This window comes from Pistacia vera, unplaced genomic scaffold (assembly GCF_008641045.1).
Source record: "Pistacia vera cultivar Batoury unplaced genomic scaffold, PisVer_v2 Contig122, whole genome shotgun sequence".
NCBI classification, from domain to species: domain Eukaryota; kingdom Viridiplantae; phylum Streptophyta; class Magnoliopsida; order Sapindales; family Anacardiaceae; genus Pistacia; species Pistacia vera.
In genome coordinates, this window is record NW_022195271.1 from 324,856 (window position 1) to 389,298 (window position 64,443).

The following is a 64,443-nucleotide window of genomic DNA, read 5'->3' on the forward strand; positions in this document are numbered from 1 at the left end:
TACATTCCCACCCAAAACACAAATTTTGTTAATAATTTTCTTTAAATACAGTAATATTGATTGTTGTAAAGACGAAAATACCCCTACCAAATTTCAATTCCTAATCGCCAGCCATCGCAAATCAAATTTTCGTGCACGATTTCGGTTGACTCCAACCACCACAATCCGACATTTTGCCACCAAACGAATCACCGGTTATCCTCTTTAATAGCCCTAACAATTTGGATCATGATAGCTCTCTAATCATCAGCGACTGTGGTTCGGCTCTTTTGTTGAATGGTCAGCGTCCGATGAACGGTGAACAACCAAGGTCAAGGATGATGGGGCTTTTAGAGAGGAGATCTCGCTGATACTATAGGTGGAATCTTCGACAACCAAATCAGTCGAAATCTGACCTAGAAGCTAAAAGGTTGTGCAAACAAAAAACTAGCGGCGGTTAGCGATTAGCATGCTTTGTGTGGTGGGAAAGTGAGGGGTTTTTGTGAGTGAAGGATGAGGAAGCTGAGGGTGGAGTCTACACTTATCAACGGTGCCAGAATCATGCCAAACCACTTGAACTGGCCTAAACCAGCGATTAGGGTTTGGGAAAATATCCGACCAAAACAACAATATGACTATTCTGCTCTTGCTTTTAACTAACTTTTGACTATTCTACCCTTCTTTACAATAAAAATTACTAATAAATCTATGTTTTGGCTGAAAAAATGATATTCTAAAAGTCTGAGGTAGGATTAAGCCATCTTCTAGGTGGGCACAGGTCGTTAACTCTTTAATAGAATTTACACTGGGTTTTGACCGAGGCTTTAAACAGATACTGAAGCCCAGAGAACATTGACCCAAAACACCGGCCTTATTGTTATAAAGTCATACACCTTAGATGAAGAATATCAGTCCCTTTCGGTCACCCAACATCCTTAAACCCCAGATAAACAAACCACTGGCCAAGCAAGAGATTACTGCAAAGCTAGAATTTTTTATTTAATGTTGCAGTTAGCACATTTTAATAAGTTAAAATGGATGCTTATAATATTATTATCACCTTTCACGGTACTCCATATTACAAATATATGTTTAAATCGAATATATATACATTGTTAACAGACAGTACATGGATATCTCAACGTCTTATAACTGTTGCTTCAAAGCTTTGTTTAGCCCTGGAACTTTTCTGTTTACCGAATGAAACTATTGCTTTGCCAACTCTGCACTAACTACCATCCACCTACCTTATATTTAACATTTATTTTACTACATTATAAGTACCATGGTTTGCTCTTTTATCATTCATTCATAAACTACATTTTTAATCAGTAAGTAAAAGGAAACTATGGCAATGCATCAGCATTCGTTTTGGGCATCACTCTTTCTCATTTTTTCTGTTTTTGGGTTACTTTCATTTCCAGTTGATGCAGCAGTAAAGAAGTATCAGTTTGATGTGGGTATCACAATGTTATGTACTATTGTTTCGTCGATGGATATTGGTTTCTTAATTTTGATATCATGCAGCATGAATGTAGATATAATATATATTTTGTTCTTGTTTGTGATGTTTCAGATTCAAGTGAAAAATGTGAGCAGGTTGTGCCATGCTAAACCAATTGTTACAGTAAATGGAAAGTTTCCAGGACCTACTATTTATGCAAGAGAAGGAGATCGAGTTCTTGTCAATGTTACCAACTATGCCCAATATAACTTGTCCATTCATTGGTATGAATTTGAAGGATATATACATGTAGTTGGAGATGCCAATTATTTAGTTCTCGTTTGCTTGTGACTTTGTATGCAGGCATGGGTTGAAGCAATATCGCAATGGTTGGGCAGATGGACCGGCATACATAACACAGTGTCCAATCAAGACAGGACACAGCTACACTTATGATTTTAACGTCACTGGACAGAGAGGAACTCTATGGTGGCATGCACATATTTTGTGGCTAAGAGCCACAGTTTATGGTGCTATTGTTATCTTACCCAAAGAAGGAACTCCATTTCCATTTCCTCAACCTTATCAAGAAACTAACTTAGTTCTAGGTTGGTAATATAATAATATGATTAATCAATGACTGATCTACACTAAACCTGAAAGTTTTGAACGCAGTTTAATAATCTAACATGTATAGTCAAAGCTTAATTAATTTTATATATGCAGGAGAATGGTGGAATTCTGATGTCGAAACCATTGTAAACCAAGCTAATAAATTGGGTTTGCCACCACAAGCTTCAGACGCTCATACTATCAACGGGAAACCAGGGCCACTTTTCCCATGTTCTGAGAAACGTATAAAACCAGCTAGCTAGCGTCAATAATTAATTTGTTGATTATGATTTCTTTCTCTTGAAACTTGATTGATTCCCTCCTAACTCAAATCTCAATACCTATTTTCTTTTTCTTCTAGATACCTTTGCCATGGAGGTTGAGTCGGGTAAAACATACCTCCTGAGGATTGTCAATGCTGCACTTAATGATGAACTCTTCTTCGCCATTGCTGGTCATAACATGACTGTTGTAGAGATCGATGCGGTCTACACCAAGCCCTTTACAACCCAAGCCATCCTAATTGCACCTGGTCAAACTACAAATGTTCTTGTTAAAGCTGACCAATCTCCAAGCAGATACTTCATGGCAGCCAGGCCTTTCATGGACGCCCCAGTTCCTGTAGACAATAAAACTGTTACAGCCATTCTTCAATACAAAGGCATCCCAAACACAGTTCTTCCTATCTTGCCAAACCTGCCTGCTCCCAATGACACAAACTTTGCATTAAACTATAACAGTAAACTTAAAAGCTTAAACACTCCACAGTATCCTGCTCAAGTCCCTCTTAAAATTGACCGCCATCTTTTTTATACAATTGGTTTGGGACAAAACTCATGTCCCACTTGCCAAAATGGAACACAACTCACAGCTTCATTGAACAACATAACCTTTGTGATGCCAAAGATTGGGCTCTTGCAGGCTCATTATTTCAACATCTCAGGAGTTTTCAAAAGTAACTTCCCTGACCGCCCTCCTGTTCCATTTAACTACACCGGTGCACCACTTACGGCCAACCTCGGGACTTCACTAGGAACGAGGCTGAGTAAGGTGGCTTTCAATTCCACCATTGAGTTAGTTTTGCAGGATACAAATCTTCTCACAGTGGAGTCGCACCCATTTCATCTCCATGGTTACAATTTTTTTGTTGTTGGAAGTGGCATTGGAAACTTTGATCCCAAGAAAGACCCAGCTAAGTTCAATTTGGTTGACCCTCCTGAGAGAAATACAGTTGGAGTTCCAACTGGCGGATGGACTGCTATCAGATTCAGAGCTGATAATCCAGGTAATTAAGTTTTTCTGTAGCTTAAATGCCCACCTAGAGTTTTATATCAAATTAACAAGTGCATTGTATTCATTAATTTATAGGTGCTTGGTTTATGCATTGTCACCTTGAGCTGCACACTATGTGGGGACTGAAGATGGCTTTTGTTGTAGAGAATGGAAAGTTGCCAGAAGAATCAATCCTACCACCACCAAAGGATCTTCCACCCTGTTGATTAATTTAAAATATTCCATCATGAACAAAGATTTATTCTTTATTCTTTCATATATATATATATATATATATATATGTTTGTTCATTGATGCTCTGCAGAAGTGTGCAGATGAATTATTTGATCTTGTGACCGTTGGTTTTTACGGTCCGACTGATGAGAATATTGTTTCTATCTAAGACATTATGTAATAAAAATCAAGGAATAAGTTGGGCCAGCAAGGTCTTTAACAAAATGAGTCCAGCTTGTACTTTTGAAAAGATTATCCCCGTCTTTGTTTATGGATTGACTGTCTCGTACGTAAGACAATATTTAACCATTTAAACAATTTTCTAAAATTTTCATTATTTCATATCAGTCTTTCTCGAATACTTGAAATACATAAAATAAAATAAAAAAGCTTATGATATTTTCATATAATTTGCAGTAACTAGGTAGATCCCCTGTTCTGTTCAAAATGTATCTCATCTGGAACAACAACATTGTAAATGACAGTGAAATTAAGCTGGCAAACAAGGAAGACAACTTTCGTCATGTTTAATATTAGAAACGTGGGGCGTTATTCGAAAAATGTGATAAGTCTTTTATGCTTTACTGGCTTACTGCATTAGCCGTTAGCCTAAGGTTGACCAAATTGAAAGAAAATTAATTTAGTTAATGAGTCCAAAATGCCGTTTGGTGGCAGCTATTGGATTCCAGCAGTTTATTAGATGTCATTTTGCTTTTTAGTTTTAGCCGTTGCACGGAAACACCAGAACAAATTCTTCATAGGCCCTTCAAGGGTACCCAAACAACTTTCCATGCTCTTTATTCATTGCTTTATTTTAATCGTTTAGCAAGCTCAGAATATCTTTAGAGAATTTATTATTATTTTGATTACATTTATTTTAAATCAATTAACAAATAACTAAAATGACGTTACTAGGTCTAGATCTAGAAGACTAGAACTCAAACAAAGCTGTGAAAACCCTAAAATACCCTCCTCATCTTCATCTAGCAACCGCCTCCCCTTTTTGTTAAAACCAAAGCAACGAAAAGCATCATAATCTATATGTATATATAATATATACGCCATATACCACACGAACAAAGCAGCTGCAATTGCAAAAGCCAAGGGAAGAAGATAGATATAGATAAAGCATAGTCGAGAGAGAGAGAGAAAGAGAGAGTTTCTGATTTGTGTTGTTAATGGCAGAGGCAGAGGCAGCGGCAGCGAAGAAGAATTGGTCGTTCAAGAAAGTTATGAGCAAAGAGAGTTCTTGGTCGAAGACTTGGTCGTTCAAGAAAGGTACGAGCAAAGAGAACTTAGTGTGGCCGTTGCCGTGGAAAATCTCGAACGCTTTCAAATGGAAACGCCTCGATTTTCAGGTCAAGATATTCGATGATTTGGTGTTCAAGGTTATGTACGTTGTGGAAGCCGTTGTTCTTGTCTCCACTGTCTGCTTCTTCTTCCTTTGCTGTGGCTGCAACTTTTGATTCTTGGTTTTCTATCTTCTTCATTGCACCCATTCATTCCTTCTTTCATCAATGTCTCTCTCACTATGGATTTCTATCTCAATTTTATATTTTTTCAGCCCACAGTTGGGATTAGATGATTGTAACTTGTAATTAGAATTTGTTAGTAATTTTTTTTTTTTTTTTAATGAATTTGTTGTAGATTTGTAGTTTCTCAACAATTTACATGGAAAATTTGCAGCTTTAAGAAATTCGTTGGCATCCGACAAATGACTTCAATGTAAGTTACTAAGTTGTATTAATCCTTCACATACTGGGTTTAAGGGTTATTAAAACTACTCAAATTTATATATAATTATCATAAAATTTACGATCCTTTCTGTACAGTTTATGACTGAAAACCTCAATCTCCTTGTTTTCTTTTAAGATTATAAAATTTAGAAAGCTTAAACTAACGATATCGGTTTTTTATTTGGCCGAACATTTTGCACCCACCCAAAGTTTGCCGTAATAACATTCTGGTACCCAAAAGGTTTGGAAACGATAATTACCCACTTTCCGTAAGGTTATGTCAGTAAAATCTGTTAGATGACATGGTCTTATTGATATTCTTTGATACTTAAAGGGTAATTTTGACTTTTCATATTTTATAAAATCCCTAAATTTTATCTTTTTTTTTTTTTTTTTCCTCATCTCTCTTTACATCTCATCTCTTCTCTGCCTTTTTCCGTTCTTTTTTTTTTTTTTCTCTTAACTCGTTTCATCTCATCCTTTCTCCGCCTTCTTTCTCTTATTTTGGCTTTTTGATTGCATAGGACAAGATTTGTTGTTTATTTGATTTTGATGATTTTTCAAATTAGAAATGAAGACAAAACAGAGAAGAGAAGAAAGAAGAAAGAGGTGAATAAGAAAAAAACACAGAAGGAGAAGAGAGGTGGCAAAGGCGGATATGTTTGCTGTTAGAGTTTTTGTGTAATTTTAATTAAAATTAATTATAAAAATAGAATAAAGAAAATTCATATTAAAAATAGATACAAGAATTTTAAATCGTAAGATGTTTTGGCTAAATGAAAATTTATTATTTTATCTTTCCTCTAACAGATTTCACTACCAGAACCTAACAGAAAGTGGATAATTGTTATTTCCAAACCTTTTGGGTATCATATTGTCTTTATAGAAAACTTTGGGTGGATCACTCGGCCTTTTTTATTTATGATAATTGTTAAATAAGTGAAAGACGGGAGTTACAGACTACAGATTACAGCACACAAAGTTAAATGTTCCATTTAGAAAGCAACAAGAAAACGCGCGGGTCCAGTTTGAACTGAACAGAAAACACGGTTCCTAATGTCTTACTTTAGTATTAATTAGTTATTGTTTATGTTTTTATAGTGCTTAATAATAAAATTAAATAGGTATAATAATCTAATGTTTTTCTATCCGACCAAACCTCTAATACCAAAATTTAATTTCTTATTTTTCAAAACAAAAGACCGCCCAAAAAATATTAATCAACCTCAGGATAATGTATGCCGACAGAGAAAGGACGAGAGACATTTTCACTTTGAGTAATGTTATAATCACCAAAAGTAGTACACCGAATTCATACACCGAATAACGTAACGTAATCCTGATTATCAATTAATATTAATTTATAATTAATTAATAGTTAATATTTTATTACGTCATTCGATGCATGAATTTTTCGCACAGGGAGAAGAATGAGAGTATTATACATGATTAGTGAGGACTGAGGACTGGTAGAAGAAGGCCTGTGGCTGTGGTTCTGGAATTCTAGCCGGGCCAGGCCTTACAGTAGGCTTGCGAGCCACCTGCCCAAGAGTGAGAGCCTTTTAGGTAGCCCATGAGCTGACCTGAACCCAAATTTTATCACACAATTATTGTTTTACTTTTATACAAAATAATACTTGTATATCTATTCCTATTTATTGAGTTAATTAGAAATATCATTATGACATTCAAGTTAGCTCCCAGGTAAAATATTCTTGGACTTGTTTGGATTGAGGGAGTTTAAAATACAAGGATTCAAAATTTATGTATTTTATAAATTTTCTTATTTGGTTTAAATATAAAATTCATGGATTGTTAATTCAAATTTCCATGCACTCATGTTTGGTTAAATGAATACAATCTATAGATTTGATAAATAATTTCCAACTTTACTTTTAATATCCAAAACCAACAAAAATTCAACTTTCATCTAATTAAATACAAGTTAAATCATATTTGATAGAGAAGTCCAATTATAATAAATGATTTTTTGTGATTTGAAAAAAAAATTCCAAGTTAATATAATATTTTATCAACTATCTTCATTCATGATAACTTCAATAATTGAATAATTTCATATTAAAACATATAACATAATCATACCTATATAAAAAATTTGTGTCAATATAATGTACTAACACTATGTCTAAAAACATACAAAACTTGTTAGAGCATTAGCAAATTTAAACAAAGCATGTTAGTGTAAAAGGTAATTACCGATGATGTAAAAGTGGAGAACTCAAAAGGAGATAAGCGACAAGTACATGTCATTTAATTAGGGTGAAGGGTAATTACTGGGATATTAAATTATTAATAATAATTGTATTGAAATATTAACAAAATCCCTCATTTTTATTAACATTGATGGATTTGGGATTTTAAAACTCTAAAAAATGAAGGATTATGGAGGGTGGTGGATTTTCCCAAATCCATGGATTTCAATTTTTTTTTTTTTTAAACCAAATGAAGGATTTTACCAAATACATGGATTTAATAGAATCATTCATTTAGAATCCCTTAATCCAAACAAGACCTTTTAAATATTCTTATACATGAATTAAGTTAACCAAAAAAATTTAAAAATTATGGAAGATTACACAACACTAAACAACGAAAATAAAATAAGAAATGATAAAAATAAAATATTATATACATGAAAACAAAGTTACAATTTATTGAGTTAAAAAAAATATATATTTTCCTAATATCATGAGATCTTTAATTACTTTAGTTAATGGTGTAAAACGTATACATTTTTATTCAGAATTATTATTTCATCGAAATTTATTAAAAACTGGAGATTATATTAAATATCCCTAATTCAAGGATTGAACTGAAAAATAACCCACCCACCCCCCCCCCCCCCCCCCGCCCCAAAAAAAAAAAAAATTCTCACCAAAGGTCTCTTTCACATATTTTATGTTTCAATTTGACGAAATTGCCCCTTCTCTCCAATAACACTTGGCCTAATGCTTGTTTTCTTCTCTCGAATTTCTCCTTACAACAGTTCCCACACCATCCAACATTATTAAAGCTTAATTTGTTGAGAAGAAGACATTATTTGGCTTCTTTGTGGAGTTTTTCGTCCATTAGAAGTCATGTGGAGTTTTTGTCCATATAAGTCATAGCCCAATTGGTATGTTATTTATGGTTTGAAATATTAAATAATTGAAAATTTCTTATAAAATTGATCTTATATACTATATCATAGGGTGGGTGGAAATATGTATGCTTGTTACGTTAATTTGTAAGTCATAATGTATATAAAATAGTTGAAATTGTGGATTTGGGATAGTTTCAGTTAGGTTTACGCTAGAGGTAGAAGACGACCAGTGCCCAATACTCGATAATTGGGCACTATTGGGCATACATTTCCAATAACTCCATAAGTGCACGATAATAGGGTATAGGCCACATTTGAAGTAGAAACATTGAACAAAGTCGATCAGGTGATATCGGGCTATGTTGGGTATTATCAATTCTAGAATAATGTTCGATTGATATGTACCAAGCATTGTCAGGTTGAATTGGTACTTTGTTTATTTCGTGTTCTAACATTTGAAAATTGCTTGTACTTGTGCATATATAACCTCTTATATTAACTTTGTGGAAATAATGAATATTATTCGAGTTATTTTGAAGTACGAAAGACGTTAAGAGTTTAAGCTTGATGGTTCGATACAATATGTAAAGAGAAGATTTTTTTTGTTTTTTTGAAGATTGTAATGTATAGATGACTAACACTTTAATAAGCATGCTTTGTAGCTTATAACAAATTGATTACTTATACTTTAACCATACAAAATCAATGCGATTAATGTTTTGTAGCTTGTATTCTAAATGTATTTTTCCTTGTAATGTTCATTATCTATAACATTGTAAACCAATAAGGCTTGATAATCAGTATAATTATAAGTTTCCGGGTTAAAAGAATTGATACATGTAATTTTAATGAAACACACCATTGGAAAACACTGTAAACACAATCTAATTAGACGCATAATTTGCCAATAAACTTATATAAATACATATAGAAAAGCAAATATTGTCATTAAATTTCAATAAAACATGTACAATTACATTATTCATTAATTTACTATTATAGAACATTACTTTATGAAAAATAAAATACACAATATGTCTCCTAAGTATGGATCCATCATGTCTCTCAATACAGGAAAGCGGGATGCCGTGCATAAGGTACTCTATAAACTTTAATGTAAATGCCCTATAGTTATTAAACTTTATATCTTGTTGTGGTATGTCATCGTGTAACGTTTTTACATTTTTAAATTATGATACGAATATATTTCAAAGTTATCAGTTTTTTTCAACAAGTAAGGAGTGATAACTTGCAACAGTGGCTAACATATGCTCTATAGTGTTCCACATCTTCCAGTGTTATGAAAATATTCTTAAATAATTATCATTTTATTCCTTGCAAAATAATTTAATCACATGAAAACAATAAATAATAACACATATGTTGGAAATAAATATAAAAAACTTAGTTTCAAACCAAGCATATGGCTTTCTTCTAATTCACCGCTAAATACATTTCAAATCACGGTGACAATTCCGATTGATGAATGGAGGGAGTTTGAGTTTGTTTAGAGTTTGAATGTGAGGAGAAAGGAGTTAAGGTTCGAGTAAGTTTGGGTTGCTTATATAACAAAGGTTATAATCGTCTACGAAAATGTGAAAGAAAGATTTGGTAAGAGCCTAAGAGGCCTTTTTTTTTTTTTTTTTTTTCAGTTCGGTCCCTGAATTAGGGACATTTTACATTTATAAATTCTCCAAAAGCTTCCCTAAAGAAAAACACTGAAACAGAAACTTTCCTTAATATCCAAGACTAAAATCAAATGAAAAAAATATATCCTATTATACAAATCAAAGTGTAACGCCAAATACTTCACTATCGCAAAACGGCTACAGTTGAAGCAAAATGGCTTCACCGGCAGCACCGTCCAGCGCTTCTCCTCTCCACCGTCTCTCCACCTTCAAAAGCTCTTCAATCACAACACCAACGTCAACAACAGCACCACCATCAACAACGACAACCTCAGCGTCACCCTTGGACGCATTCGCCCGCGACCCAATCCTCTCCGCCTTCCTTTCCCCGTCCTTCTCCTCCACTTCATTCTCCTCCGCCGCCCTCTCCTCAGGCTCTCCCGCCTCCACTGCCGAAAAACTTCACCAAGCCATTCGTCTCTTGGAGAATCAACTCCGCTCCGAAGTACTCTCCCGCCACACCGACCTTCTCAATCAGCTATCATCTCTAAATCACGCGGAACACGCTCTCTCCACCGTTCGATCTGCCATCTCATCACTACAATCATCCGTCCGTCTCGTCCGATCCGAGCTTTCCGATCCCTACAAGTCTATCAAATCTAAAACCGTACAGTTGTCTAATCTCCACCGTACTACCGAACTCCTTCAGCACACGATCCGTGCACTTAGGTTATCCAAGAAGCTTCGCGATCTTCTCTCGGCGTCTGAAGCAGATCCGGAAAAGCTAGATCTGACGAAAGCAGCGCAGCTTCATTGCGAGATAATTACAATGTGTAAGGAGTACGAGTTGACCGGCATTGACGTTATTGATGAGGAGTTGTTTTGGGTTAATGAAGTGGGGGAGAAACTGAGAAACGAAGCGATGAAAGTCTTAGAAGGAGGAATGGAAGGGTTGAATCAGGCGCAAGTAGGGACGGGATTGCAAGTTTTTTATAATATGGGGGAGTTGAAGGGGACGGTTGAACATTTGGTGAATAAGTATAAGAACATGGGAGTGAAGAGCGTGAGTGTGGCGTTGGATATGAAGGCGATTTCGGGGGGAGGTGGTGCTGGGTTCGGGCCGGGAGGGATACGAGGTTCGGGAACTCCGCAGATTGGAGGAGGGGTGAAGGCTCGGGAAGGGTTGTGGCAGAGGATCGGGACTTGTATGGATCAGTTGCATTCCATTGTTGTTGCTGTTTGGCATTTGCAGAGGGTTTTGTCGAAAAAGAGAGACCCGTTTACTCATGTGTTGCTGCTTGATGAGGTTATTTAGGTAATTGATGTATTTGTTTCTGTATTTAGGTTGACACTGTTGTTGTATGATTAGTGATAGTATGGAGAATGTTGGTTGGCATTTTAAGCATTGGATTTCTTTATTTCGAAGAGTATGAAGGCAGTGCAATTTTGAACTTTACATAGTATGTTTGCTTTGTTAGTTAATAGGTAATTTGATTGTCTGTGAGAAATATAGTTTTGGCAACTTGGAAAAAAAAAGTAGAGGGGTTGAATTCGGATCATGGTACAAATGTGAGAGTTTGTAACTCTTTAAATTTTTAAGGAGAGTTTCTTCTGAAAATAATGATTACTTTTAGAAGCACACTCAGAAGCCAGAATGCAGTGTTAAATCTTTCAACTATATTAGGTAGTTAGGGTTGGAGGAAGATTTTAGTGTTTTCTTTGCATCATGATGTGTGCATAAGGTTTGCATTTCACCAAGAGTTTGTATGCTTCAACAGAGCGCTTTCATAAAATCACCTTGTACCTCACTGCTCTGGGATTGTGTGTTCATTTCAATTTCATTCCCTTTCTTTTAACTCCTCATATTAGCTGTTACTGTGAACAGGAGGGTGATCCAATGTTAACAGATCGTGTTTGGGAGGCACTTGTGAAGGCTTTTGCTAGTCAAATGAAGTCTGCTTTTACTGCATCAAGCTTTGTCAAAGAGATATTTACTATGGGATATCCAAAACTCCTTTCAATGATAGAGAATCTACTTGAAAGAATTTCTCGTGATACAGATGTCAAAGGGGTTTTACCAGCTATCAGTTCGGAAGGAAAAGATCAGATTGCTGCGGCTATTGAAATATTCCAGACATCTTTCTTGGCCCTCTGCTTAAGTCGCCTATCTGATCTTGTGAATACCGTTTTCCCAGTGTCTAGCCGTGGAAGTGTTCCTTCGAAAGAACAAATTTCAAGAATTATATCACGCATTCAGGAAGAGATTGAAGCTGTACAGATGGATGGGCGTTTGACTCTTCTTGTATTACGGGAAATTGGCAAGGTTTTGATCTTGCTCGCGCAACGGGCTGAATACCAGGTAATTGTTTTTTCAAACATAGTAAAATGATGAAAATCAGGGACGAACTTAACTAGCTTGACAATTGTTTTCATCAATTTGCTGAACTATGACATATATATATATATATATATGTCTTTTGTGTGAGGAAAATTATGTAAAATTATACAATTTCTGAAGCTTATTTTTTGACAAGCAAACGTAAGTTAACTATTTCAAGGATTCTACTTGTTTTTCAGACATGCTTGTGTTGAAATTGCTTGAATATTATTAAGCTACATTCTAATGGCAGATATCTACTGGTCCTGAAGCACGTCAAATATCTGATCCTGCAACATCAGCGCAACTCAAGAACTTCGCATTGTGTCAGCATCTGCAAGAAATTTACACACGCATATCATTGATGATCTCAGGACTGCCTACTCTAGCTGCAGATGTGCTGTCTCCCTCTATTGGTACAATATATGGAGTTGCCTGTGATTCAGTTACATCCTTGTTCCAAGCAATGGTTGACCGGCTAGAGTCTTGCATCTTGCAAATTCATGATCAGAACTTTGGTGTGCTTGGCATGGATGCTGCAATGGACAATAATGCTTCGCCTTACATGGAGGAGCTACAGAAGTGCATTCTTCATTTCCGTAAAGAGTTCCTATCTAGGCTGTTGCCTTCTTCAGCTAATGCTATCACTGCAGGGACAGAAACTATATGCACTAGGCTGGTTCGGAGCATGGCTTCTCGGGTTCTGATATTTTTTATCAGGCATGCTTCTCTTGTAAGACCTCTCTCAGAATCAGGGAAATTGAGGCTGGCTAGAGATATGGCTGAGCTGGAGTTAGCTGTGGGACAGAACTTGTTCCCAGTTGAACAACTTGGTGCACCCTATCGAGCTCTTCGAGCATTTCGGCCTCTTATTTTCTTGGAAACATCTCAGCTGGGAGCATCTCCTCTTCTTCAAGATCTCCCACCAAGTGTCATACTTCACCATCTTTACTCTCGGGGCCCGGATGAATTGCATTCACCACTGCAAAGAAACAAGCTTACATATCTGCAGTATTCATTGTGGCTAGATTCTCAAGGGGAGGATCAGATATGGAAAGGTATTAAGGCAACTCTGGATGATTATGCAGTAAAGGTAAGGGCAAGAGGAGACAAAGAATTCAGCCCTGTATATCCTCTCATGCTTCAACTGGGGTCGTCTTTGACTGAAAAGTCTCGTGCATCGCAAAAGCGTTGATGACTAACCTTCTTGTAAACTAGTGTTGTTAAAAAAAGAAAGAAAGAATCGCCTTTACCAGGTTTTTGCCTTTAGGAAGATTTAAATACGTGGTATGAATGAGGAAAATTCATAAGGAGATGTGTCATTCATATTGCAATTTTCAGGTACAAATTATATCTTCAGTTGAATTTAATATTGTGTTCATTATTCCCTTAGAATTTGAATTAACATTTTGTGTTCCTGTCTAGGTTTCTGGATTCCTAGTCAAAATATCTCGACATCAGGAAAGCAATGGGATCATTGACTGAACAGCTCTGTAGGATCCTCTGCTCCAAGGTTCTTAGTTGTACCTCCTTAGATATACACATTTCAATTTATTTTTGTATACATTGTTTCAAATGCTTGCTGCTCTATAAGTTCAATGATGACGTTTACAATTGTTTGTGTAAAGTAGAATTAGAATTCACAATGTCAGTTTATTCTTTAACAAAATCTGTTTTCTTAATCTATAGGACCTGTTTAACATACTTTTGAGTTGTGACAAACTTCTATTGATTGCTAAGTGAGTCATGTTTAATAAACTGAAATCAAATTGAATGTCCGTTGTTGGTTTACCTATTCTTTTATTCTCTTCGCCAGCTGATAAATTGATCTATCAGAATTTAAGCCGTTAAGTATTGCTGATTTTTCTGACCCTGATACATACTAGGGGCTTGTCATGTATGTAGGATCGTAAATTGTATTTTAAAGGATTATAATACCAGTCCTATGGTTGGGCTCGGCAATTTTCCCTGCTTTCATTAGTTTATACTGTAAACATCATCTCTAAATTCATGGTTGATTCCCTGGTTTAGCCTGTGGTGTTCAAAAAAATGCAAAAACCGAACCGAAAAACCAGTTAACCGAAAAAACGGTTCGGAAAATTCAAAAAACGGAATTTTTGGTTCGGTTACCGGTTCGAGAGAAATTAGAAACGGTTAATCGAAAACCGTTTTTCAAATATATATATATTAAATAAATAAATAGTAACCTAAACTAAAATAAATCTCTAATTTAGTCAATCTAAAATCCCAATCCAAATTTTTTTTCTTAGTTCCTAATGTATTGTCTATATTTACAATTTAATTTAGGACAAAATTAAAAAAAAAAAGTTTTATAAAAAAAAAGGGAACACCGGTTAATCGCAAAATCGGTTTTCCCTAAAACCGGTTCGGTTTCGGTTTATAAATTTTTTCGAACCGAAAATCCAGTTCGGTTTAGAAAAGCGGTTAACCGAACCGGTTAACTGCTTTTGAAATTGATCAGATTTTTAATGTAGTTTAATAATATATTATAACATTCAATAGTTAAATTCGAAGTAATTACTTTCATTTATGATTTTGAAATGGTGGATACCATGCAGGTGTAGCATGTTGTCTTTGGGGTTGATCTATTATTTGGGTCAGGAAACAAAAATTGGATGCTAAATAATGGATTTTCAAGTACCAAAGATTCTATTTAAGCAAAACAATTGGTTTTGATTCACTTGAGTTTGCAAATGGTATACGAATAAGAATCCAACTGCCTGCTAGAATAAAGCAAAACCTGTTCTTATCTTTTCAATCCATCAGTTAGTTGATAGCCCTAATTTCAATTCTGCTTTGTCCACATAACTTGTTCTTAGCTTCGCCTATTAAATTCAGATGTAGTTTTCATGCTTCTTCCATTTACGCAATTATTCTACAACTGGGGCTCCGAAAATAATATAAATTTCATTTGAAATTGAAACCTTGATGAACATAATTGATTTATATTTTTATTGAAGACAGCCAGCGCCAAATTTCTAGATCTTGATTTGATGTAGGATGTTGACATGAAATTCATTTGGAATATTAATTTCTTTATCAGCCTAATAAACCTAAATATGTTGAAACAAAATAACATACCTGATGTGATGGAATGTTTAAGATATATAATATTCCTTTTCAGCCTCTAGTAAGCTAACATCTGTTATTAAACCGTCCTCATTTTCCTATTTCTTTAACCGCAAGGTAGAGGCTTTTCATATCCTCACTCCAACTCTGTTCATACTGTACATTTCAACTTCATAACATATAAAATTCTTTCATTATTATCTCTCCAACTCAAATAATTCTTAATTAAATCACCCAAAAATCGTGCCGTTGTTGCCTCCTCAAGTTTATCCTCAAACCCCTGTTAACTCTACATGGGGTTAATTACATCAAGTTTATATAGAGATGAGATTTTCTGAAACGGGAAAACCATTTATATGTTTATTTTGCTTAACTTAATACCAATTACGTTAGATGTAATTGGAAGCAAAACAAACAGAAAAAGACGAATGTTTCAATAGTAAGCTGCGTGCCTTCGATGTCCTTCTACTAGGCCATATTATATTTAATATTTAAGTAATTAAAATCCTTAAACCTAAAATTAACGAGCATCTAGAATTGACTGACATCTACATCCTCTCTCTCTTTCTATATGTGAATCCAAATCTTAGCATTTCTCCTTTGATGTGTCAAACTCTGATAAGAAGGGGAGAAAGAGAGATGGCATAATATAAAGGATATAGGTTGGTGGGTAGTTAGGGATTCGTATAAACAATTTTTATTGAAGAATCAACATCATTTTCAGCATCTTTACTTTATGAATTCTGACTTGTTTTGTTTCCATCAATCTCACGTTCACATATAATCTCATTTTACTTGATTAAGCTTCATATTTATAGCTCTCTTTGGATGCTCCGCTCCAGGTGGGGTTAATTCCAAATTGCCAGCTGTTTGGAAACCCTTGAAACCATGGGGAAGAAAATATCTAAGAATCCTCATGAGAAAAAGCAACTCAACAGCTTGATAAAAGTTTTGCGGCCAAAGGTTTACATCACTGACAGCTCAAGCTTCAAGAATCTTGTTCAAGAGCTAACTGGCAATGGAAATACTACAACTACTGTCTCATCCCCACCTGATTCAACGTACAATCCAGATCAAACAACAGTTGATCAAATCTCAACTATCCATATAGAAGATGATGTTCATGTTCATACAAGGGAGCCTGAAAGTAGCTTGGAAGCGTCGTCTGATGCGTCCACTGAGTCTTCTTTTGAACTATGCAACCAGCAAGTATTATTTCCCGAAGAATTGGAGCAAAGTTATTGTAGGCAGATATACCTGCAGGGTGAGAGTAATGTTACTTCTTCAGAGTATTTGTTGATGAATCAACAAGAAGAAGAGATGTTATCATATGGGGATTTGGAGTCATGGCTATTGGATATGGAGCCATACCCTCTTTATAATACTACTTGTAATCAGATTCAGCAAGAGGTCAGTATCTTTGACTACGAGCTATCGGGGCTAATATGAAGTGTTTGTTTTTCTGTCTCGGAGACAGCGAGAAGCAGATTTAACGTATCGTTTTTGCTATGTATAATATATTAATACTCCTAGCTTGTTCATATATATATATATATATATCAAGTGCAGAAATTCACAGAAGTAAATTAATTTTTTCCCTTGTATCATCATTGTATATATATATAGAGAGAGAGAGCGAATTATCAATTTCATTGTCTGCTTTGTATTTATATGTTATCAATATTGACATCCATGATTCGTGCTTTTTTTAATCTTTTTACTGTAGTAACAAAACTAATTGTCTTAAAAATTTTCCGATACGTGCTTCTCTTGTGAGACCAACCGGAGGGTTGATTCGTGTTGGCAAGATTAAGAACTATACAGTGCCAGCAGTAAAATTTGAATGGTTTGTATTGACTGATCAGAGAAACTCAAGAATTATTTCATTATAATAATCATGAAAACCTAAGAGAGTTGGTTGAGAAAGAAAAGACGACCCAATTACACATTTACTTAAAAGCGAAGGTGTTAGGATTTAGGATGATGTATCTTTGATTGCATGACGCATTTAAGTGTTTCACAATTATATTAAACATGAATAATACTATGTGTACTAACAAAAAATCATATAACCCAAGTACTAACTGACGTGACATACCTCTCTTATTACCACGTCAGTTTTCCCAAAAACTAAAATAAAAAAATTCCAAAATTTCTATTGATAGTACTTAGATAAGTACAATTTGGTTAGACTCTATTAAAGACTTATTTTATATATTCCAATTAACATTATAAAATGAACAGTTCAGAGAACAAAATTCTGATATATTGCTCATAAAAATATTTTTAAATGTACCCTTAATGTGTCTTCATTGGGTTATATAATTAAAGCATCAAAATCACATTAGTTTTCCTTTCAGTCTTGTGCTTGATAACAATATATAGAACTGTCTACCATCCAAAAACAGTAACAAGAAATGCAAGCAGAACCGAAGCACAGGAAAGCTTAAAAGCTTGGATATATGAAGCAGTGTTGATGGTGGGACTTGGTACGGTCATTGGGGAGGATACTGAAGGAGGTGAAGCATAATTACTACTGGAACTTGGGCGTAGAGAAACTGGAGTCAATATTATGTCAACCTTCTGACCAGCTTCACAATGACCAGTAACGCAACACAAGAAATAGTAATGGCCAAGACCTTTGAGGTTGATAGAATAGGAGCCTTAACTGTAAACAGCCATTGAAGATGTCCTGAAAATCTTGATGCGAAACTTGCTTGACGTTGTGAAATTGATTGTTAAAATTGAATACTGCAAGCATATAAACCATAAATAATTAATTAGTTGATGAAAAGATTATCTTAAAAATTATTGAACGAACAAAAGGGAAAGACATATTATATAAACAAATATATAAAAGGAAAAAAGTTGAAAAAGAAGAAGCATATTTACCAAATAACATCTCCAACATGGAAGTTCTTGGTAGAAGCTCACTTGTTGTAATCGACATTGCCCATAGCACTCCACCCAGCAGAATCACCAACTTTGTAAACAGCACCAAGAGAAGCTCCAAAAAAGGTTGTCAATAGCAAGAAAGCAACAATATACTTAGCGAGAGCCATTACTAATTACTAATTAATCAACCGAAGTGAGCAACGAAGAATTCAAGAAAAGAGGAAGATCAAGTAGTCTGAGCCTGCGCATACGTATATATATATGTAATGAATTTTGTATTCCTAGTCCTTGTTTGATTATTTTTCCTATGGAGTATATGATTCATTATAATTGGTTTATCTTATAGAATTAAGCTGCCAATCAACTTTCCTAAAAAGCTGTTGGCTACGTCCCAATTAATCCAATATTTTTTTTTTTTTTTTTTTTGTTATAAATATTCTATAAATCTGTTATAAATATTTTATGATATCCTCGAATCCAACTGCATCTAGGAAACTTGATTGGCAGTGTAACTTAGCCAATAAGAGTGAATCCTAATCTATGTAGGAAGTAAAATCAAGGTAGGATTCGGACTACAAAATCCGTTTATATAAACGTTCAAACCAACCACCTGTAGGCTCTCACACATAATTCACTATTTGATCGATCCTCCTCTTCTCTTGCTCTCTTGGCTTAATTAGCAATGGCTTTCGCAAAGAACTTCGTTGCTTTCTTGTTGATGACAACTCTTTTTGGAGTCTCTCTTGGTGCCGTTTACGAAGTCGGTGATTCTGCTGGGTGGAGTACTATGGGAAATGTCGATTACAACAAGTGGGCTTCTTCCAAGAACTTCCATGTTGGAGATAAAATTGGTAAGCTCCTCCACTCTTTTACATCCTTCTTTATTTATTTTTGGTTAAACATTCTTATGATGACTTCTGATTTGGTTTATTTATTGTTGCAATATTAAGAGTCTGTTTTGTATATATCATAACCATTATCTAATTCTGTGTATGTTTACATGCAGTGTTCAATTACAACAATCAATTTCACAATGTGAAACAAGTATCCCATCAAGATTTTCAGTCATGCAACGCAACGTCTTCCATCGCCGTCTACACTTCGGGTTCTGACTCTATCACCCTCAAGAGTCTTGGTCACTACTATTTCTTGTGCGGCGTTCCTGGTCATTGTGAAGCCGGACAGAAGGTTGACATCATGGTGACTCCAGTTTCTTTTCGCCCAAGTGCCAGTCCTAATTATGCTTCATCGCCTTCAAGATCCTCTCCATTGACGCCACCTAGTCATGCTACTAACACTGCTCCATCTCACCAATGTTTCCAGCTTTCGTCGGCTTTCGTTAGCCTTGCAATTTTTATTGGTGCATGTTTTTGTTACTAGAGGGGTGTGAGATTTGGTTTCGTATTTTAGTTGTCTTCTTATGGTTGTTTTTAAATCTTCTAATAAAGTTACTAGTTTATTACCACCAAAACAAAAAGAGAGAGATTTTTTATTCGTTGTAGATATTTTGGGCCCCCAGTATACAAATCCCGGTAGTAATTGTTATGTTCTCCACATGCATTGAACATCTAATTTTAATGAATTAATATAGAAATCAAATTATAACTAAGCAAGTGAAGAAGTTAGATTGAGGTATCAAACCAAAGTAGATTCGATTACCGGTCCATAACTATTTTTTATTATTAATTAACTATTTATTCCTTAGAGATATTAATAATATTTCTGTTTTAATTTGTCAATTAGTTTATTAGGTCAAAGGTCTGTTTGCTGCGGTTTCTTTGAATAGAGTTTAAAAATTAGGAAAATGTAAAAAGGCTTTCTAATATTAATTTACTAAAAAAGGTTTAAATATACAAAAATAGATCAAGAGAAATTTACAAAATTATCTCTCCCCTTGTAGTTAGATGACAAATACTTTAGTTACTGAAGTTAATTATAACCAGGGATCTTGTAAAAAAAATTTGTTTAAAGATTGAATGGGATATTTTTTTGAAATTTCAACAGTTTTAATAAGCTCAAAAAGAGTTTATGGGAAAAGCTCTCCCAAAAGTCATAAAATACATTTTTTGTTTATATCCGTATAAACATTTCTGAAATGCAATCAGATAACCTAAAAAAAAAATTCAGAAGTGTTTATAGGACTCTTTCCACTAGTAAAGAAACCTAACCAAACAGGCTCCAAGTCTTAACAACAACGTGAAACCATACAATTAATATAGTAATTAATAATTACCGTTAATTATTATTTACAAGAGCAATTAATTAATAAATAATTTATTTAAAATTTAATCTACGCTTTTCCATGAATGGAATAGAGCAAGGGATAGCATACTGTTCAGTCTTCATGAATATATCCCTTCGTCTTAACTTGATGTAACTTGAAGCTGGACAAAGCACAAAATGACAATTACTTCATCAACTGCATGGCCCTCCATGTCATTTTTAACGGTTGAGATTTTTAAAAACTCATTTCAATCCCTGTGGAGCATAGTCAATTGACCAAACTGGATCATCTTCACGTAACTACAAAGGGTAGCATTTTGGTTGACTGCTGGTCATCTCCTGCGCCTTCAGAACTTAAATGGTGAGCATATTTGCAAATTGCAATTTCATAACTGGGTTGGTGGTCTTGTGCAAGGACTCCTATTACAAACCTTAATGGTAGAAAAGCATCTTTTCTAATTCGTGTCTTGTTTTGCTTCAACTGTTCATCCACGTACTGAATTTCATACCTAGTTATACATATATAAGCAGAAAACGAGGCTGAAAAACTATATTCCCCATAGTTAAAGTTGTGGCATAATAATGGTGAAGAAACTGAATCAGGCGTCTCTTAAAATAAATAAGAATGAGTCGAAGAAGCAACTCAACAATTTGATTGAAGTGTTGCGGCCTAAGGTCTACATTACTGACAGCTCAAACTTCAAGAGGCTTGTTCAAGAACTTACCGGTAATGGCAGCTCCATAGTGCCCTCCCCGCCATCTCCTACAACACAACAGCAGCAACTACAAGCTTATTTTCTTGAGAATAATTATGTTCCAGTTATCAATGTTGAAGACGACCATGGAGAGCCTCAAAGTAGCATGGAAGCAATATCATTTGACGCATCTCTTGATTCATTTGATGATGAATTATTCAGCAACATATGTTTAACCGAAGGATTATTCACAGAATTAGCAGAAAACCACCAGATGCAAAGTTTGAATCATAACAAAACATTCGACGCTTCATCTCCGATGGAGCAGTGGGCGGATTGTTTAGCCTGTCAAGATGTTGAGTCATGGCTGTTAGATATTGATCAGCCTTATCCTAAATTTAATGGTTTTGCGCAGAATATTCAGGAGGTCAGTGTATATGATTACGACTTATCTGGGCTAGTATCAGGAAGCGGACAAGCGGTTCGTTCTAGCTAGTTTTTACAAGATTATATCAGAAGGAAGACTTAATGGCAAAGGCCATTTATAATATACAGGTCCCTTTTAAGTCATAAGATATAGGTATACAGATCATATTCATTGTGGAAAATGGATATGACTTTATAATCCATGTGATTTATTCATTTATTTGTATAAGAGAGCCAATTGGCATATTAATTGATTAATTTTTAGAGTATATATGCATATTGCATGTCCTATAAATCCTCGTCAAACTCATATGCCTTAAACCAAGAACTTACCATTTCATTATTCATAGAGGTGGAATAAATGGGTCGGTGAGGCAGATCAACCCTAACTCGGCCTGCCTCAACCTGGGTTTAACCTAGCTCAGGTATGCCCCATCGGGCGGGTTGGGCCTTCATAGGCTAACCTGGTGACCAAGCAGGTTTTTAAAAAAAAAAACCCGTCCAACCCATCGGATTGACCCACGGTTGAAAACTCCCAACCCGTTGGGTTGGGAAAAAAAAAAAAAAGCTATTATATATATAGAAAAAAAAAAAAAAAAACACAAATCCCTAAATTTGTGTTTTAAGTTGATTTGACAGCAAATATATATCATTTTCAACTAAGGTCTTGGTTAGTATCTCTATTGACATATAAAAAAAGGTTTAATATCCCTTGTGTCCCTTAAGGTTTGGGTTTCAGTCGCTCACACCTCCAAAGCCAAGGGATAAATAACTATCTCTCACCTCTCTTCACATTTCAAAAATTGTCAGTTACCTCCTTAAAGAGAATTTGTTAAACAAATTTTATCAGAAATGTTAAAAGACATAAAATGCCTATTTTTAAATAATTAATATTAAGGGTAATTTGGATATTCTGAAAAGTGTATTAGATGATGTTTTATATTATTTTATGAAGGGCAAATAAAATAAAATAAGGACACATGTTCATAAAAACAATTAAAAAGGGGCACAAGTTTTTTAAAAGACAAAAATAGGACAATTAACGGTATAAGACTGTTTAACTTAACTTCATAGATGGTATAAATGTAAATCTATTTTATTACTAATGTAAAAGTCAAAAGAGACATTAAAAAATATAAATAGCCATTGAGAGATAAACATGTGTCAAATGCCCAAACACATAAGGACAGAACAAAAAAGTAAAAGTAAAAAATAAAAAATCAAGAGATAACCTAAGCCTAACCTTTTATATTTGCCTAATTTTTTTTCCACGTTCTTTGGTTAAAAAATGATTTTTTTTTTTTTTTTTACTTTGATAATAAAATATTAATTATATGATAATAATAAAATATAAAATCTCAAAATCAATATAGAAGAGATTATATTAATTATATAATGTCTTACTAAAAAGAAAATAAGGAGCCATTAGCCATGCTAGAATACAAATCAAAGTAAAATCGATTAATTAAATAGATTTTAATTTATTTTTTGAAATTTCATTATTTTATATATTTTGAAACCATGTCATAATAATCAATATCATAGAAAATAATTAATGAGGGTATAATTGACTTTTCTCATATCATTATTGATTTTGATAAATGAATAAATATAATTTTTCTTATATTACAATTTAATTGTATTAAAATTGAATTAATATTTAAAATGTTAACAAAAAAAAATTAATTTAATTGAATTATTGATATTTGAAAACTTAGTTAAAAAATTACACAAAAAAATTAAAAAAATTCCAGACCGGCCGCACAAAAACCCATCAGTTAAAGGTTGGTGGGTTGGGCTCGGCCAACCCTTCTAGCCAAAGAGACAGGCTTAACCTGGCCCGCCCTTGTTGGCGGGCCGAGTTAGGCCCAGCCCACAATTTGGCTTAACCTGTCACCGGCCGGGCGGATGGGTTAATTTTCCGCCTTTTATTCATTATTGTTGAGTTGTCTCGATCTATACTGAGTTGCACTTGCACAGTCATCTTATTAGTTAAATTAAAAGTTAAAATGCTGTAGTATATCTAATGCTTCTACAAATCACAACTTAAAATACGAGATTGGATTTGAAGAAGATTAAAGAATGACTTTGTATGTCAAGTTACAGATAGTAAATGAACTTGCTGACTTGGTCAGCAGAATTAACAAGGTGAAAAAACCAGTTCAATCAAACGATTATTACAAAGAACACGCACCAAATTTATAGTAGGAAGAGTTGGGACTGAAAATGAGTTATTTATCCAATAACAGAGGCAAATCCTTTCTGTTATATTCTTGGCTTTACTGGTGTCTTTTGCTGAGGAGGGAGGCTATACAAAGATCTCAGCTGCCTGCTTATTAGCTTGCTGTTGTGGAGAGACATTTGAAGGTCCAAGTTATCAGACCACCATTGCTCTATCCCGTGAGCCTCAAGAAACTTCTGTTTTCCCTTGGACATAACAAACAGCTTTGCTGCAGCTTTCCCATTTGTCAGACTCACATTCTCCTTGTTAGCATCATTTTCAGCCGTGCTTTCAGGATCAGTGTAAGAACAACAGATGTAGTCACTGTTATTCACATACAAATGAGGTACCCATTTATTTAATTCCGCAGAAGTTTTATCCCCATAGAAATAATGCACCCAATTCTTTAATCCCACAGAATTAGTCTTCTCTCCCTCATCAATGGCGGCCTGACTTTCTGCACTTGAAGGGAGCATTGATTTAACTCTGTTCCAAGCAAATACTGCTTTTTCTCCCATGTTTCTGAAACTCATTGCCAATGAGACAGAAGGTGGGTTAAATAAATGGGTGTCAACATATAATCCTTCCTTGGCTAATGTTTTTCCCACTTGGAGGGCAAAGCCAGCCCCTAGTGAATGACCTGCTACACATACATTGTTGCTTCCATATCTAGCAGCAAGAGATTTTAAGGATTCCAGAGCTCCCTTAAATCTGACAGAACCCTTCAAGCTTTCCCAAGCAAAGAAGCGGAGGTCATCTTCGACATCCCTTCTGATTGTTGAGCTTTTGAGTAATGTTCCTCGGAGTGCTAAAACAGCTTTTGGTGCTCCACTGGGTCTAATAAGTACCAAATCTGCCATTGCTGCAGATCGATCCCATTCTAGTATTGCACCATATATAGATCCATCTCTTTCATCAACTAAGGTTTGGGCCAGCTTGATGGATTTCCCATAGGTGGTAAAACGTCGTTCTCGTAAATGAAGACAAGACAAGAGAACGGATAGTTCAAGTTCGTTCATTTGACGAACATACTTCGTCCGTTAATGTCAAGAAAACACTAAGCCTAGGAAGGACGTATATGTCTGGTAGGTCTTTACCTCATCCATAAGGAGTTTGTGTTATTCTACAGGGCAAAAAAAAAAAAAAAAAAATAAATTAAATTAAATTAAATTAAATGCAATTTAATATGTAAATGAACATATGTTTTCTCATTATGTTTGATTTCAAGTTCTCCATATGATCAGGAAGAAAAAAGGTCCAAACAACAGAATTTAAAACTAATTATATATCTTAAAATAAACAGTTGTTCAAATCCGTACTTGATTAATACTTCATACTTCCATAGAAATAAAAAAGAAAAAGAAAAGTTTATCTATTTGGCACGCCAAAAGTTTCCCAAAGAGAAACCCACAACTGTTGAAACACAAAGTTTTGGACACTCTCTTATCCCCTCAGTCACTAAATAATGCAAGTTGTATGATGGGGTCATGATTTGGGAACTGATTCCCAGAAATTCTGAGATCTAGTAGTTTGCTACATAAAAAATTTCTCTCTTTCTTTCCCAGTTTACCTAATTAATTGGGAATCCATATGGTTGCAACATGCCGCAAAAGGAAGTAAGTAAGGGGAAGAAATCAGAGAGGATTAAAACACAATATGCATGAGACAAAAGAAAACATAATTCTTAAATCTAAAACCAGAGATGTCAATCCAATTAAAACAGAGTGTATGTGTGTGAGGACATGCGCAATAAGATTGATCCATAAGATGGAAACAACAATAAAAATAAAAATTTGTACATCCGCCAGCAAAGAAATATACATTTATACGATCAATTCAAAAGCGTAAGTGCTGATGTCAGATTCTCATTGCGAAGAAGAAAATAGGGAAAACACTGAGTCAATATAAAATGAATGGAATTTATCATGTGAACAATTATAAGAATACCAAAAATATACCCAATTTCCATACTCAGAAAACAACCAGCTTAAATGAAACTAAAACTTAGCCCAGAATTAGCTGGTACAGCAATGGAAATAATTTAAAATTACAAAATCTTTCTTCTACGGGGCACTTATGTTTCCAAATTTATATCTCCAACAACAATATACAATGAAATATTGGCATTAAAGAAACAAAAAAGAACAGGGAAAACCCAGGATTTATGCTATCAGATATTTAGCAGATGCAGATTCAAAAATCACCAAAAATATCCACACAGTAGACCAGAACCACCACGAACCATTAATAAACAGAAGTCCTACCAATATTATGCCCAAAGCAATCTCAATTCGATTAATATTAATAAAATTCCTTTTATCCAAACAACTAAATTTCATTGGGATCAATCACATAGCACAGAGATATTAAGGTTAAAATTAAAAAAGGGTACTGACCAACTAGAGTTGATAAGGTCTCTCCAATTCGGAGGAGCAACATTACGAGGTCCAGACACATGGAATGCATATGGGTGAGCTTCCTCTTTGTCTTTGATCTCCATTGCTGTGCCCTTCTCCCCTAATGTTGTTCCCAATGTTGTTATCTCCTCTGCTACAACCTTTGCCATCGCAACACAACCTTTTCTTAATCTCTTCTTCTTTTACTTCTTATTTCATGCTAAAGTCACATCAAGAGGTTCTGTTCTGAGGCTTTTTGATTGTTTGAAGGCTTTTACATGGCATCGGATTCCTGCTCATTGGCTCATTGCTAAATAAAAGATTNGACCAACTAGAGTTGATAAGGTCTCTCCAATTCGGAGGAGCAACATTACGAGGTCCAGACACATGGAATGCATATGGATGAGCTTCCTCTTTGTCTTTGATCTCCATTGCTGTGCCCTTCTCCCCCAATGTTGTTCCCAATGTTGTTATCTCCTCTGCTACAACCTTTGCCATCGCAACACAACCTTTTCTTAATCTCTTCTTCTTTTACTTCTTATTTCATGCTAAAGTCACATCAAGAGGTTCTGTTCTGAGGCTTTTTGATTGTTTGAAGGCTTTTACATGGCATCGGATTCCTGCTCATTGGCTCATTGCTAAATAAAAGATTATCTTTTATTTAGTTAAAATAATATAATTTGAAACTCCTGGATTGGTTCAGTAGCTTGTAAGTCGCCAACGGTCATATTTCCTTGTTGTTGTCGATTCCGATGTAAATGACGTTTATAACCCTTCCCAGAGTTTGCCCCCTTTTGGAAGGCATGTGATCCATGTCTCATTAAATTAACAAATTTCTTCGCCAAGAAGAAAAAGTATTGAGGGTATTTTGGTTATTGCGTGTTGTTGAACTCGAGTTTGGATTACAGTTGGATATGAACTTTGCAAAAGTCAGACCGGACGCATCTGATAATAATTGAGTGTGGCCACTCGCCAAAAAGTGGACCTACATAATTAAATTCTTCTTTTCTCTTTCAATTTTCAAGTAAATTAATAAGAAATTTTTAACATGGATAGTCTGATACTATGCCTTGAAGTAGCGAGCCGGCTCGGCTTGACTCGATTAGAGCTCATTTGAAGCTCAACTCGATTATTATCGAGTCGATTTAGTTCGAACTCAGTTTATTAATCGAGTTGAGTTTGAATAAAATAAAGCTTAGCTTGTAGGCTGACGAGCCTGGTCCGGTTCGAGTAAATACTGTATACTTATGTGAATATTTTGGTGATTTTTTAAACTATAAGATATTAAACTAATATTTTTTAATAAAAAAAAAGGAGTGACCCGAGTGAGCGTTGGGCCACCACATACTGACATATGCATACTTTCTTCTCTCCTTTTAATGCTTTCAGTCACTTCTCTTCTCTCTCAACTCAACCACGTCTTCTTCTTCAACCCTTCTTTCTTCTTCTTCTCTTCTTCTTTCTTTTTTACTTTCAGCTAATAACATTTTTCGGGCTTAACAAGCTCTTCTCTCCTTTTAATGACTTAACGAGCTCGATATCAGGCTTGCGAGCTGAAGTTCGAGCCAGCTCGAGCTCGCCTCGAACTCGATCGAGCTCGAGTTCAAGTCTCAATTCTGAGGCTCGTTAGGCTCGAGCTCGATACGGTAGTAAACGAGCCAAGTTCGATAAGCCAAAAGCTCGACTCGGTTCGGCTCATTTACAGTCCTCCCTTTGAAGGCATTAAATAAATATGTGATTTTTTTTATTTTTTTATTTTTAACACTGATAGTTTGATAATATGCCTTGAAAGCAGTTCAACTATTCTTCTAGACTTTAAAGTTAACGACGGATAAATTCTTTTAGTGATCACCTTCATTATTAAATTAGGTGAATCAAACTTAAAACCTTTTAAATAATATATTTAAGAATCTTGATTGATCACTAAGTTGTTATAAATATCTGAAATTGGTTCTTTTAAAATTATTGACCATTCATGCAATTTATTTTAAAATTTTCATCTCTTGCTGGACGGTAAAAAAATAAACATGTTTACATTTTGTATAGTAATCCGATTTTGATAATATTTGTGGAGGAGGTCTTCTCTCCCAATTTCAATTTGTTTAATTAGGGACAAACAAATGTCCCAATCCAGTAGAGCTAACAGAAATATGAAACTTGTATCTGAACCATAGACAATCAACAAAAATCTTTAAAATAAAAACATCAAAACTCATAAATCAACACTAATGTACTCACTTACCGCTTACCATGGCCTTGAATTTAATTGCCACGTCTCTTCACCCAAAACCCTCTTCTAATCTTCTTTCTCCTCCTCTCAAACACAAACATCTCGCCAAACTCTACTCTTCTTCATGTAAGACTTTTGCTCAGTCGGAAGGAACTGAAGGTGGTGTTACAGAAGAAGATCCCCCAGCTTCTTTTTCTGGTATACATCCAATCCTCTCTTTCTCTCTCCTTTTTTTTTTTTTTTTAAACGAATTGCTATTAATCTGCATACCCCTTAAGTTTTATTATAATACACTTGATATTTGTTGGTACGACTTTGGTTTATATCATATAGTTTTTGAAAATATGAGTGTATTAATGTGATCAAATGGATTTTGTGGATTGATTTATTTGTGAGAAATCAATTCCTTATGTGATAGGCAGAGGAATTGCTATCTTAAATTTCTGTCAGAGCTTAACACAAACACCTGCTGGGTATGACTAATAGTAATAGATAATTGATAACAATTCGCTTCTGGCATTGCTTTGTCTCTTAGTGAGCTTATTGAATTTGGAACTGGGAACTACTGCCAGACCTTACAATCTTCCACTTAGAAAACTTTTGAGTTATAATATCTCAAGTAAATGAGTTACAATCAGTTTAACTCGTGAGTTAGATGGAACAAAACTAGTTTGCCCTGAAGATGTTATGTCTTCTGTGAAGATACTTCAGAACAATCTAAGGAAAAGATAACGGCCTTGCATGTCCCACTCTTTGTTCTATAATAGTTTGTCTCTATATTAACAACAAATATTCTTAAGATAGGAGCTTTTAAGTTTCTAAGTAAGCTTGTTTGGTGCTTCATATGTTGCAGTTTCTAAGCATACATGTGCCGATCGCACTATCTCATACTGCTAGAAGCTTTTATCTTTTGTGATTGGCTTATAACATTTTCATCGATGCTGATGATCATGACATCTTGTTCAAATCTGTGTAACACTAAACATTAATTTCTCAATAGAATTATGGGACGCATGAGATTGATTACAGATCCTAAAGTGCTTTTAATTTTTTTCCCCAAGGGTCTTTGTCTTCTGCACGCTCACAGCTGGATCTCTTGGAACAACTCACTTCTACAAGCCCAACGGTTGAAGGTATGTTTTTTCTCTTACAAAATGTAGAATGAGGAGTACTACTTTGACAAAGTTTATGTCCAAGTGATGCATTGATTTACGACTGTCAAATGAATGTTGGAATAATGTGGTGAAGGATACAACAGTGTTAAATTAGTGCCACATTACTTAAGATTACAAAACTTGGAATTTAAATTTTGTAGAGTAATGTTACTCATATATACAAAGTTTCTTGGTTGGGCAAAACAAAAAATTGAAGAGAGTGAACCCCTATCACATAACTGACTAAGGTTTTCGTATTTCATGAATAGGATATGAGAGTGATGGTAGTTCTCGGAAACTTACAATGCGCGCTCAGCTGGCACAGTTAGTTGGGGATAGAGATGATGATTTCAGTATTCCATTGGGGAAAAACTTGAAGAAGTTTAGTGCCAAGTTCTTAACCATCTCACAGAAGAGAAACATCAGAAGACAAGCTTACTTGAATGAAGTTTCTCAGAGGAATGATTCAGTTTTCTTTGCCACTATTGGAGCATTTGTTATTCTTCCACCTTTTATAATATTAGGGATCGCTGTAATAACTGGTTATATACAGCTTTTTCCATAACACATGCTTGTTAATTATTATAGAGAAGCCATGTTAACATACACCGTATGAGTTGTAAAGCTTTAGCTAATAGAAGATTTTTACCCAATATTTTCCATACATAATGAAAATAATCAGTATTCAATCCTCAACCTCTCCATCTGAGGTTATTGCACTTGATAAGGTTCTCTGAGATTATTCCGAAAGGAATAATTTTGTAGAACGTAAAAAAGCTCTACATTTCTTAACAGAAGAATGAACTATTCCAAATTTTGCATCTTGTGGCCTGTGGGAAAAACATCCACCAGACAATACCTTTTCCGGTAGAAATTGGGATCTACTTCTTAATACATGTTCAAGAATCTGTTTTATCGCTAAAATTTTATGGTTTTTAAATTTCTATATGCCGCAATATATTCGCATGATTTTCTAAGATTTCACCAGCCAGCAACATTTGCCGAAATCTGCAATATTCTAGAACGGGAGACTGAGGAAACCAGTGGGTTGTTCAAGGCTTGAAGATATAAGCGTTAGTGGAAAATATTGACCTGAGAATATAATCTATGCGTTGAAACTTTATACATTTTTTTTAAAACCTCTCTGACAAAGATCCGTTCTTAGATATTCAAATCTCTCAAGGCAATATCTTCCACTCAACTTAAATAATACAAAGAATGGATACCACCTAGAAACCCCATAAACGATTTTTAATTCTCTAGTGTTCACTCAAACATCTAGATGCTTAAGTGGAAACAATTTTATGCTGTTGTGTTCCCACTTGAATCTCTCTTCTTTGTTTCATAGCACTTGCAAATAAAATCTGTTCAACAGAACCAAATGTGGAAAATTTACAGGGCGTGTTTGGCTGTGTTAATTTTACGCTTAACAATCTACTCCCAATTCTGAATAGATTTACTTGGTGAGTGAGGAATCATATCCTTGAAAAAGCAATTGCCCCGAAGATTAATCATATTGCTAATCCTGTAAACTGATTCGATTCAAATATCCCTTTAACTTCAGAGACTAGGAGGTGGGCATGCTAGACTGGTGAAAGATAATCGAAAAAAATAAGATTCTATGGTCTGGGAAATGCAGGGTCAGCAATATAAGGACAAATTCACTAGTACTGTCATAATAAATAATTAAATATGCATTTTTTTTTTTATACCATAAAATTGAAACTATTGTATGCATTGCTACAAAAGTATTATGATATATAGTGTTTCTAACAATCCGATTTACAACGACTTTCAGACAATTGGCTGCTCTACAAAAAACAATCAAAAGAATAGGAGAAAGAAACCAACAAAACATTTATAATTCATCACATATATAAACAAAAATGCGAAGCTTCACCAGTTTTATCCCAATTTTTTTTCCAAGTGATAGCGTCATTTTATCCTTTACACGTCAAATTGACATAGGGAGGACACAACACTTGAGATAGAAAATTTGAGATAAAACTTACGAAATATAGCATTATTTTTATGAAATTTTACTCCCAGTGTTCCATTCTTCAGTTGATCCAAACTGTGATTCTTCTCTGGGATGAAATTGTAGAACGTAAAAAGTATAACAAGGTTGAAGAGAATCCAATGTTAGTTGAAATAAGTCATTAATAGATATACTTTTTTCAGCAAGTCTCTGTAGTCGATTCTTTCTTCTTGCCTCTTGTTGAAAGCTCTTTATCGGTGGGCCTAAATGGTTCATTACCCAAAGTCACTCCTAGTCCTTGCTTTTGCATGTATGCCCATTTGTCTTGAAAAAGGTAGAAGAAAGCAAATAATGAGATCTGAGTTGTGAACATTATAGTCCAAAGCCGTATGCTTCTAGATGTCTTTTCGTGGAAGGCTTGCAGTCCAGTATACATATTGAGTATTCCCAGCAGAGACACAACAGTTCCCAGCAACCAGTGTGCGAAAAACCATACACTTCTTCTTTTAGATCCCCTGTAAAGAAAAGAGTAGAAATTCTCATACTCAAACTAATGCCTAATTTTGAATTGTTCCCACATTAACATTCGTCTTGTTATTGAGAATCTTGCTGAAGTTTACCTTTGCGGGCGTAAGAACCCAATCAGCGCTTGCAACCATACGATACCGTATAAAACTACTCCTATCTTCTGATGATGATTGCTGAAGGAGTTGTTGAAATTTCTGAAGGAGAGAACTGCCCCTGCTGTGGCTAGTAGTACGGCGAGTGTCTGCAGTAATAGACTACACTTTTAGAACATCATAAGGTTATATGCATATTACATTAATCATGAGGTTAAGATCAGCTAAGTTATTGTTGTCTGTAAGATTTCTATCCCATGTCCAGTTGTGTGATTAGGATAGGATAAATGCAATACCTAACCTCATGATTCATTTCAATATTATAAGATCAAAAGAAAATTGTTAATTAAAAAATTAATTTTTAATAATTGGCTTTTCTTGCCTCTTAAGTATTCATAATAATTCCCCTTAATCAAACTTGTGGGCGTACAAAGTTTCCTAGGCGTTTATTTAGTTAACGAAATGAATGGTTGACCATCGCAAACTGCAAATCAGGCGATGGCACTAAAGTTTTAGTATCAGCCATTCATCATCAAAAGCAAAATAGAGTTGGGCATCAACCTCCAATAAATAAAGTTCAAAGCTTTAGTGGTATCTTTTTCTAAGCCTGTGGAGATGTTAATGAATGAAAAGGAAATTATAAACCATTCAAAAAAGCTATTGTTAATTATCCTGGATCCAGGTTGTTGAAAAACAGGAGAAAAAGAAAAACATAAACTTGCCTGTGAAACTGCATGAGCATAGAAAATAATTCTGAGTCTTCTTCCACATTCGATTCTGTTGGACATTCTGATAATGAGTATCCCAACCGGCATCAGGAGTCCCGTTGATGCCCAGAGGAGGAACCCATGGACTGTAATCTCAAACATCAGTTTAGGACTCAACTGTAGTTATCAGGCAAGGAGCAAAAGATCTTTGTTAGGAATCGCAGGCGAAAAGATCGTAATATGAAAAACTAAACTCAATATCTGGAATCATTATCTTATTGAAAACAGAAAAGTAACGACTTTCTTAGCTTAGTTTCATTGGTTCTGTGATACTTAAAGAGAATTAACAAAAACAGAAATCTAAATCGGATATATATACCTGATTAATGTAGCCATTGTTGATTGTAGTACTATTGGCTGTGGTATTTGCTTGTTCTAGAGAAGAACTGACAGATGGCAGAACAAGAATAATGATAATTGCATGAATAGTGAAAGAAACCAGTTTCTGCATAACTTCCATTATTAATTCTTACGGATGAAAAGAACAAGCACGGCACGGGAGCCGAAGAAAAAAGGAAGGTTTTTTTTTGTTGTTGAAGCTCGGAATTTCAGACGTCGACACAGGCGATCAGCTGAGCTACAATGGAAGAATAGAAGGAATATTGGGATCAGTAGCAAGCTAATAAATAAGGCAATAAGCTCAGCATTGCATGTATTGTCGACCACATACAAATTATTTGAAGCGAAAAGCAATGATAATTAATACATTGTTTAGAGGGAGAGAAAAATACACAGAAGCTGAAGTTTTTAAAGTGTTTCAGGAAATAGAATATAATTATGTATAAAGAAAGGGAGAAGTGGGATATCTTAAATAAATTACATGAGTACTGTGTATTGCATGGAGGTTGATGGGACTGTAGGCGAGAAAGTTTGAGTGAGAAACGTGAAGTAGGGAATGGGCATGGAATATGGATTATAATTTCAACCGAGTGGGGTAAATGTCATAGCCAAGACTTGAAAGGAATTAAATAATTAAAGAGTATATATATAAAGTGGACTTTGGCAGGTTACACAGGTAAAACATTATCTTCTGCTTCCCACTACTGGCTACCACTATCATACCATAGCTTGAAAAATCCAGTAGAACCGACCAAAAGAAAATACAACATGTCTCATAACAAAGCAAAATGCGCGCCATGTTGAAGCATATCCCATTCCCACCCAACTACCTTTTACTGCAAAGTTTTTCTTGCGCAACTATACAACTGCAATGACGACTGCATTTCTTATATTCAATAAATGTAATCAAGGAATAATTTCATCCGTATAGTTACATTAAATTTCATTAGATAGTCAATGATATCAAATCAAAAGTTGAATCACTTCATCAAAAGTTGGACTGATGAAAACATTCTACAATGGTAATAATTTGTCTTCTCCTTTTTCTTGATTATCATCACCAGACACTGCTTCTTATATACTATAATACCCAACACTATTAACACAACAAATAATTATGCCTTTCGTTTTCATGGATATATATTTACAAACTAAAATCCGCAAATTAAAGAATGGAAGAATTGGGCATTGTAAAAAAGACGGGTGGAGGTACCTTAATTATGCAACTTTCTAGTTGCGGGAAATCTCTTTGTGATTGTGAAAAGGCTGCATGTGGTGTGGTCCTTCCTTCCCTCTTATCAAAATGCTTCAATTATTACTCCGACCTTATGATGATCATTTGGAGGAACTATGTATTTTGTTCTTATGTATTACAGTTTTATTTTCCCTCATTTTTTACCGGACGACCTAAACAATCATATCCTCATTCTTAGTTCCAAACTATGATCACTTTATTTGATATTAAGTATCGAGTATCCGAAGGGGTTGACTTGGTAATCAAGAATGTTTGATTCTTTTATTGACTTTTTGAGTTCAAACCACCTTAGAGTCATCTAATACATTTATGGTTCACCCGAGATTAGTTGAAGCGCATGTAAGTGACTCGAACAACCCGTTTATTAAAAAAAAAAAAAAGTTATTTAAAGGAATGCCAATTAATTACAGTGAAAAATTCATTCATTTGCTAACATGTGCATGTGCAATTACACAAGTTAATGCATGGTTGAAGGTAAATCAATATTATATGCTTAGTCATTTTACTTTATATAGATTCAAAAGAAAGAAATTATGGTACACAGCTCACATATATCAAGGACAAAGATCCTACAAGTTAATGAAATTATTATTAAATTGATTGCCAAAATAATATGAAGTTGCTGTAATTAGTTACAACAGCGCTAGCATAGTTACAACAGCGCTAGCATACTAATTATGGTTAGGCTTAATTAATATCATCCAATAAAGTATTATAAGCTTATATTTATTCAAGCAAGCAAGGATAAGAAAATCCCAAAAGTGGAAAGAAAATATTATTGAATTGAGTGATCATGCTTACGATAATAATAAGAAAGTTGGAGTAATTAGTTAGTTTAGATTAATTAAAAGTTGATCACAAAATGGAACCCACCGTGAGTCAATAATACCAAATTCTAATTATATGTGTTGTTAACACGTCACATGTGATTCAATAGCAATGTCCAAGTTTTAATGATGAAGGTGACCTCAAAAGTCACTTGTAATTCTATGTTTGTAACAATTGGCTAATCCCGTGAATATTTAAAGCTAATAATTCGTCAAATTGTGTTTGAAGCATAACCGAAACTATGCCTTGGAAAATGACTTCGTTGATTTAACTCTCCCACCCCCAACGCCTTGATTGAATCAATCTTCGTCCTTATCTCTTTTTTTCTTCTTCTATTTACGTCTCCATTGTCAACCTCATTATAACATATTTGACTATAATCTTTTTTTTTTTTTTTTTCTTATATTTACGTCTCCATTGTCAACCTCATTATAACATATTTGACTATAATCTCATATTGCAATTACAACATGATAATATTTTCATATTTAGTAACACAAATTTAACTATGCTATAATTTCTGAAAAATCAAATGAATTGATGGGGTTTGCTTTATTGGAAAAACTGTTGTTATTATATTAAACCTAATAAAAAACATTAATCATTACTTATTATTATTGAGACGAATTTTAGTACCGCTAAATTGTGGTTACAGATTTAGCAAGTAAAAGAAATTATGATTAGTTTGTTATTTGATCCCTAGTTAATAATTAAATTTCATTTAAGATTTAACGTAACATTTGATTAGAAATTGATGCAATTAGTGTTGGTTTGATTTCAATAAAGAAGCAACCCCACTGGGGTATAATCTTTGATTTAGCTGATAAATGTTCGGTGGTTCCTGCTTATACTTTTTTTGGGCGTTAATTGCTGGGAAATTTCCATTATCCAAATGTTGGTGTTATATGGACTCGCTCTTTCTTAAATGTTAACTCAACTGGTATGGCCCAGTAATAGATGAAGATCCAATAAACTCAAGACCCAATAGCCAAGTCCAAATGGACCACTCCAACTACCCCAACCAGCCCTCCTGAGTCATAACATCAGCTCAGTCCAAATAAAGGGAAGGCCTCAACCAATATCAGTCCAATAAACTTTTGACCCTTCTCCACCCAACAATAATTGGGAACTGCAGCTCCGTAGCAATGCGAGCGAGGGTCAATTCATTCACCCATGAAACCTCTTACGATTTTATTTTAATTTTGCCAAATTAAAGCACCAAATCAGAATTCTGAAATCAAGATGGCCAACGTATCGGTGGCCGCGGAATGGCAGCTCGTCTACAACCGATACTACCGAAAACCAGAGCTCTATCAAATGCGATGGAAACACATCGACTTAAGCCGCAACAAAGTCGCCTGCGCCCCCTTCGGTGGTCCAATCGCGGTGATCCGTGACGATTCCAAGATTGTCCAGCTCTACGCCGAGTCTGCCCTCCGCAAACTCCGCATTTTCAACTCCGCCGGCCTTCTCATCTCCGAAACGGTGTGGAAACACCCCGGCGGACGCTTGATCGGCATGTCTTGGTCCGAAGATCAAACCTTAATTTGCATCGTCCAAGACGGCACCATTTATCGTTACAACATCCACGCAGAGCTGATGGAGCCCAACGCATCAATGGGGAAAGAATGCTTCGAAGAGAACGTGGTGGAATGCGTGTTTTGGGGAAACGGCGTCGTGTGCGTGACTGAGGCGAATAGGTATTTTTGTGTTCCGGATTTTAAGACAATGAGAGTGTGTGAACTGGCGAGGCCGGAGATAGAGGAGTTACCACATTGTATGGCCGTGGTTGAGCCTAAGTACACGATGACGGGGAACGTGGAGCTGTTGATTGGGGTTGATAGTGGGATATTGATGTTGGATGAAGATGGAGTTCAGAAGGTTGATGAAACGATTGTGCAGAAGATGGGCGTTTCTCCTAATGGGAATTATGTTGCTTGTTTTACACATGATGGCCGCCTTGTTGTTAACAACATGGACTTCAGCGCTCCTGTCATTGACCAGTCTTGTGAGGTTGGTTTTGGACTTGTGATTTACACTTTAGATACTATTCGTTAAGTTATTAAGAATTTCTCAAGCAAATGCAAATTTTTGAATGGGAGTATAAAGTTTAAAACTTACAATTAATTGTAGAGGGTCCTAATATTGAATTTGAGTTGAGTTTGATAAGCTAATTAGGGTGATTTCTGAGCTTAAAAAAGGGCCAAAAGATGTCCAATTATCATAGTTTTGTAAAGTGTTCTGGATTCTGAATTAAATATACCCATCAATTCTGAATGTGTTCATGTTACAGAGAAATGCCATTTTGTTCTCTTTTCTTTTATAGCAGTGGCTTATAAGAAATATCTGAACTTTGATTTATTCAGACAGCGCTTCCTCCGGAGCAGCTAGCTTGGTGTGGAATGGATAGTATACTTCTTTATTGGGATGATATGCTACTGATGGTTGCTCCTCAAGCAGAGCCTGTTCGCTATTTTTATGATGAGCCAGTAGTTCTCATCCCAGAGTGTGATGGAGTGAGGATATTATCAAACACAAGTATGGAGTTTCTACAACGTGTTCCTACGTCTACTGAATATATCTTTGCAATTGGAAGCACTTCACCTGCAGCTTTACTATATGATGCCTTGGATCATTTCGACAGGCGAAGTGCCAAAGTAGGTCACTAAACAAAAAGTGGTTCTGTTTTCTTTGTACTTGTTATGGCTGATTTCATCTTTTCAAGAACATGATTTGAAAAATCATATTTTCTAGTAATGGTAAATATATATAATCAATTTTGAGTTAATAGTACTCATGTACATTAACAAATAATGATTTTTAATTAATTTATCAGTCATTGAAGTAGCCTTGGGTTCTCTGTAGCTGTACAATATTGCAAATTAAGCAAACCACATATATAACATGCTTGTTAATTTGCTGTTGTTTACATATCATGTGTTATTATTCTTATTCGCATACAAAAATAAATGTTAATATGTTAATTTGAGGCCACAGTGGTGGTACTTATTCAGTTTCTTTTTCTTTTATTAACTTTTTTCCTACTGTTATATATACAAAAAAGGAAAAGAAATTAAATGTAAACACAAAAAGAGGAAAAAGGCTTGACTATTGGCTCCACAGACGAGAAAAAAAAAAAAATCTTGCCTGTTATTAATGTATTATCTGTATTCTGTAATTTTTCAGAAGGAAAATAAAGTTATTCTTGTTTGCTAGGCTGATGAAAATTTGAGATTGATACGTTCATCCCTGCCTGAGGCTGTTGAAGCATGTATTGATGCTGCTGGACATGAATTTGATACTTCTCGTCAAAGGACACTGTTGAGAGCTGCAAGCTACGGCCAAGCCTTTTGCAGGTTAGTTTGTTTAGCTATTGTATCAGCATTTAATGCTGTTAGAAATCTTTGTTTTTTAGGCATATGTTAAAGATGAATTATTTTTTGCATGTAATCAATTTAAATATAAAAAGATAAAAAAATAATTATTTCTCTTATGTATGATCAATTTATTTGCTTGAATTTTAGTACTTCATTGGAATTTCTCCTCTTTTGTATCTTATAGCTATGTCGCAGTTTATGTCTATGAAACCCCTCACATAATGGTTCCTATGGTACCTTCTAAATCAATGATTTGCAGTATTGATGTTTTCAGGAAAAAAAAGAAAAAAACTTTTAAAAAAAAAAAAAAAAATTAAAAGGACTAAAACCGAGAGCCATTACTATAGGTCAACCGAAACTGTCGTTAAAGGTTGCACTAGTATAGGTTCTCTACACATTTATTTTGCGGGTCTTGAATGCTGTGCGTGACCCTGAGATTGGCATCCCTCTTAGTATTCAGCAGTATAAGGTCCTCAGTCTTGCCAATATAACGTTGCCAACATCAATTCTGATTTGCTCATTATTTTCTTCAATTTGTATTGAATAAACTTGTTTCCTCAGTTGCTGACAGCACCTGTCCTGATTGGTCGTTTAATTAATGCACATCGCCACCTACTTGCACTACGAATATCAGAGTACCTTAGAATGAATCAGGTAAGTTTAAGTTTATCGTAAGCATGATTTTGTGTAGGACCCTTTTCCTTCATGTTCTTATTGTGTTTACCCTGCCATGCTGATGTTCTCCCAGTATCTGAACAAAATAGTTGTGAGCAATTGATGTAGTCATAGAAGGTTTTTGATGAAAATATTGCTATGTCTTCTTGAAGTAGAACTAGGTTTTTTTTTTTTTTTTTGGTTTTTGTTTCTTGTTTTCCTTTTGGGTTCTGATCATAAACCTTTCTATCATATAGTTTGTTTGCAAATATGAGTCTAGATTATTATACATTCAGATATTGCTGTGCACCCTGTTTTATTAAGAATAGTCATTGTAAGATTTGGTAGTTATGGCTTCAAATTTCGGGAAGTAGACATTTAATTTTATTTTTTCTGGCTATTATAGGAGGTGGTGATAATGCACTGGGCGTGTTCAAAGATAACAGCTTCCTTAGCCATTCCTGATGTCACTCTCCTGGAAATCTTACTTGATAAGGTGGATGCTTCCTTTTTCAATATTCTTTAGATTAGCCCTCAGAAATATGGATTATTTGCTCATACTTATGCGAATGCTACATCTGAAAAGAAGGGTATTTTTTTTTTTTGAGTTTCAGCTCAAATTATGTAAAGGCATATCTTATGCAGCAGTTGCTGCTCATGCGGATAAGAGTGGTCGCCGCAAGTTAGCTGCTATGCTTGTTGAACATGAACCTCGTTCCTCTAAACAGGTTTATTTTCAATAGTTAATTCTTTTTCCCCATTTTCTGAAAATCTTTCTGCAGCTAAAGGTTATTTATCTGCTATCATATTTTATTTTTTTCAACTAAGGTTGTAAACCTTCTGAAAACAAAATTCTATTCTATTGACATAAAGTATAGAAATCATTTATCACATCTTCTCCTCTCTTCAGGTTCCTCTCTTGTTAAGCATAGGAGAGAAAGATACAGCTTTGGTGAAGGCAACTGAAAGTGGTGACACTGATCTTGTTTATCTTGTTGTATTTCATATCTGGCAAAAGGTAATATTTCCTCAATTTTTTCTCTTTAATTGTTAACATATTAATGCACAATGAAAACTAAATATGTGAATCATATACAAGAAGCTGAAATATGACCTATAATTGTATTAGTTTTTTTTTTTTTTTTTTTTTTTTAAACAAGAGATAAAAGAAGGATATTGTCTATAAGTTTATTCATTTGAATGCATTTTTTCCATTAATGCAGAGGCCTGCACTAGAGTTTTTTGGAATGATCCAAGCCAGACCCTTGGCATGTGATTTATTTATAGCTTATGCACGGTAAGACGCATGATCTATTGAATATTTTTAAAATATTATTTCCTATGTTTATAGTCTTCTTTAAAGTACTCAAGTTTGCTAGTAAGTTATCAGCATCATTAATAATTAAATGTACATTCATTAATTATCAGCAAAATGAAGCTCAGTCAGTCTTTCTCACTTCATTCCTCCAAAGCACTCATTGTATATTTCATTTCAGGTGTTATAAGCATGAATTCCTGAAGGACTTCTTCCTATCAACTGGACAACTTCAGGTAGGTTTAAATTGTTTGACATTTCTTTTTCCAACTTTGACATTCTATTCTGGTGAGAACAGAGAATGCAACAAGAATTGTGAAACTGTTTTGTACTATAAATGAGTCATTCTCTCTGCATTTATGTGTGATGTTCAACAAACCAAATGAAACTTGCATTTTGTGCATGTTTCTCTGCAAATTTTATTTTGTCAAATTTGAGGTATATTTAATATTTAACTGAATCCATTATCATATTCTGCTATTGCGTTCTTTTTTGGTAGACTTGTTTTAATATGAATTTTATTTGTTTTTATAGGAGGTGGCTTTTCTTCTTTGGAAAGAGTCATGGGAATTAGGAAAAAATCCTATGGCTAGTAAAGGATCACCCCTTCATGGTCCACGCATCAAACTTATTGAAAAATCCCATAGTCTTTTTGCAGAAACCAAGGAGCACTCCTTTGAGTCAAAAGCAGCTGAAGAACATGCAAAATTGTTGAGGTGAGACATGTTGGCTATGGTGTTATTTGTCTGCATCAAGTCTCTATTCAATTCATATTATTGTGTTTTTACATAATTCCTACCTATTTTGTTAGAATCCAACATGAGTTAGAAGTGTCTACCAAGCAAGCTATTTTTGTGGATTCAAGTATAAGTGACACTATTCGCACATGTATTGTTCTGGGAAATCATCGAGCTGCAATGAAAGTGAAAACAGAGTTCAAGGTCTGTAGAGTTTCCTTTGAGCTTCCTAGCTGAAAAAGAGGTTGCTTTTGTGCCTCCTTGAAGAAGCTTATCTGCATAGGCGACACAAGATAAAGCATTCTTTGCATGAGTTTCCTAGCTGATTCTTTTATTTTGCTACTTGTCTCAGGTAACTGAGAAGAGGTGGTATTGGCTTAAAGTTTTTGCTTTGGCTACAGTCAGAGATTGGGAGGCCCTAGAAAAGTTCTCAAAGGAGAAGCGACCACCAATTGGTAAACTTTTCTGCTTCCTATTTAATTTCTGGAGAAAAAAAAAAAAAAAAAAAAACCCTCATCTACAAGTGGTAGTTGCTACCTGTTTGTACCAAATAGCATTTAACGTACCAAAATTTACTTTGTTTCTTTTGTTTGGGTACTTGCACTTATCCCAGAGCCTTTGAAATGATTTATATTTTCTTGTCATACTGTGGTTGGCATGATAATTCATACTTGTTTGTGTTTGCCATCAAATAGGTTACAGGCCATTTGTGGAGGCATGTATAGATGCAGATGAAAAAGGCGAAGCTCTAAAATACATCCCCAGACTAGCGGATCCACGAGAAAGGGCTGAGGTAAGCTATACTTCCTAACTATTTTTCTGAATAAAATTAAAAATTTTGCTGCTTGCTTACGCTTCACTATTTGGTTCTTGTTTGATTCTGTGGCTACATATTTCTGATCAGACATCTAGAGTAGATGAGTAGAACTTATGTGAGCTCAATTTTTGGGTTGGAAATTGGAATAATAGCTTAAGATTCCATGTTTTTCTTGTTTCCTCTGCTTGCCAAACGTGGTATATTGGTGTAAATCTTGCTTTCTATGAAAACAATGTAAAATTCAGCTTTTTTTTTTTATGTTATGCTTTGAAAGCGTGCACCAATGCAGTTGCTCATGCATATCTTTGATTTTGATCAGGCTTATGCTCGGATTGGTATGGCCAAGGAAGCTGCAGATGCTGCTTCACAGGCAAAAGATGGTGAATTGCTGGGTCGATTGAAATTGACATTTGCACAAAATGCAGCAGCTTCTTCAATTTTCGATACACTTAGAGATAGATTATCTTTCCAAGGCGTTTCGTAAGTATTGTTTATTTATTATTATTATTATTTTCTCTCTTATTAATTTTTCAAGTTTGTGTTGTGTGCATATTCTTCGTGAGATCATGTTGCTGAATTAGTGTAAAGGTAGAAGGCTTTTCTTACAGAAACGGCGTTTGCTTAGTTGAAGCTGTTGGGAATTGTGTATCGGTTTTCATTTTCATATAAATGGGAGTAAAAAAGTTGTATAACTCATGGAATGAACCAAACGTTGGTTGCTTTTACTGTCTATATTCTTGCAAGAAAAACTGTCTCCCAAAATAAGTGCATGTAACTAATTGATCAAATTTGTTTTTAAAGAGCGAACTTGAGAGTAGAAAAATGAATTTGATACTTTCAAACAACAGGACTACAAGTGTTCTTTTGAATGACGTTTTTTAATTTTTCTTTTAAACGAATTAAATAAATTTGATATAAATGAAATGGTAATGATCTTTCCATACAAGTATATCAAATTTGACATTTTTATTTTTTAAGTATTCATCATCAAACCTATTTTTGGGTTGTACTAATAATAATTAAAAAAAATCATATTCGTTTGAATAGTGGGATGCGAGATTAGCAATTTAATTTTATGTCAAGGGTACATTTAAATTCCTCAGAGTTAATTGTAATTTCCCGTCTGGAACGATAGAATTTTGTTAAGGTTTCACTATTTACTTAACATGTGAATGGTAAAACTAAAATGTCTTTGTTAAATAATGGAAACCGTATCGAAACAATGATAACATAATATAGGTAAATTATTATTCGAGGACTTGAGAGAAGAAGTTTATTCAATGATATTTTCAGGGGAGAACTTGCAATTAACACACTCCTACCGTTGATTAAAAAAAAAAAAAGAAGAAAAAAAAAAAAAATGAAAACCCATATTGCCATGAAATATTGCAAGCTTTCTTTATATAAGTGATAATTTTATTTGAAAATGATAACGGAAGAGTAGTAGGAAGGCAACGCATTGAAGCGATTGATCGGATCACCTAGAATTATACGATTGATTGATTCTAGTTTTCATCTCAAGCTGCCCACCAATACTTTATTTCGCTTCATCTGTCACCTTAACGCTTTGCATACACCGAATCTTCATATTTCCCATTCCACCTGTAATTTGGTTTTTCATTCAACTTTTCAGTAAAATTTTGGTAACAATAAGTAAGCTTAAGTAATTAATACTTTGGGCAAAACCACCTAACCTGAATTCGTCCTTCTCTGGAATTTGGAGCTCTAAATCCTCTTCAAATGGCTGGAAAACCAGGTCTAGCTTCCCATCATCAACTTCCTCGAGTGTCGGTGGATCCCACTGTAACAAGTAAACCGTTTTATTCAAAACCAAGAGAAATGATTACTCCTATGATAATACACATTTAATCTCCCCAAAACAAATTTAATCTACGCATGGAGAGTTAGTAGATTTAGAATACACAGTAACACATATGTACCTTCGGAGCATTATCCTTGTCAATGGTAAGAGCTCTAATACCCTGTTCATCAAAAAGAGAAATTCAATTCAGAGGTGGGAGAGCGAATTTATGTTTTTTTTTTTTTTTTATTATTATTATTATTGTTGATTATTTTCATTAGTTTTATTACTAATGTAGCTCTAACACTTACCTCATAGACATCTCCAGATATAGTGTTTCGTAGTATGTTGATTGTCAGTCTAAATTCCTTCTTCAGGCATTCGGCCAGTGTTTGCTTCCTGCCTTCACGCACCTGGACATGTTTGAAACTATTTAGGCGCAACATGTGTTTAAATACAAGAAGTGCTAAGAAGAGAACCAAATGTACTTATTTATGCATCCCATTATATGTGTGAGAACAAGACTCTACAGTTTTACCATAATCCAATTCCAAGTTAACAATCTATCATTCGAAGACTTTCAATAAATTCAAGTGCTTCTTAATATAAGTTGTGAACAGGCTTTCCAAATTGCAAGCGCAAGCCCTGTACAGCTGTGCCAGCCTCAGCATAGCAAATGAAGGAGATGGCTCAAATGGTTCTATAAACTATTGTCCATTCAAGATTTTCCACAGATATTAGACATTCATCATTCCTTATCAAAGTACTCACCATAGACCTGAAGCCAATATAACATCAATTATAGATCACATAATATAAAAGGGCATTACCGATCTCAGTGTTATTTTCAATCCTGTTGGTGATGATCTCTTCAATCCCTCTAGCAGTGGAGCTATCCACCCATTTCCTTCTTTGCCAGCCTCTGCTTCCTGAAAAACAAGGCATCATTCATATAGATTATGGGTCATTGAAGAAACACGTATAATAAAGCGAACTTATAAAAGACAAGGAACTTACAAATGATTTTATAATCTCGCTAACTGTATCCTTTGAGAAGCACTCATTAATTATTGACTTCCTGAAAGGCAACCAAAGCTTACAGGTGTTAATATTACAGAACTTATTGCTTAAAATCTTATGTGGATAATGGAAAAGCAACAATATCTTCATGTTAGTGCACAAACACATATTGACATACAACCAACAACCCATGCAAACATATGCTTATAATACTCTTTGTCAGCTCACTAACAGTTCGACAATGCAAAGCACGCAAACTTGCATGTACAAACAGACACAAAAGAAAGAGAGAATCCATGCTTTAATGGTATGGATTAATTACTGAAATAACACGCTCCCTTCATCACGCTGAACTTCCTCAGAAAACTCTTCAATTGCAGATTTGACAGCATTCTCATCCCCAGTGTTTAAGCTTATCAAACGCTTCTCTAGCTCAGCCATTTTCTGACATATTCATCCACTTTGAAGAGTAAATACATAAAATATGACGCAAGAAACAGTATTCAAATGAAAAGACATTCAACATGTATCTGTCTAGTGAATCAACCAGCATTTCTCTTGCTTGTTTTATGATTACCATATAAAAGTATGGAAGGAAGCCCGAACTGTGAGCTATTCACAAGAAAATAGATCCTAAATAGGATTATCCCAGGGAAGATAATCGTGATTTCAAATATTTCAACTCACCTCAGAAGGGACAAAATGAGTGGCTATTCTAGCCCCAACCAATTCCCTGCCATTTAGCCTAGCCCCAGTCAAGGCCAAGAATTCCCCTGCATTGCACCCCCATGATATGATTATAAGAAACAGGGCAGAGAAGCTTGTTGTCACTTATGTATGTGCCTTTTTCCCTATTGTATAAATATTTAAAAGATTTTCATCTGTTCCACATTATGCTCGCTGATTTTTGCTTTAAAAAAATACAAAAACAAGTATGTCAATCTCCTTTTGCTAGTGCACGGTTACCTAAATGCCCAGGGAGACGAGAATGTATGAACGAGAAACCACAATCAGTATGAAAGCCAATACTTGCTTCTGGAGTGGAAAAAACCTATGTCAAAAGATTCAAGATAATCACCTATTTAGTTAGGCAATAAGGTATTTAAAAGTAAACCTATATAATCATTTCATAGGTTTCTGCATGCAAATATTCACCAAGTATTAAATACCCACAGTCTTTTCTGTGACAACTTTGAATTTCATCGGCACCATCAAAGAAGCACCTCCACCCATTGAAATTCCGTTAACAAGAGACACCTGTTACCATCAAAGATTCACTATTATGATCGTATCACAATTTAATCCTAGCATGATCTAAGACAACATATGATTTTCCAAGGTTTTGGACCAACCAGTACCTGGGTTTTCTTATAGGAATGAATGTGATGACAAAGCCAATACATCCTATAGACCACTTCAAGGCAGGAATCCTCTGCCCAAAAAGCAGTTCATCAATCACTTTGCTCAATAAGCAATGGAAACACTACAAAAATTGTATTTCAAAGAGAAAAAAAAAAAAAAAAAAAAAAGCATCATCTCAAAATGTTTATTTACTTGATGTCCTGCCATCATAGAACATTTTCAAATCCCCGCCAGCAGAAAAAGCTCGGCCAGCTCCCTGCACAATATATTAGTAACAAACATTTTAAGCTTCTAAGAAATTAATCAAATACTAGATTAAATGAACAAACAGAGGAAGATCCTTAATTGACCTTGATTAAGACAAGCTTTGCGTTGTCATCTTCTTCCCATTTCTCCAAATATTTTGCTAGTAGAGACACCTGATTCCAGTAAGGCAAACGCTCAGTTAAACAAATAATTTGAAAAACTAAAACATAATAAACTGAAGTGGATTGAATTAGTTGAACATGCCACTGCTGATGAAATGACATTCAATTGACGAGGCCGGTTCAAGGTGATCAGCCGCACGTTCTCTATTTCGTCTCCAAGAACAACCTAAAGAGTAATTAAAAGACTACCCTTTTAGTAAACAAGAGGCATAATTCGTTTAAAAGCAAAACATAAGACTAAGAACAAGGGTAAAAGAGAGAGAGATTACCGGCTCATCTTGGTTCACAACTTCTCGGGCCATTTAATTGATTGATCAGTTAGACAATTCTCTGTAGAAAGAAAAAAGAAATCTAGACAATAAAATTAACTAAAAAAAAAAAAGAACAGGAAAAATAGAATGCAAGAACCTTGCTGTTTCTATACAATTTAGGTGAATAAAAGTTGAGGCATAAGTATGAATTGACGGAAAAAGAAAAAGAGAGAGCTCTTACGTAAGAAGAAGAAGAAGGTGAGTGCGGTGGTGGTTGTGTAAGTGAAATGTTAAGGAGGTTGATAAAGGCGGGCTTTTATAATTCCGCCTCCTTGTCTAAATACTCACTCCAAAATATAAATAAAATATATGTCCTCCTCGTCTACCTACTCGCTCCAAAATATAAGTAAAATATATGGCCTCCTCGTTTACCTACTCACTCCAAAATATAAATAAAATATACGACGTTGTGACCAACTACCACTTGACTACTTTTCTTTGTTTTTGGGCACCAACCCCCCTTTTTCAACTAGATTTAATTCATCAAAATATTAATTATAATAAGTGGCAAGTTTTTCTGAGTATTTTACGAAATTTTAGATAATTCACTAATAATATTTAGTACAAAAATTTATGACGACATATTTTTTTTATCTTAAGACTTATTTTTTAATGAGTTTTGAAAAGGGGTGAATTATGGGCGTTTACCTTGGGGTTGGTGGTAGTTGGAAATAGTGGAGAAGCTAATCACCAAACCTGATGATATGATAGGATTTAACTTGGTAGTCTCAAAATTGCGCCTCGAATCCTCCCGTGTAATGTCTACCGAAACATGAATTTTAACCAAATCCTGTGGAGTGGAATGGAATTGAAAGAGAGACCCATTTTTCAAAAGCCATTTTTAAATTGACATGTTAAACCCAAACGAGGAAACAAATAAATAAATAACCATATGGCATAAGTATTAAATAAGAAGCTCTCAAGTCTATGAAATGAAACAATCATTAAAAAATGGGAGAATGGTAGATGTAGAAAGTTAGAGCTCACACTTGGGAAATGTGTATCTAGCTTGCTCTAACTTAACCAACCACTTATGTTCTCAGATGATAAATCCGGCCAATAATAAGCCAGGTTACATGAACAAGTTGGGCCTGCATGCCTTGAATGTTGTCTTGAGCTTCCTGGTTGGAGGCCTAACCTTCCTGAACATCAGGGGAAATTTAATTTTGGAGTTATGGAACTGGTTGGTGCTTTCCCTCTTGCAAAGCTTTGCTGGAATGGTGGCTGTCTTGATGATTTGTATGCAAGGATGCCTCACCCTGTGTCAAGATGCCATCTCAGTATACATTTGTTCAACAGCACCATTGAGAGTTGTGTCTCGATATTCCTTGTACATGTTGTGATAACCAGTTCGGCTTTGATATCAAAGCCAGATCCCATAATTCTTTATCTTGTTTGGATTCTTCTCAAATATCTACAATCAAAAACCCAATAACACAACCTATTAGAACCTTTAGGTAAAATCTGCATTCAGAATAAGAAAACAGAGCAATTGGACATCATAAAGGCACTTTAAAACAAACTTCTCATAATGCCAGAAAAGAAACAATGATTTAGAACTCTCTAATAGCCCAAAATTCAATTCCTTAGTCTTTTTACTTTCTGTGGTGCTTTTCTTTGGAGCAACAGGTACATTATCTAGAGCAATAATTAGCGTCCACAAAAAAACTACAAATAGCTTTCCTATCTAATATGTATTCAGAATCTTCTTAAGGAGTTAGAAGGTTCAAATCTCCTAAGGTCACTTAACTGGAATATTATACCAGCCACAATGCTAACGTCCAAGATCTAAGCAATTGTATTCTGAAATGAATCAAACTTTGCAACTCTTAACTCTTAAGTCATGGTTAGCTGGGATAAAGGTCATGGTGGTAAAGGAAATCAGGCCAAACAAATATAAATAGCCAGAAAAAGGCATATTATAAGATATATAACAAACTTGAATCAAGGACCCCTAACGGAATAATTTTGTGTAAACACCACTGAATGATGAAATAAACAAGTCATTTGAGAAGTTTCAAATGGGGATTATAGCCTGTCAATAATGGAAGAGAGTTGAAGAGAAAGATGCTCAGGCTCAGCGCAGCAAGCCAAATTAGCACATTGAAGAATGCAAAAGTGAGGTTACAGACACAATATTAACGACACATAAAATTACACTCATTGAAGCATGTTAAGTTGAATTATCAATGACGCACAACCCAAGTGATAAGGCCACCACAAACATTTTCCAAAAGTGAAAAAATTATAACTGAATAAAAAAGAGTCAACATTATATCATAGTTTACCATACCTCGTTGATGGCCAAAACCTGCCCATTGCTCTTTTTCACTTTCTTCAGCTTCCTCATAAAGTACCTTAACATATCAAAGAAAGGCTAATTCACATGCCAAAATTCAAAAGAGAGAAAGAGAGTATATATAAATAAAAAAGGAGGAGCGCGTACCAGAACTTGGACTTGGCACGGACCTCGTTGGTGGCCCAAAGCTTCATGCGATAGATCTTGGGATGATCATCCGTCTCTGTCGGCAAGGCTCTTCCCACCACCTGGTACTGGTGAAACTGTTTTTCACCAAAAAAAAAAAAAAAAAAATTCACCAAAAAAAAAAAAAAAAATCAAATTACACAAACTGTATGTAATTGAATAAATACATTATGATATCAAGAAATGAAGCTCACCTTAAAGGTAACCATTTCCTCTCTCTCCCTCAGCTCACTGTCTCCGGTAGTGATGCCCTAACCCTATTCCTATTAACTTCAGTCGTGTCCGAAAGGCTGGGTACGGCTGGGCCGTTACAACTATGTTAGGCCCAAATGAATAAAAGTATGTTTGTTGGGCCCATGGATCCATATATATATGTGTGTGTATGTAACTATGTATGTATTTATAATCTGAATCATATTTGAGAGTTGAATTTTGTGCTCCGATTTCAAATGTAAACCTCAATACCAATGACGTACACCACCGACTTCATGCAACAAATTTCTAATCTTCAAGCCCAAAGCATGTATCGATGAAGCTTGAAAAGTCATGTTTTCTTCTTTGTTCAACAAAAGTGGCAACGTTTCATTCATATGGAAATTTTCTCGTGGCCTCGTTACTGTTCATGAGAGTGATAGTAGAGAAATTTATATCGTACTAGGTTGACTCAATCACCAAGTTAACTGTATCCTATGACTCGTTTTAACTCTCATTAACGCCCTTTTATCACTGGCATTGATCAAACTTAGATGGCCAATAACACAAGTTAGAAACATTTGATCCAAGAGAAAAAGTTTTTAAGTGAAATATCTTTATTTAACATTATTCAATCGAATTTAAGTTGTGGATTCAATTTTTCTGTTTAAGTTGGTTTTCTTCATTCAACTGTAATAACTACTATAAGAATTTAATTCTTAATTTCTCTTATTATTTTCGCTGCATATTTCTCTATTCTCTCATATTTTCTATTACTATTTTGTTCAAATTTGGAAATTCCCAACCCCAACTCATGCTTTTGAAATTCCCAACCCCAACTCATGCTTTTGAAATTCCTCACTTGAAGAGGAAACAATCTGAGGCTGACACCCTCCTTACTGGGTCAGCCCCTTCGTCATTGGGCCCAGTTTCATCTTTACTAGGATTTCTGACTCCTTTGTTTGATTTGTGATGAGCCATTTAAGTCTGGACATTCTGGCAGAAAACGTATAACTTCAAGATGATGCAAAATGGAAAACCCTGTATACTGAAGTTGGAGGGTTGATTTTGTTTTTCTATTTTAGATGGAGTTTTTGTTTTAAGGTTTAAATGGTTCTTAAGTTTTAGGGAAATACCTTGGATCCAAGATTTGAGGTTTATGAAATACGTACTTTATTCCCTTTAAAGTTTATAGTTTAAATTGAATTCCAAGATCATAATCATAACAACATAATTTTTAAATAAGAAATTTCAAATTACAGTCTTAGAAAAAAAGAAATAAAGATTTACAACACCAGCAGTCTCAGCTTGGTCAGTCTGTTTTGCTAGTTACATCTTTATAATTTTGAGACCTGTTAGTTAATTGGAATTGTTTTATTCTCTATGCGGAGAACCTGTTGCAGAACAGATTGAAGGAAATAAGCAATGCATATGAGGTAAAAAGTTCGATCATGTGGATAATGTTGTTATTGACGTTATCCCATACCCAGTACTAAAAGGCGATGGCATCAACATTTTGTACACTCGCAAAATTTCCTAGATGGATGCAATTATGGGTGTTGGAAACTATGTATAGATATAGTGTAAAGGGCATATTTGTAATTGTTGAGTGTGTATATATTTGAGTTAGGTTGTACTGTTGAGATACAAGAAATATAGAAAGTGAACATGGTATCAAAGCTCCTGGACGTGTAAACCCTAAACTCATTTGCTTGTTTCTGTTTTTCCGGCGACCCATTCCTTTGTTTTTGTTTTCCGGTGACCAACGATCTCCAGTGATGTCTTTGTCATGGTTTCTCTCTCTCCAGCGACGTGTGCCCTTAGCCTCTCTGTTTTCAACGACGTCTGAGTCTGTTCTTCCCTCTGTTTCTGTTTTCCGGCAACCAGCAATCTCCAGTGACATCTTTGTCTATGGTTTCTCTCTCTCCGGAGACGTCTGCCCTTAGCCTCTCTATTTTCGATGACGTCTGAGTCTATTCTTCCCTCTGTTTTTGTTTTTCGGTGACGTCTTTGTCCATGGTTTCTCTCTCTCTGGCGACGTCTGCCCTTAGCTTCTCTGTTTCTAGTGACGTCTGAATCTATTCTTCGTTGTTCTTGATCTCTCCGGCGACCTTTGTTTCTCTTTTTCTGGCGAGTGCTGATTCTGTTCCAGTCTCTCTTCTCTATTGATTGGTTTGGTGCAGTAAATCATTTCTCTCTTCTCTTTTCTTGGTTTGGTGCAGTAAATCAATTTTTTTTAAGTAAAAATGGGAATGCTTTGCGACATGCTTTGATCAGAATATTCTGAGAAACCTCGAGTTGAAGGAAGGTAAAGTTGTATCTATACAACAAAAGTCCACAGGTTTGATCATTCGGTAAGCCACTCAAATGATTGCTCAATTCGTAATCCTCTATACTTTTGTGTTGGCTTGGAGTTGGTGTGATACCAAAGTTGTTGTGAATTAAGCCAACGTGGAGTTGTTGTAAATCATTTTTTGGCTATCCTTTTGTGTTGGCTTGGAGTTAGGTTGTGATACCAGAGTTGCTGTGAATCCTGGTTGTTTGAGTTGTTGTGTTTGCTTGGGTTGTTTGGTGTTGAGATTGTTGTGAATCTGTGGAGTTATGAGTTATTTGCTAGACAGTATGGCAAAGGACGGTAAGAAGACGGTGACTGAAATTGTCACTTCTTCCACCAAAATTACTAATCGAAAATTATTGGGAAAAATGAATTATATTCAATGAAAGCGGATTATCCGACGATATGTGTCCAGCATTGATATGGGAGACCATTTAATCGAGGATCCACCTGAGGAAACATAAAATGATAATAAAACTCGAAAAAAATGGCTCATGGAAGATGATAAGCTCTTCAATCATATTCAGAACACTCTTGATTCGTCCGTGGATGATGTGATTGGTCACTGTGATACAATCAAGGAATTATGGGAGTATCCGGAGTTCTTGTATGCTAGTAAACAAGACCTGTCTCATGTCCATGAATTGTTATTGAAGATCTATTGAGCAAATATGTAAGAGAAGACGTTGCTCAAATATTATACAGAGATAAAACAAGCCTTTGAAGAAAAAAGGGTTATGTTTCCTATCCCTACTGATATGAAAATGATGCATGCACAAGAAGAACAAGTGATAGTGCAATGTTTTCTGGCTAGGTTGAGACCGAAATATGAGATAACTCGTACACAACTTCGTACCGATGAGACACTTCCCTCTCTTACGGATGTATTTGCTCGACTTCTCAGAGTTGGTAAGGGGGAAGATCGAGGAGTGTCTAAGGACAAAGAAACCTTTAAGGATCCTAATGTTGATCATGTGGCCCTAGCTAGCATAAGTCTAGTGATGGCAAAGGTAACAAAGGGACAAGTCGTGATACCAAGAACAATCGTGGTAATGGCCCTTGTATTTGCTTTCATTGTGGTGCAGAGGGTCACGTAAAAAAAAAATTGTTGGAAGCTCCATGGCAAGCTCCTGAATATGCAAGGCACTCAGAAATTTGCTCATGTTGTAACTCAAGATGGTCTCTTACCCACCCCATCACAGGTTACTATCTCTGCAACAAAATATGCTCGTCTCACTAAGAATTCTTGCTCCCAGTCATCCATCCCATCGACTACCACTACATTAACCCAGTTAGGTAATCTTACAGCCTGTTTGTCCACTTCTAATAGTACCTGGGTCATTGATTCTGGTGCTACCCACCATATGACAAGTGATACAGGTATTCTCTCCTCATTTACACCTTCACCCAATTTGTCTTCGGTTACCTTAGCTAACGGGTCTACTACCTATTATTGGATGCGGTACTACCCATCTCAATAAATCTATGTCTTTTTCCTTTGTCTTGTGCCTTCCTCATTTTCTCTTTAATCTTTTATCAGTTAGTCAAATTACTAATGTATTCAATTGTGGTGTTTTCTTTTTTCCTACTCATTGTATATTTCAGGATCTTGGGACAAGACGGATTATTGGTAGGGGTCGTGTATTAGGTGGCCTGTATATGCTCGATGATGTCTCCACTCCTGTCTCTCAACCTGTTGCGTGTACCAGTGATTCATCTCTACCCATATTACATGGTCACCTTGGTCATCCTCCCCTTCCCATTTTGAAAAGGATGTGTCCTAGTGTAGGGTCAATGTCACACCTTGAGTGTGAGGCGTGTCAGTTTAGAAAACACCATAGAGTGTCTTATAGCCCTAGGCTAAACAAAAGAGCCACAACCCCTTTTGATGCTATACACTCTGATGTTTGGGATCCTTGCCTTGTGTTGTTTAAGTCTAGATATCGATACTTTGTTATTTTTGTGGATGATTTTTCATGTGTAACTTGGTTGTACTTTATGAAAAATCGTTCTGAATTATTCTCCATATTTTGTGCCTTTTATGCTGAAATACAAAATCAATTTACTTCATCTATTAAAATTCTCAAAAGTGATAATGCCAAAGAATACTTTTTTGCCATTTCTCCTCTTTTCTGTCTACTAAAGGTATTATTCATCAGTCATCATGTGTTTATACACCTCAGCAAAATGGAGTTGCTGAACGCAAGAATCATCATTTATTATAAGTCGCTTGTACTCTCCTTTTTCACATGAAAGTCTCTAAAGAATTTTGGGCAGATGTTATCTCTACAGCATGTCACTTGATCAACGCATGCCTTCTTCTGTTTTGGGTGGTCAAATCCCGTTCTCCATCCTTTTTCCATCACGACCTTTATTCTCTCTTCCTCTTAAAGTGTTTGGGTGCACGTGCTTTGTTCAAGATGTTAGACCTCATGTATCCAAATTTGAACCTAGGTCCCTCAAGTATATATTCTTGGGTTATTCCCGATATCAAAAGGGTTATCGTTGTTTTTTTCCTGTCCTATGTAAGTACCTTATCTCAGCTGATGTTTCCTTTTTTGAAACCACACCATATGTTGAGTCCTCCGCTTCATCTACTTCTCTTAAAGCACCCCTTGGTGATCTTCTTATTTACAACATTACCCATCATAGTCCTCTACCATCTCGTCCTCCTATCACCCAGGTATACTCTCACAGGGTTCACCAGCACCATGAGACACTTGCAGCAACATTTGATCCACTACCTCTATCGACTGCCTCACCCTCGGATCTGGTTCCTCCTTCCTCTGACCATGATCATGATCTTCCCATTGCTCTTCGTAAAGGTAAACGCTCTTGTACCTATCATATCTCTTCATTTGTTTCCTATCACTCGTTGTCTTCATCTTCCAAGTCTTTTATTACCTTTTTAAACTCCTTATCTGTTCCCAACTCCATGTCTAAAGAAATTGCTCATGATGGGTAGCGAAAGGCTATGGAAGAAGAGATGTTGGCTCTAGCACATAATGATACATGTGTTCTAATGGAGTTGCCTGAAAATAAAAAGGCTATTGGGTGCAAATGGATTTTCACAGTGAAGGCTAATCCCGATGGGACTGTGGTTCAGTTGAAAGCTCGGTTGGTTGCTAAGGGTTATGCCCATACGTATGGTATTGATTATTCTGAGACATTCTCCCCAGTGGCTCAAATGACCTCTGTCCGACCATTCATCTCTCTTGCAGCTTCATATTGTTGGCCTCTTCACCAACTTGATGTAAAAAATGCCTTTTTACATGGTGATCTTCTTGAAGAGGTTTACATGGAGCAACGTCCAGGGTTTGTTGCTCATGAGGAGTCAGGAAAGGTATGCAAACTGAGGAAATCTTTATATGGCTTAAAGCAATCTCCACGGGCGTGGTTTGGGAGGTTTATCGAAGTGGTGACTTAGTTTGGTTTACATAAAGAGTGTTTATGATCATTCTGTCTTTTATAAGCAATCTAGTTCTGGCATCATTCTTTTGGTTGTTTATGTTGATGACATTGTAATCACTGGCAGTGATGATGTTGGCATTCAGAGTTTGAAAAACTTTTTGGCTTCCAAATTTCACACAAAAGACTTGGGCACTTTAAGGTATTTTCTGGGAGTCGAGGTTTCTCAGAGTAAGAAAGGGATTTTTCTCTCTGAACGCAAGTATGTGTTAGATGTGTTGATCGAAATGGGTCTAAGTGAGGCTAAACCTTGTGACACTCCTATGGTTCCTAATGTGAGATTGAATGCTGAGGATGGAGAGATGTTTGGTGATCCAGAGAGGTACAAACGGATAGTTGGAAAGTTAAACTACCTTATAGTAACCCGTCCAGATATTGCTTTTTCAGTGAGTGTGGTGAGTCAATTTATGTCATCTCCTAGGACATCTCATTAGGATGCGGTCCTCCATATTTTGAAGTATCTAAAAGGAGCCCCTAGACATGGGATTCTTTATAGTGATCATGGTCATAATAAAGTAGAAGGTTTTTCAGATATAGATTGGGCAGGATCCTCTGTGGATAGACGGTCTGTGACTAGCTTTTGTGTTTTTGTTGGAGGAAATCTTATTTCTTGGGAAAGTAAGAAGCAACCGGTTGTAGCTAGGTCAAGCGTAGAGTCTGAGTATCGGGCTATGACACAAGTTACGTGTGAGCTTATATGGACAAGACATCTTCTTAAAGAAATTGGGTTTGGTGACCCAAGGACTATGGACTTGTAGTGTGACAACCAAGCAGCCATACATATAGCAAACAATCCAGTCTTTCACGAGAGGACTAAGCATATAAAAGTGGATTGTCACTTTGTACGAGAGAAACTTGAACAAAAGTTAATTCCTACTAATCATGTTAGAACAGGGGAACAACTAGCTGACATCTTCACGAAGTCTCTAGTTGGTAAAAAGGTAACCTATAATTATAACAAGCTGGGTATGATAGATATATATGCTCCAGCTTGAGGGGGAGTGTTGGAAACTATGTATATATATAGTGTAAAGGGCATATTTGTAATTGCAAAGTGTGTATATATTTGAGTTAGGTTGTACTGTTGAGATACAAGAAATATAGAAAGTGAACAATGGGGACTACAATCAAGGTCCAGAGAGTGGATGACCTGGATGATTTGAAGATCCCAGCTCTGAAGCAGCCGAACACAACCCTTGTAATGGCAAGGAAAGGGGTTTCTATACCATATGACAGCAACGAGGAGATCAGTTGGTACAGGTGCAAATTGATATCCCAGAAAGATTGAGCAGTGAAGAGATGAAGCATATTGAGAAGCTTGATAAGCTAAGGAAGGGAAAGAGGAGCAGGAGATAGTTGGGATAAGCTTTTTCGGATTATATTACTCTTCCTCTCTGCACTGATATTTTGTTTCACCAATTGTTTATGCTTGGTGTAAGAATCGTATCTATCTGTTAACGGAAACTTGTGTTCAATTTGAGTTTTTTCTTGCATTATTATTTACGGGTTATTCTTCTCGGTTTTCTGTCAATCCCAGGCCGGGAATACTAATTAAAAAGTTGAATCAATATTAGGTTGAATGTAATCTTAAATCGATAACTGAGAAGCCGTGTTCTAAGTGTAAAAGTCTAAAACGGGGGAGGAATTGAAACAAGATAATAAAATAATAAATAGAAAAGAAATAAGGATTTGCACCTAACAGCTGACCCGATACTTTTATATACAAAGAAATCTGGTGATGCACCTAACAGTTGACCCAATCCTATTTATCTTTATATTTAACACATAAGCATCAGAGAACCAGCCAAAATACCAGTCTATATTTGTTATGATAATAATACATCAGAAACATACTAGTAGGGCCCTGGAATAAGCAGAAGATGATTTATATAGCTATCTCACATTACTTGAAAATTGAAATCGACCTGTTTATCGATATACAAATTAATAAGTCAATGATCACAGTTCTTGCATTTTTCAGCTTTAATTATGAGATTTCTAAAGATGATGCTAATTGCACTGCCATTCAACGTTTTTAAGTTGGAAACTAAAAAAGCAATAAGAATGTGTAAAATGCAATGATATATTTTCACAAATAGGATATCACCCTGTTACTGCATATATATATATATATATGGAATCATTTGAACCAGGAAAAAAGAAAAAACAATCAAGTAAATTGTTGTATAATATTTAATACCCCTATTTGAATGGAAAATAAAATTTAAAAAAAAAAAAAAAAAAATTCCCTCCTGAAACACCATGTTTACAGTTACTCTTCTACCTCATGAATTTTCAACTAGATGTTAAACGTCAGCACACCTCATTGGTGCATATCCCAGCCTAGATTTCTTTGTATCATACAAGATATGGAAATTCTGCTGCTGATAGTTCCCTATTATTGAAAGAGCTGATTGAGGAGTCCCCAAAATTGCTAAGCAAACAACATCCTCCGGGTCAAGCCTGATGAAGTAATTATCAACTGGGAAGTTCCACACGCCACCATCTGCAAACAGAATCCCGAATTCCGGAAGTTCGTTCTTCTCAACTCCAGTCACATTATAACAAGGCTCTAAAACTGGAAAATCCTTCACTAGAGGATACCCTTTCACCTTCTTCATAAATGCATCCTTAATTATATCATAAGCTGGTTGTGCAAAATAACTAAGTGTAGTACCTGAATCAATGATTGTACCTCCAGCACCATCCGATGACAAATGCCATGTCTCTTCTGGTATATTTAACACCTCCCCTCCAACGATGATTGATTTAATTTGAACATAATAAAATGTATCAACTGGATTTTCTTTTCCAGACACCAATGTGGTAAAATTCAAATTGGGGTGACTCAAGAGGTCTGAATCCTCACCTAATATCAACTTGCTGCTAACATTGGTGTCACTATTTCTATCCACAAGACAGTATGAAAAGGAGTGACCATAAAGAGATTGAAGCTGAGAGGAAAAGGAGAGAGGACCTCTCCCGAGACCTAACAGCCCTGCAGCCCCATGAAATAGGCCTCTATTCCAATGACCACAGCCAAACATCACATTCTCCGCCTGCCTAAATTCTGACTTCCCCGTTGGCGTTGTGAGATTAACCGTAAATGTTTCCAATGCAAAATCACCAGTAGTATTAGATTTATCTCCATACCAATAATAATAAGGACATGTTTGATTCTCAGCTTGACAAGGCTGAGGAGGATCAGGGGATGAAACCAAATGACACCTAGGATCATGGCAACTTATATTCCTAAAAGAAGTTGAATCTTTAGGATCATAATAAGGCCCATTTTGCTCAAAACAATCATAACAAGGCACACATTGAATCCAATTAAGGTCACTACCAGTATCAAGAATCAAAGAAAAGTGTTTTGGAGGTGTACCAATAAACACATCCATAAAGTACTCTCCCGAACCAAGACTCACCCCAGACTCCAAAGTTGCCACAAGCTGCCCAGAGACCCCACTTGCATAAGATTCTGGTGAAGCTGCTGATCCAACCACCGGCTTTATTTTCTTCTTCGACTTTTCACTATCTTTCTTTAGCCGTGAAATGGTGTTTTGGTTCTTCTTCTCAATGATCCTCGTATGAAGTGTCTGAATTCTTGTCACGTCCCTCGTTGTGGACTCAAACATAGATTGTTTTGGCGCGGATTCCGGATTCGTTGACCGGCGCTTTAGGTGAAGCTTCACCTTTTGTTTACTCGGTTTCATTGATAAGAAACCATCTCCATCATCTTCTTCGAGAATATCACCTTCTTTGTCTTGTTTCGGATTATCTAACTTTGTGAAGCTACAACCAGAATCTGCTGAAGAAGAAACAGCATTGAAGCTCATGTGTTCGGGCAATTTGATGCCGGCGATAGAGGAGATATTGGAATTCACATTCTTGTCATGGTCATGGGCTCTAGCGATAGCATCGAATGCTTCGCAAAAGATTGAGAGAAGAAACAGAACTAAAATAACCTTGAACAACATAGCAAAAAATTCTCCTTGTTTGGTTTCTGTGAAAATCCTACATGAAAGAAAGGCAAAGGCACCCAGAAACAGAACAATAAATAAAAAGTTTTTCTCAAAGAAACCGACGGGAAAACAAATGAAAAGAAAACTGGTTTTGCTTTTTCAAGCGAAGAAAATAAAAATAAACCCAGAGACAAAAGTTTCGAAAAAAAAAAAAAGCTTGTAGCTATGTGAGTTGAGAGATATGAAAGTATTTATGGGAAAATGCTATAAACAGGTAATGAAGAAATAAAAGTCTGGGTTCTGACTCGTGTATCTTCCACTCTGCTTGTTAAAATGGATATTAAAGACTTTGAATAAAGAAAACGCGTTTTCATACGAGAAGAAAGAAAGATAGTAGAGAGATAAAGTAAAGTAGTATTAAATATGAAGGTTCAAAGGGAGGAAAAGTTGACTTGTTATGAGACGTTAGTAATCAGATTTTTACCTAGTCTCACCGCTGGTGCTGGGTTTCTTCCTCTCTGTTTCCTGTTTCATTTGATTTGCCCTTCATTAAACGGTATTATACTTCAGGAGCTCACCATTTTTCAATTCTCCGCTTTGCTTTCACGAGCCTCCGACGACAACAAGTCACTCACTCTCTCTCTCTCTCTCTCTCTCTCTTGCCTTTTACTTGGTAAACCTGTCTCTTTACTTTGGTCTTGACGTTATTTTTACCCGTTGGATTTTTTAAAAGCAAATCTTTTATTATCTTAGACTAACCAATAGAAACTTGTTGAAATGAAGACACCCCCTTTTACAAGGTACAAGAAGACAAATCCCAAACCCCTACTGTAATTTGGTATGAAACAACATTACATGAAAAAATTCAGAAAATATTTTTTCAAAAAATTAATTTTTAAAATTTGTTTTTTTTTTTTATCATTTGAATTTAATTCTCATATTTTAAAATTTTTCTACCTTATTATTTAAATATATTTCTCAAAGACGAATTCCTGTCTTATTGGTTAAAAAAATTTGACGACCATTTTTACATTTTTTGTTATAAAAAATAAACCCTTTTGACCACTGATTGATGTCATGATATTAGGTTTGGTTTTTAATTATTTAACGAAATGCTGACAAGGATAGAGAAGCTGCCAAATCTCTTGTATTATTTTCAACTTTACACGTGGCTTACTTAATTTGGATCGATCACACGTCCAACACACTATTATGGAAACTTTAATATTTGTTATGTAAAGGTAAATTTTAATGAATTTTTTTTTAATTTATTTTATTTTTCATATATTTTAACCAGCAAAATAATCAAGATGTCATAAATAGATGATTAATTTTTGTGTTGGATCAAAGGAATTAAAATTCCTAAATAAAGGTAGGTGGTATTGGTTTGTCAAAATCAATATGCATTTGTTCCAATATAATTTACATTTAATAGAGAGGTGCGTGTATGAATCCATTGCGTTACACATTTAATTTATGGTGATGAATTGGCTATGAGTCTCATCAACTGACTTTGTCATATTTACTTTTAGATACTGATTTCAAGGCCATTTAGTTGTTAATCTCATGTCTTAGTCTTGATTAACTTAAAAAGAGGATTTGAATTGACTAGGATAACAAATATATTTATTATATTATATTATATGTTTAATTGTTAATTACGTTATCAGACTTGGTTACTAACTCCGAGACAGCCTTGCATCATCCTGGCTAAAAAGTTCAACACTTTGATTTTTGACGAAAATAGGAAAATGATATATCACTCTTTTTCTCAATTCAATTATTCTTTCTTTCAATCCTATATTTTCCAGTCATAATACGAGAATACTGGTTATACTGTATGCCGTCCAAATAATTACTTGTCATTAAGTTGATCAAAGTGTAATTAGGTTAATTAATTATTCATTAATTTGTAGAAGAGGTTGAGATTTGGGCGGTGCAATTTTTATATTTAAAGTAAGGTAATGGGTTTAGGTAAAGCTGGTCCACTTAAATTCACAATTTACATTCAATAAATGGACTATGAAACACCACGTCCACGGTCCATCTAGAACTAGAATGACGTGTGGTGCCGATTTTACCTAGCAATCAAAGTATGAAACATGAGTCCCTCGCGTAGCTTTAAACCATTCAATTCAAAGCTCAAACATCTAATAGTAGTAACAATTTTTCTTTACCCAATTAATTTATTATTTTTATTCAGGTTTTATAGGAAACGTCTGCCACTAAATGCTCTCTCGATTCCTCGAATACACTAAAGCTCAAAGCCCCAGACTTAGGGAAATATATGAACACATAAATTAAAAATTATAGAAAAAATCGAAAACGTGGAGACAGAGTAGGAGTGATTTGGGGGGCAGACCGCAGACATACATGCCGTTGCCGCCTTGAACGACCTTTAATAAACTCATATTTTGTTATGTTAATTGTAAATAAATTCAAAATCACTTGAGCACTGGTGACTTCCAAGAAATGTACTACCATTTGAATATGAATTAAAAGGAGCTTTGAAAGTTGAAATTCTTGCATTTTTATTCGCACTTTTGAATGTTTTTTGTGTTCTCCACGTAAAGCTTCAATGTGACTTTGAATTTTATTCAAGACTTGGGAGTACTTGTAATTGTTTGAGTTTGAAGCAAAACAAAGACTAAACGCCCCCTTTTTAACATTATTTTAAGAGTAAACGACATATTCCCACCCAAGGTTTGATAAAATCTTAAGTTGATATCTCTGGTTATATTTATTGCAGATTCTCACCTTTAAAGTGATGGAAAAATGTTTGATGTAACGGTAAAGGGGTAAATTAGTCATTTTGCATGGACGACGCACGTTAACATATTGTTGCCTCTAACAGTCCTCCAACACACGTTAGCAGACGGCGTCTCTGACATTTTTCGCCTTTTTTCTGTCGATTCTTCCACCTAAAATCACCCTTGTCACCACTATTTGAACCCCCATCCTCCCCTCTACGAAACCTTACCCTTCACAACCCCTCATCACTCGCCGATTGCCGGCCACAACAGCCATGACATGCGACTGGTTTTTGCCAGTTTTTGACCATTTTGAACGGCGACAACCCCAACCACCACCACCATTTGACTCTTCACATCCTCCTCTACAGAACCCTTAACCTTCCCAACCACGATAGCTCACCATTTGCTGTCCACCACTTCACCAAAAAACAACCGATGAACATGAACTCTTAGCTCGCAAACGACGACTAAACGGTTGTTGGGAACATAGGGGTTTTATAGAGTTGGAGACGCTGGTTGCAGTGGTGGTGTCCAATTGGATTTTCGTCAATGAAATCAACCAGAATCCAGCGAAGAACAGATAAACCCTAAGCCTAATGGCACTGGTGATTGGAGGGGTCAATGAGTTGGGAACCAAAGGGGTTTTGGACGAAAAACTGCGGGGAAGGTGATGGAGGTGACTAAGAGGTTCGACGTCATCGGAATAGCCCATATCGGGCAAAAATCGAGAGGGTGTGCAGTGACCGAGGATGTTATTGATATAATTTGAAAATAAAATGGTAAGTTTTATAATTCTACTAATTTAGGGGTTAAAACATAAATTTATTAATTTAGGGTTAAAGGCATTATAGTAATTGCACCCTCTATACCCTAAAAATTGCTAATAGTATTATTTTAACTTTTAAGGGTGAGAATCTAGAATAAATGTAACTTGGAGTACCAACTTAGGATTTCATCAATTATTGGGTGGGAATATGCCGTTTACTCTTATTTTAACTATTGATACATAGTTATTAGAAAGTGTTATAAACGGATCAGATTCGGAGATTGAATTATATTTAATTGGATTTTGTTAAATTAATAATTAATTAGGTTATGTGTAGTAAATAAATATAAATTTTATAACCAAATTGATAAAATATTAATTTTAGTATCAAATGTCATAATATAAAAAGCATTGAATTATTAAACCGTCTGACTTTTGCAAAACTTTAATTTTAGATTTGTAGTAAAAAGCGAAGATCGAATTCCAATCAGGAATTCAGGTCACAAATGGATGAGGATAATGATTCACATCGGCCTAAAACCTTTTGGTACAAAATTTGTTAATTATTATTATCATCACATATTAATATTATATTGAAAGGAACTCCTCACATATAATAGAGGAGTTTTGGTTTGACACACAAAATTAAGATAAGAACTGAAGAAGGGTAAGTGTAGTTGGTAATGTGGAATTCCCCAACACGCAATCACGTTAGGTTTTGCCCCAACCCCAACCTTAACATCCAGGATTGTTTCTTGGAGGAAGTAAAAGATTTTGAACTTCACTGCACTCATCTGTCTTGTTGCATTTGTCAAAGCATGATCCATGCGTGGACTTTCTCATTCCTTTTGCTTCCATTAATTGAACTCTTTTAACACCCATTTCAACTATTCTCGTCCTTCCCATTTCTTTCATTCTCAAAGTACAATTATACTATATAAAGAAAGCTGAATATTTTTCTAAACTCACTTAAATTAACACCATTTTTCTATTGATAAAGACGATGATTGTAGACTTAAGAATTCGTTTAACAAAGAGTAATACTACTCTCATAATTTTTTTTTCATAAATTTTATCTCACAACTCCGACATAACAGCTTGCGATTGGTCAGTTTATAAATAGATAATGTCTATTAGTTGTGAACTATCACGTCG

The 64,443-nt window shown here is 35.3% G+C and overlaps 9 protein-coding genes and 1 pseudogene across 9 annotated transcripts; 5 read left to right on the forward strand and 5 right to left on the reverse strand.

Annotated features, from left to right (window-relative positions):
• Window positions 1-1,327: 1,327 nt before the first annotated feature.
• On the forward strand, window positions 1,328-3,549 carry LOC116114762 (laccase-11-like). Its single transcript, XM_031400902.1, has 6 exons — window positions 1,328-1,435; window positions 1,556-1,707; window positions 1,787-2,031; window positions 2,150-2,278; window positions 2,397-3,320; window positions 3,404-3,549. The coding sequence occupies exons 1-6, from the start codon at window positions 1,328-1,330 to the stop codon at window positions 3,532-3,534; spliced, it is 1,689 nt and encodes a 562-aa protein (XP_031256762.1). The 3' UTR covers window positions 3,535-3,549.
• A 6,569-nt stretch (window positions 3,550-10,118) lies between these two features.
• LOC116115148 (conserved oligomeric Golgi complex subunit 5) lies at window positions 10,119-14,159 on the forward strand. The gene is given in 3 exon segments (XM_031401308.1): window positions 10,119-11,323; window positions 11,894-12,367; window positions 12,639-14,159. Coding segments are annotated over 3 exon segments (2,517 nt in total). The 5' UTR covers window positions 10,119-10,222; the 3' UTR covers window positions 13,581-14,159.
• A 4,893-nt stretch (window positions 14,160-19,052) lies between these two features.
• On the forward strand, window positions 19,053-19,750 carry LOC116114771 (mavicyanin-like). The gene is made up of 2 exons (XM_031400911.1): window positions 19,053-19,221; window positions 19,377-19,750. The coding sequence occupies exons 1-2, from the start codon at window positions 19,053-19,055 to the stop codon at window positions 19,748-19,750; spliced, it is 543 nt and encodes a 180-aa protein (XP_031256771.1).
• Window positions 19,751-23,789: 4,039 nt separating this feature from the next.
• LOC116114782 (GDSL esterase/lipase At4g10955) lies at window positions 23,790-26,648 on the reverse strand. Its single transcript, XM_031400923.1, has 2 exons — window positions 26,285-26,648; window positions 23,790-24,905 (listed from the first exon to the last, which is right to left on the reverse strand). Exons 1-2 carry the CDS (start codon window positions 26,499-26,501, stop codon window positions 23,980-23,982), a joined length of 1,143 nt encoding a protein of 380 aa, XP_031256783.1. The 5' UTR covers window positions 26,502-26,648; the 3' UTR covers window positions 23,790-23,979.
• A 1,774-nt stretch (window positions 26,649-28,422) lies between these two features.
• On the forward strand, window positions 28,423-30,370 carry LOC116115382. The gene is made up of 3 exons (XM_031401538.1): window positions 28,423-28,759; window positions 29,623-29,694; window positions 29,985-30,370. The coding sequence occupies exons 1-3, from the start codon at window positions 28,582-28,584 to the stop codon at window positions 30,278-30,280; spliced, it is 546 nt and encodes a 181-aa protein (XP_031257398.1). The 5' UTR covers window positions 28,423-28,581; the 3' UTR covers window positions 30,281-30,370.
• A 1,049-nt stretch (window positions 30,371-31,419) lies between these two features.
• Window positions 31,420-33,831, reverse strand: LOC116115389 (cytochrome b561 domain-containing protein At2g30890). Its single transcript, XM_031401541.1, has 4 exons — window positions 33,400-33,831; window positions 33,036-33,197; window positions 32,314-32,462; window positions 31,420-32,208 (listed from the first exon to the last, which is right to left on the reverse strand). The coding sequence occupies exons 1-4, from the start codon at window positions 33,538-33,540 to the stop codon at window positions 31,893-31,895; spliced, it is 768 nt and encodes a 255-aa protein (XP_031257401.1). The 5' UTR covers window positions 33,541-33,831; the 3' UTR covers window positions 31,420-31,892.
• A 2,798-nt stretch (window positions 33,832-36,629) lies between these two features.
• LOC116115157 (protein VACUOLELESS1) lies at window positions 36,630-43,132 on the forward strand. The gene is made up of 15 exons (XM_031401320.1): window positions 36,630-37,515; window positions 37,869-38,159; window positions 38,719-38,877; window positions 39,265-39,348; window positions 39,441-39,533; window positions 39,940-40,029; window positions 40,148-40,261; window positions 40,444-40,551; window positions 40,757-40,830; window positions 41,030-41,084; window positions 41,383-41,564; window positions 41,660-41,789; window positions 41,938-42,040; window positions 42,281-42,378; window positions 42,722-43,132. Exons 1-15 carry the CDS (start codon window positions 36,745-36,747, stop codon window positions 42,884-42,886), a joined length of 2,517 nt encoding a protein of 838 aa, XP_031257180.1. The 5' UTR covers window positions 36,630-36,744; the 3' UTR covers window positions 42,887-43,132.
• Window positions 43,133-43,628: 496 nt separating this feature from the next.
• On the reverse strand, window positions 43,629-47,603 carry LOC116115118 (3-hydroxyisobutyryl-CoA hydrolase-like protein 5). Its single transcript, XM_031401271.1, has 16 exons — window positions 47,506-47,603; window positions 47,283-47,343; window positions 47,096-47,179; window positions 46,936-47,004; window positions 46,778-46,841; window positions 46,582-46,655; window positions 46,397-46,480; window positions 46,190-46,274; window positions 45,911-45,996; window positions 45,546-45,667; window positions 45,221-45,281; window positions 45,034-45,132; window positions 44,515-44,616; window positions 44,343-44,384; window positions 44,097-44,203; window positions 43,629-44,004 (listed from the first exon to the last, which is right to left on the reverse strand). Exons 2-16 carry the CDS (start codon window positions 47,313-47,315, stop codon window positions 43,962-43,964), a joined length of 1,155 nt encoding a protein of 384 aa, XP_031257131.1. The 5' UTR covers window positions 47,316-47,343; window positions 47,506-47,603; the 3' UTR covers window positions 43,629-43,961.
• A 598-nt stretch (window positions 47,604-48,201) lies between these two features.
• On the reverse strand, window positions 48,202-50,125 carry LOC116114609 (annotated as a pseudogene).
• Window positions 50,126-58,007: 7,882 nt separating this feature from the next.
• LOC116114603 (aspartyl protease family protein 2-like) lies at window positions 58,008-60,097 on the reverse strand. Its single transcript, XM_031400745.1, has one exon. It carries the CDS (start codon window positions 59,782-59,784, stop codon window positions 58,111-58,113), a length of 1,674 nt encoding a protein of 557 aa, XP_031256605.1. The 5' UTR covers window positions 59,785-60,097; the 3' UTR covers window positions 58,008-58,110.
• Between the last annotated feature and the right edge of the window lie 4,346 nt (window positions 60,098-64,443).

Coding starts and splice junctions, on each gene's coding strand:
- LOC116114762 (XM_031400902.1), top strand. CDS start 1,328: ATGGCAATGCATCAGCATTCGTTTTGGGCATCACTCTTTCTCATTTTT. Junction 1,436..1,555: donor TAAAGAAGTATCAGTTTGAT/GTGGGTATCACA, acceptor GTGATGTTTCAG/ATTCAAGTGAAAAATGTGAG. Junction 2,032..2,149: donor AGAAACTAACTTAGTTCTAG/GTTGGTAATATA, acceptor TTATATATGCAG/GAGAATGGTGGAATTCTGAT.
- LOC116114771 (XM_031400911.1), top strand. CDS start 19,053: ATGGCTTTCGCAAAGAACTTCGTTGCTTTCTTGTTGATGACAACTCTT. Junction 19,222..19,376: donor CCATGTTGGAGATAAAATTG/GTAAGCTCCTCC, acceptor GTTTACATGCAG/TGTTCAATTACAACAATCAA.
- LOC116114782 (XM_031400923.1), bottom strand. CDS start 26,501: ATGGCAAAGGTTGTAGCAGAGGAGATAACAACATTGGGAACAACATTA. Junction 24,906..26,284: donor TAATATCTCTGTGCTATGTG/ATTGATCCCAAT, acceptor TTCATTTACGAG/AACGACGTTTTACCACCTAT.
- LOC116115382 (XM_031401538.1), top strand. CDS start 28,582: ATGGCCTTGAATTTAATTGCCACGTCTCTTCACCCAAAACCCTCTTCT. Junction 28,760..29,622: donor TCCCCCAGCTTCTTTTTCTG/GTATACATCCAA, acceptor TTTTTCCCCAAG/GGTCTTTGTCTTCTGCACGC. Junction 29,695..29,984: donor TACAAGCCCAACGGTTGAAG/GTATGTTTTTTC, acceptor TTTCATGAATAG/GATATGAGAGTGATGGTAGT.
- LOC116115389 (XM_031401541.1), bottom strand. CDS start 33,540: ATGGAAGTTATGCAGAAACTGGTTTCTTTCACTATTCATGCAATTATC. Junction 33,198..33,399: donor ACAATGGCTACATTAATCAG/GTATATATATCC, acceptor TGATAACTACAG/TTGAGTCCTAAACTGATGTT. Junction 32,209..32,313: donor GGGTTCTTACGCCCGCAAAG/GTAAACTTCAGC, acceptor TTTTCTTTACAG/GGGATCTAAAAGAAGAAGTG.
- LOC116115157 (XM_031401320.1), top strand. CDS start 36,745: ATGGCCAACGTATCGGTGGCCGCGGAATGGCAGCTCGTCTACAACCGA. Junction 38,160..38,718: donor TCGACAGGCGAAGTGCCAAA/GTAGGTCACTAA, acceptor CTTGTTTGCTAG/GCTGATGAAAATTTGAGATT. Junction 42,379..42,721: donor ATCCACGAGAAAGGGCTGAG/GTAAGCTATACT, acceptor GATTTTGATCAG/GCTTATGCTCGGATTGGTAT.
- LOC116115118 (XM_031401271.1), bottom strand. CDS start 47,315: ATGGCCCGAGAAGTTGTGAACCAAGATGAGCCG. Junction 47,005..47,095: donor ATGTCATTTCATCAGCAGTG/GCATGTTCAACT, acceptor TACTGGAATCAG/GTGTCTCTACTAGCAAAATA. Junction 44,385..44,514: donor TATCTGGAGATGTCTATGAG/GTAAGTGTTAGA, acceptor TTTGATGAACAG/GGTATTAGAGCTCTTACCAT.
- LOC116114603 (XM_031400745.1), bottom strand. CDS start 59,784: ATGTTGTTCAAGGTTATTTTAGTTCTGTTTCTTCTCTCAATCTTTTGC.